This window comes from Schistocerca nitens, chromosome 6 (genome assembly GCF_023898315.1).
Source record: "Schistocerca nitens isolate TAMUIC-IGC-003100 chromosome 6, iqSchNite1.1, whole genome shotgun sequence".
Lineage (NCBI taxonomy): Eukaryota > Metazoa > Arthropoda > Insecta > Orthoptera > Acrididae > Schistocerca > Schistocerca nitens.
Genome location: NC_064619.1, coordinates 582,171,111 through 582,243,199, shown reverse-complemented (window position 1 = coordinate 582,243,199; position 72,089 = coordinate 582,171,111). Strand labels below are relative to the sequence as shown.

At 38.0% G+C, this 72,089-nt stretch overlaps 4 protein-coding genes across 4 annotated transcripts; all 4 read right to left on the bottom strand.

Moving 5' to 3' along the window:
* Positions 1–28,616: 28,616 nt before the first annotated feature.
* On the bottom strand, positions 28,617–29,480 carry LOC126263504 (translation initiation factor IF-2-like). Its single transcript, XM_049960596.1, has one exon. It carries the CDS (start codon positions 29,478–29,480, stop codon positions 28,617–28,619), a length of 864 nt encoding a protein of 287 aa, XP_049816553.1.
* Positions 29,481–41,073: 11,593 nt separating this feature from the next.
* Positions 41,074–41,948, bottom strand: LOC126263501 (uncharacterized). The gene is made up of 2 exons (XM_049960594.1): positions 41,407–41,948; positions 41,074–41,311 (listed from the first exon to the last, which is right to left on the bottom strand). The coding sequence occupies exons 1-2, from the start codon at positions 41,946–41,948 to the stop codon at positions 41,074–41,076; spliced, it is 780 nt and encodes a 259-aa protein (XP_049816551.1).
* A 5,224-nt stretch (positions 41,949–47,172) lies between these two features.
* Positions 47,173–47,888, bottom strand: LOC126263500 (uncharacterized). Its single transcript, XM_049960593.1, has 2 exons — positions 47,591–47,888; positions 47,173–47,519 (listed from the first exon to the last, which is right to left on the bottom strand). Exons 1-2 carry the CDS (start codon positions 47,886–47,888, stop codon positions 47,173–47,175), a joined length of 645 nt encoding a protein of 214 aa, XP_049816550.1.
* A 10,820-nt stretch (positions 47,889–58,708) lies between these two features.
* LOC126263499 (uncharacterized) lies at positions 58,709–59,392 on the bottom strand. The gene has a single exon (XM_049960592.1). It carries the CDS (start codon positions 59,390–59,392, stop codon positions 58,709–58,711), a length of 684 nt encoding a protein of 227 aa, XP_049816549.1.
* Positions 59,393–72,089: the final 12,697 nt, after the last annotated feature.

Below are 72,089 nucleotides of genomic sequence, written 5' to 3'. Positions count from 1 at the left end.
TCCCATATTTGCGTTTTTCCCATATATGCGTTTTTCCCATATATGCGTTTTTCCCATATATTCGTTTTTCCCATATATGCGTTTTTCCCATATATGCGTTTTTCCCATATATGCGTTTTTCCCATATATGCGTTTTTCCCATATTTGCGTTTTTCCCATATATGCGTTTTTCCCATATATGCGTTTTTCCCATATATGCGTTTTTCCCATATATGCGTTTTTCCCATATATGCGTTTTTCCCATATATGCGTTTTTCCCATATTTGCTTTTGAAGCATATTTAGTGAACCCTTGATGCTACAGACTATGTCATACCAACTGATTCTTTCCTCTAGTTAATTTGTGCCACAAATTTCCCTTTCGCTACATTTGCGTTTTTCCCATATTTGCGTTTTTCCCATATTTGCGTTTTTCCCATATTTGCGTTTTTCCCATATTTGCGTTTTTCCCATATTTGCGTTTTTCCCATATTTGCGTTTTTCCCATATTTGCGTTTTTCCCATATTTGCGTTTTTCCCATATTTGCGTTTTTCCCATATTTGCGTTTTTCCCATATTTGCGTTTTTCCCATATTTGCGTTTTTCCCATATTTGCGTTTTTCCCATATTTGCGTTTTTCCCATATTTGCGTTTTTCCCATATTTGCGTTTTTCCCATATTTGCGTTTTTCCCATATTTGCGTTTTTCCCATATTTGCGTTTTTCCCATATTTGCGTTTTTCCCATATTTGCGTTTTTCCCATATTTGCGTTTTTCCCATATTTGCGTTTTTCCCATATTTGCGTTTTTCCCATATTTGCGTTTTTCCCATATATGCGTTTTTCCCATATATGCGTTTTTCCCATATATGCGTTTTTCCCATATATGCGTTTTTCCCATATTTGCTTTTGAAGCATATTTAGTGAACCCTTGATGCTACAGACTATGTCATACCAACTGATTCTTTCCTCTAGTCAATTTGTGCCACAAATTTCCCTTTCGCTACATTTGCGTTTTTCCCATATTTGCCTTTTTCCCATATTTGCGTTTTTCCTATATTTGCGTTTTTCCCATATTTGCGTTTTTCCCATATTTGCGTTTTTCCCATATTTGCGTTTTTCCCATATTTGCGTTTTTCCCATATATGCGTTTTTCCCATATATGCGTTTTTCCCATATATGCGTTTTTCCCATATTTGCGTTTTTCCCATATTTGCGTTTTTCCCATATTTGCGTTTTTCCCATATTTGCGTTTTTCCCATATTTGCGTTTTTCCCATATTTGCGTTTTTCCCATATTTGCGTTTTTCCCATATTTGCATTTTTCCCATATTTGCGTTTGAAGCATATTTAGTGAACCCTTGATGCTACAGACTGTCATACCAACTGATTCTTTCCTCTAGTCAATTTGTGCCACAAATTTCCCTTTCGCTACATTTGCGTTTTTCCCATATATGCGTTTTTCCCATATACGCGTTTTTCCCATATACGCGTTTTTCCCATATACGCGTTTTTCCCATATACGCGTTTTTCCCATATACGCGTTTTTCCCATATACGCGTTTTTCCCATATACGCGTTTTTCCCATATACGAGTTTTTCCCATATATGCGTTTTTCCCATATATGCGTTTTTCCCATATATGCGTTTTTCCCATATATGCGTTTTTCCCATATATGCGTTTTTCCCATATATGCGTTTTTCCCATATATGCGTTTTTCCCATATATGCGTTTTTCCCATATATGCGTTTTTCCCATATATGCGTTTTTCCCATATTTGCTTTTGAAGCATATTTAGTGAACCCTTGATGCTACAGACTGTCATACCAACTGATTCTTTCCTCTAGTCAATATCTGCCACAAATTTCCCTTTCGCTACATTTGCGTTTTTCCCATATTTGCGATTTTCCCATATTTGCGTTTTTCCCATATTTGCGTTTTTCCCATATATGCGTTTTTCCCATATATGCGTTTTTCCCATATATGCGTTTTTCCCATATATGCGTTTTTCCCATATATGCGTTTTTCCCATATATGCGTTTTTCCCATATATGCGTTTTTCCCATATATGCGTTTTTCCCATATATGCGTTTTTCCCCTATATGCGTTTTTCCCCTATATGCGTTTTTCCCGTATATGCGTTTTTCCCGCATATGCGCTTTTCCCGCATATGCGCTTTTCCCGCATATGCGCTTTTCCCGCATATGCGCTTTTCCCGCATATGCGCTTTTCCCGCATATGCGCTTTTCCCACATATGCGCTTTTCCCACATATGCGCTTTTCCCACATATGCGCTTTTCCCACATATGCGCTTTTCCCATATATGCGCTTTTCCCACATATGCGCTTTTCCCACATATGCGCTTTTCCCACATATGCGCTTTTCCCACATATGCGCTTTTCCCACATATGCGCTTTTCCCACATATGCGCTTTTCCCACACATGCGCTTTTCCCACACATGCGCTCTTCCCACACTTGCGCTCTTCCCACACTTGCGCTCTTCCCACACTTGCGCTCTTCCCACACTTGCGCTCTTCCCACACTTGCGCTCTTCCCACACTTGCGCTCTTCCCACACTTGCGCTCTTCCCACATTTGCGCTCTTCCCACATTTGCGCTCTTCCCACATTTGCGCTCTTCCCACATGTGCGCTCTTCCCACATGTGCGCTCTTCCCACATGTGCGCTCTTTTCCCACATGTGCGCGCTTTTCCCACATGTGCGCGCTTTTCCCACATGTGCGCGCTTTTCCCACATGTGCGCGCTTTTCCCACATGTGCGCGCTTTTCCCACATGTGCGCGCTTTTCCCTCATGTGCGCGCTTTTCCCTCATGTGCGCGCTTTTCCCACATGTGCGCGCTTTTCCCACATGTGCGCGCTTTTCCCACATGTGCGCGCTTTTTCCACATGTGCGCGATTTTCCCACATGTGCGCGCTTTTCCCACATGTGCGCGCTTTTCCCACATGTGCGCGCTTTTCCCACATGTGCGCGCTTTTCCCACATGTGCGCGCTTTACCCACATGTGCGCGCTTTTCCCACATGTGCGCGTTTTTCCCATATATGCGTTTTTCCCATATATGCGTTTTTCCCATATATGCGTTTTTCCCACATTTGCGTTTTTCCCACATTTGCCTTTTTCCCATACGTTTTTCCCATATTTGCGTTTTTCCCATATTTGCGTTTTTCCCATATTTGCGTTTTTCCCATATTTGCGTTTTTCCCATATTTGCGTTTTTCCCATATTTGCGTTTTTCCCATATTTGCGTTTTTCCCACATTTGCGTTTTTCCCACATTTGCGTTTTTCCCACATTTGCGTTTTTCACATATATGCGTTTTTCCCATATATGCGTTTTTCCCATATATGCGTTTTTCCCTATATATGCGTTTTCCCCATATATGCGTTTTCCCCATATATGTGTTTTTCCCATATATGCGTTTTTCGCATATTTGCTTTTGAAGCATATTTAGTGAACCCTTGATGCTACAGACTGTCATACCAACTGATTCTTTCCTCTAGTCAATTTGTGCCACAAATTTCCCTTTCGCTACATTTGCGTTTTTCCCATATTTGCGTTTTTCCCATATTTGCGTTTTTCCCATATTTGCGTTTTTCCCATATTTGCGTTTTTCCCATATTTGCGTTTTTCCCCTATTTGCGTTTTTCCCATATTTGCGTTTTTCCCATATTTGCGTTTTTCCCATATTTGCGTTTTTCCCATATTTGCGTTTTTCCCATATTTGCGTTTTTCCCATATTTGCGTTTTTCCCATATTTGCGTTTTTCCCATATTTGCGTTTTTCCCATATTTGCGTTTTTCCCATATTTGCGTTTTTCCCATATTTGCGTTTTTCCCATATTTGCGTTTTTCCCATATTTGCGTTTTTCCCATATTTGCGTTTTTCCCATATTTGCGTTTTTCCCATATTTGCGTTTTTCCCATATTTGCGTTTTTCCCATATTTGCGTTTTTCCCATATTTGCGTTTTTCCCATATTTGCGTTTTTCCCATATTTGCGTTTTTCCCATATTTGCGTTTTTCCCATATTTGCGTTTTTCCCATATTTGCGTTTTTCCCATATTTGCGTTTTTCCCATATTTGCGTTTTTCCCATATTTGCGTTTTTCCCATATTTGCGTTTTTCCCATATTTGCGTTTTTCCCATATTTGCGTTTTTCCCATATTTGCGTTTTTCCCATATTTGCGTTTTTCCCATATTTGCGTTTTTCCCATATTTGCGTTTTTCCCATATTTGCGTTTTTCCCATATTTGCGTTTTTCCCATATTTGCGTTTTTCCCATATTTGCGTTTTTCCCATATTTGCGTTTTTCCCATATTTGCGTTTTTCCCATATTTGCGTTTTTCCCATATTTGCGTTTTTCCCATATTTGCGTTTTTCCCATATTTGCGTTTTTCCCATATTTGCGTTTTTCCCATATTTGCGTTTTTCCCATATTTGCGTTTTTCCCATATTTGCGTTTTTCCCATATTTGCGTTTTTCCCATATTTGCGTTTTTCCCATATTTGCGTTTTTCCCATATTTGCGTTTTTCCCATATTTGCGTTTTTCCCATATTTGCGTTTTTCCCATATTTGCGTTTGAAGCATATTTAGTGAACCCTTGATGCTACAGACTGTCATACCAACTGATTCTTTCCTCTAGTCAATTTGTGCCACAAATTTCCCTTTCGCTACATTTGCGTTTTTCCCATATACGCGTTTTTCCCATAAACGCGTTTTTCCCATATACGCGTTTTTCCCATATACGCGTTTTTCCCATATACGCGTTTTTCCCATATACGCGTTTTTCCCATATACGCGTTTTTCCCATATACGCGTTTTTCCCATATACGCGTTTTTCCCATATACGCGTTTTTCCCATATACGCGTTTTTCCCATATACGCGTTTTTCCCATATATGCGTTTTTCCCATATATGCGTTTTTCCCATATATGCGTTTTTCCCATATTTGCTTTTGAAGCATATTTAGTGAACCCTTGATGCTACAGACTGTCATACCAACTGATTCTTTCCTCTAGTCAATATCTGCCACAAATTTCCCTTTCGCTACATTTGCGTTTTTCCCATTTTTGCGTTTTTCCCATATTTGCGATTTTCCCATATTTGCGATTTTCCCATATTTGCGTTTTTCCCATATTTGCGTTTTTCCCATATTTGCGTTTTTCCCATATTTGCGTTTTTCCCATATATGCGTTTTTCCCATATATGCGTTTTTCCCATATATGCGTTTTTCCCATATATGCGTTTTTCCCATATATGCGTTTTTCCCATATATGCGTTTTTCCCATATATGCGTTTTTCCCATATATGCGTTTTTCCCATATATGCGTTTTTCCCATATATGCGTTTTTCCCATATATGCGTTTTTCCCATATATGCGTTTTTCCCATATATGCGTTTTTCCCATATATGCGTTTTTCCCATATATGCGTTTTTCCCATATATGCGTTTTTCCCATATATGCGTTTTTCCCATATATGCGTTTTTCCCATATTTGCTTTTGAAGCATATTTAGTGAACCCTTGATGCTACAGACTATGTCATACCAACTGATTCTTTCCTCTAGTTAATTTGTACCACAAATTTCCCTTTCGCTACATTTGCGTTTTTCCCATATTTGCGTTTTTCCCATATTTGCGTTTTTCCCATATTTGCGTTTTTCCCATATTTGCGTTTTTCCCATATTTGCGTTTTTCCCATATTTGCGTTATTCCCATATTTGCGTTTTTCCCATATTTGCGTTTTTCCCATATTTGCGTTTTTCCCATATTTGCGTTTTTCTCATATTTGCGTTTTTCCCATATTTGCGTTTTTCCCATATTTGCGTTTTTCCCATATTTGCGTTTTTGCCATATTTGCGTTTTTCCCATATTTGCGTTTTTCCCATATTTGCGTTTTTGCCATATTTGCGTTTTTCCCATATTTGCGTTTTTCCCATATTTGCGTTTTTCCCATATTTGCGTTTTTCCCATATTTGCGTTTTTCCCATATTTGCGTTTTTCCCATATTTGCGTTTTTCCCATATTTGCGTTTTTCCCATATTTGCATTTTTCCCATATTTGCGTTTTTCCCATATATGCGTTTTTCCCATATATGCGTTTTTCCCATATATGCGTTTGAAGCATATTTAGTGAACCCTTGATGCTACAGACTATGTCATACCAACTGATTCTTTCCTCTAGTCAATTTGTGCCACAAATTTCCCTTTCGCTACATTTGCGTTTTTCCCATATTTGCGTTTTTCCCATATTTGCGTTTTTCCCATATTTGCGTTTTTCCCATATTTGCGTTTTTCCCATATTTGCGTTTTTCCCATATTTGCTTTTTTCCCACATTTGCGTATTTCCCACATTTGCGTTTTTCTCACATTTGCGTTTTTCCCACATTTGCGTTTTTCCCACATTTGCGTTTTTCCCACATTTGCGTTTTTCCCACATTTGCGTTTTTCCCACATTTGCTTTTTTCCCACATTTGCGTTTTTCCCACATTTGCGTTTTTCCCACATTTGCGTTTTTCCCACATTTGCGTTTTTCCCACATTTGCGTTTTTCCCACATTTGCGTTTTTCCCACATTTGCGTTTTTCCCACATTTGCGTTTTTCCCACATTTGCGTTTTTCCCACATTTGCGTTTTTCCCACATTTGCGTTTTTCCCACATTTGCGTTTTTCCCACATTTGCGTTTTTCCCACATTTGCGTTTTTCCCACATTTGCGTTTTTCCCTATATATGCGTTTTTCCCATATATGCGTTTTTCCCATATATGCGTTTTTCCCATATATTCGTTTTTCCCATATATTCGTTTTTCCCATATATTCGTTTTTCCCATATATTCGTTTTCCCCATATATGCGTTTTCCCCATATATGCGTTTTTCCCATATATGCGTTTTTCGCATATTTGCTTTTGAAGCATATTTAGTGAACCCTTGATGCTACAGACTGTCATACCAACTGATTCTTTCCTCTAGTCAATTTGTGCCACAAATTTCCCTTTCGCTACATTTGCGTTTTTCCCATATTTGCGTTTTTCCCATATTTGCGTTTTTCCTATATTTGCGTTTTTCCCATATTTGCGTTTTTCCCATATTTGCGTTTTTCCCATATTTGCGTTTTTCCCATATTTGCGTTTTTCCCATATTTGCGTTTTTCCCATATTTGCGTTTTTCCCATATTTGCGTTTTTCCCATATTTGCGTTTTTCCCATATTTGCGTTCTTCCCATATTTGCGTTCTTCCCATATTTGCGTTCTTCCCATATTTGCGTTTTTCCCATATATGCGTTTTTCCCATATTTGCGTTTTTCCCATATTTGCGTTTTTCCCATATTTGCGTTTTTCCCATATTTGCGTTTTTGCCATATTTGCGTTTTTGCCATATTTGCGTTTTTGCCATATTTGCGTTTTTCCCATATTTGCGTTTTTCCCATATTTGCGTTTTTCCCATATTTGCGTTTTTCCCATATTTGCGTTTTTCCCATATTTGCGTTTTTCCCATATTTGCGTTTTTCCCATATTTGCGTTTTTCCCATATTTGCGTTTTTCCCATATTTGCGTTTTTCCCATATTTGCGTTTTTCCCATATTTGCGTTTTTCCCATATTTGCGTTTTTCCCATATTTGCGTTTTTCCCATATTTGCGTTTTTCCCATATTTGCGTTTTTCCCATATTTGCGTTTTTCCCATATTTGCGTTTTTCCCATATTTGCGTTTTTCCCATATTTGCGTTTTTCCCATATTTGCGTTTTTCCCATATTTGCGTTTGAAGCATATTTAGTGAACCCTTGATGCTACAGACTGTCATACCAACTGATTCTTTCCTCTAGTCAATTTGTGCCACAAATTTCCCTTTCGCTACATTTGCGTTTTTCCCATATATGCGTTTTTCCCATATATGCGTTTTTCCCATATACGCGTTTTTCCCATATACGCGTTTTTCCCATATACGCGTTTTTCCCATATACGCGTTTTTCCCATATACGCGTTTTTCCCATATACGCGTTTTTCCCATATACGCGTTTTTCCCATATACGCGTTTTTCCCATATACGCGTTTTTCCCATATACGCGTTTTTCCCATATACGCGTTTTTCCCATATATGCGTTTTTCCCATATATGCGTTTTTCACATATATGCGTTTTTCACATATATGCGTTTTTCCCATATATGCGTTTTTCCCATATATGCGTTTTTCCCATATATGCGTTTTTCCCATATATGCGTTTTTCCCATATATGCGTTTTTCCCATATATGCGTTTTTCCCATATATGCGTTTTTCCCATATATGCGTTTTTCCCATATATGCGTTTTTCCCATATATGCGTTTTTCCCATATATGCGTTTTTCCCATATATGCGTTTTTCCCATATTTGCTTTTGAAGCATATTTAGTGAACCCTTGATGCTACAGACTGTCATACCAACTGATTCTTTCCTCTAGTCAATATCTGCCACAAATTTCCCTTTCGCTACATTTGCGTTTTTCCCATATTTGCGATTTTCCCATATTTGCGTTTTTCCCATATTTGCGTTTTTCCCATATTTGCGTTTTTCCCATATTTGCGTTTTTCCCATATTTGCGTTTTTCCCATATTTGCGTTTTTCCCATATATGCGTTTTTCCCATATATGCGTTTTTCCCATGTATGCGTTTTTCCCACATATGCGTTTTTCCCACATATGCGTTTTTCCCATATATGCGTTTTTCCCATATATGCGTTTTTCCCATATATGCGTTTTTCCCATATATGCGTTTTTCCCATATATGCGTTTTTCCCATATATGCGTTTTTCCCATATATGCGTTTTTCCCATATATGCGTTTTTCCCATATATGCGTTTTTCCCATATATGCGTTTTTCCCATATATGCGTTTTTCCCATATATGCGTTTTTCCCATATATGCGTTTTTCCCATATATGCGTTTTTCCCATATTTGCTTTTGAAGCATATTTAGTGAACCCTTGATGCTACAGACTATGTCATACCAACTGATTCTTTCCTCTAGTTAATTTGTGCCACAAATTTCCCTTTCGCTACATTTGCGTTTTTCCCATATTTGCGTGTTTCCCATATTTGCGTTTTTCCCATATTTGCGTTTTTCCCATATTTGCGTTTTTCCCATATTTGCGTTTTTCCCATATTTGCGTTTTTCCCATATTTGCGTTTTTCCCATATTTGCGTTTTTCCCATATTTGCGTTTTTCCCATATTTGCGTTTTTCCCATATTTGCGTTTTTCCCATATTTGCGTTTTTCCCATATTTGCGTTTTTCCCATATATGCGTTTTTCCCATATATGCGTTTTTCCCATATATGCGTTTTTCCCATATATGCGTTTTTCCCATATATGCGTTTTTCCCATATATGCGTTTTTCCCATATATGCGTTTTTCCCATATATGCGTTTTTCCCATATATGCGTTTTTCCCATATATGCGTTTTTCCCATATATGCGTTTTTCCCATATATGCGTTTTTCCCATATTTGCTTTTGAAGCATATTTAGTGAACCCTTGATGCTACGGACTATGTCATACCAACTGATTCTTTCCTCTAGTCAATTTTTGCCACAAATTTCCCTTTCGCTACATTTGCGTTTTTCCCATATTTGCGTTTTTCCCATATTTGCGTTTTTCCCATATTTGCGTTTTTCCCATATTTGCGTTTTTCCCATATTTGCGTTTTTCCCATATTTGCGTTTTTCCCATATTTGCGTTTTTCCCATATTTGCGTATTTCCCACATTTGCGTATTTCCCACATTTGCGTATTTCCCACATTTGCGTTTTTCCCACATTTGCGTTTTTCCCACATTTGCGTTTTTCCCACATTTGCGTTTTTCCCACATTTGCGTTTTTCCCACATTTGCGTTTTTCCCACATTTGCGTTTTTCCCACATTTGCGTTTTTCCCACATTTGCGTTTTTCCCACATTTGCGTTTTTCCCACATTTGCGTTTTTCCCACATTTGCGTTTTTCCCACATTTGCGTTTTTCCCACATTTGCGTTTTTCCCACATTTGCGTTTTTCCCACATTTGCGTTTTTCCCACATTTGCGTTTTTCCCACATTTGCGTTTTTCCCACATTTGCGTTTTTCCCACATTTGCGTTTTTCCCACATTTGCGTTTTTCCCATATATGCGTTTTTCCCTATATATGCGTTTTTCCCATATATGCGTTTTTCCCATATATGCGTTTTTCCCATATATGCGTTTTCCCCATATATGCGTTTTTCCCATATATGCGTTTTTCGCATATTTGCTTTTGAAGCATATTTAGTGAACCCTTGATGCTACAGACTGTCATATCAACTGATTCTTTCCTCTAGTCAATTTGTGCCACAAATTTCCCTTTCGCTACATTTGCGTTTTTCCCATATTTGCGTTTTTCCCATATTTGCGTTTTTCCTATATTTGCGTTTTTCCCATATTTGCGTTTTTCCCATATTTGCGTTTTTCCCATATTTGCGTTTTTCCCATATTTGCGTTTTTCCCATATTTGCGTTTTTCCCATATTTGCGTTTTTCCCATATTTGCGTTTTTCCCATATTTGCGTTTTTCCCATATTTGCGTTTTTCCCATATTTGCGTTTTTCCCATATTTGCGTTTTTCCCATATTTGCGTTTTTCCCATCTTTGCGTTTTTCCCATCTTTGCGTTTTTCCCATCTTTGCGTTTTTCCCATATTTGCGTTTTTCCCATATTTGCGTTTTTCCCATATTTGCGTTTTTCCCATATTTGCGTTTTTCCCATATTTGCGTTTTTCCCATATTTGCGTTTTTCCCATATTTGCGTTTTTCCCATATTTGCGTTTTTCCCATATTTGCGTTTTTCCCATATTTGCGTTTTTCCCATATTTGCGTTTTTCCCATATTTGCGTTTTTCCCATATTTGCGTTTTTCCCATATTTGCGTTTTTCCCATATTTGCGTTTTTCCCATATTTGCGTTTTTCCCATATTTGCGTTTTTCCCATATTTGCGTTTTTCCCATATTTGCGTTTTTCCCATATTTGCGTTTTTCCCATATTTGCGTTTTTCCCATATTTGCGTTTTTCCCATATTTGCGTTTTTCCCATATTTGCGTTTTTCCCATATTTGCGTTTTTCCCATATTTGCGTTTTTCCCATATTTGCGTTTTTCCCATATTTGCGTTTGAAGCATATTTAGTGAACCCTTGATGCTACAGACTATGTCATACCAACTGATTCTTTCCTCTAGTCAATTTGTGCCACAAATTTCCCTTTCGCTACATTTGCGTTTTTCCCATATATGCGTTTTTCCCATATATGCGTTTTTCCCATATACGCGTTTGTCCCATATACGCGTTTTTCCCATATTTGCGGTTTTTCCCATATACGCGTTTTTCCCATATACGCGTTTTTCCCATATTTGCGTTTTTCCCATATTTGCGTTTTTGCCGTATTGCGTTTTTGCCGTATTTGCGTTTTTGCCGTATTGCGTTTATGCCGTATTTGCGTTTTTGCCGTATTTGCGTTTTTGCCGTATTTGCGTTTTTGCCGTATTTGCGTTTTTGCCGTATTTGCGTTTTTGCCGTATTTGCGTTTTTGCCGTATTTGCGTTTTTGCCGTATTTGCGTTTTTCCCGTATTTGCGTTTTTCCCGTATTTGCGTTTTTCCCGTATTTGCGTTTTTCCCGTATTTGCGTTTTTCCCATATTTGCGTTTTTCCCGTATTTGCGTTTTTCCCGTATTTGCGTTATTCCCGTATTTGCGTTTTTCCGTATTTGCGTTTTTGCCGTATTTGCGTTTTTGCCGTATTTGCGTTTTTGCCGTATTTGCGTTTTTGCCGTATTTGCGTTTTTGCCATATTTGCGTTTTTGCCATATTTGCGTTTTTGCCATATTTGCGTTTTTGCCATATTTGCGTTTTTGCCATATTTGCGTTTTTGCCATATTTGCGTTTTTGCCATATTTGCGTTTTTGCCATATTTGCGTTTTTGCCAAATTTGCGTTTTTGCCATATTTGCGTTTTTGCCATATTTGCGTTTTTGCCATATTTGCGTTTTTGCCATATTTTTGCCATATTTGCGTTTTTGCCATATTTTTGCCATATTTGCGTTTTTGCCATATTTTTGCCATATTTGCGTTTTTGCCATATTTGCGTTTTTGCCATATTTGCGTTTTTGCAATATTTGCGTTTTTGCCATATTTGCGTTTTTCCCACATATGCGTTTTTCCCACATATGCGTTTTTCCCACATATGCGTTTTTCCCACATATGCGTTTTTCCCACATTTGCGTTTTTCCCACATTTGCGTTTTTCCCACATTTGCGTTTTTCCCACATTTGCGTTTTTCCCACATTTGCGTTTTTCCCACATTTGCGTTTTTCCCACATTTGCGTTTTTCCCACATTTGCGTTTTTCCCACATTTGCGTTTCTCCCACATTTGCGTTTTTCCCATATATGCGTTTTTCCCATATATGCGTTTTTCCCATATATGCGTTTTTCCCATATATGCGTTTTTCCCATATATGCGTTTTTCCCATATATGCGTTTTTCCCATATATGCGTTTTTCCCATATATGCGTTTTTCCCATATACGCGTTTTTCCCATATACGCGTTTTTCCCATATACGCGTTTTTCCCATATACGCGTTTTTCCCATATACGCGTTTTTCCCATATACGCGTTTTTCCCATATACGCGTTTTTCCCATATACGCGTTTTTCCCATATACGCGTTTTTCCCATATACGCGTTTTTCCCATATACGCATTTTTCCCATATACGCATTTTTCCCATATACGCATTTTTCCCATATACGCATTTTTCCCATATTTGCTTTTGAAGCATATTTAGTGAACCCTTGATGCTACAGACTGTCATACCAACTGATTCTTTCCTCTAGTCAATTTGTGCCACAAATTTCCCTTTCGCTACATTTGCGTTTTTCCCATATTTGCGTTTTTCCCATATTTGCGTTTTTCCCATATTTGCGTTTTTCCCATATTTGCGTTTTTCCCATATTTGCGTTTTTCCCATCTTTGCGTTTTTCCCATCTTTGCGTTTTTCCCATCTTTGCGTTTTTCCCATCTTTGCGTTTTTCCCATCTTTGCGTTTTTCACATCTTTGCGTTTTTCCCATCTTTGCGTTTTTCACATCTTTGCGTTTTTCCCATCTTTGCGTTTTTCCCATATTTGCGTTTTTCCCATATTTGCGTTTTTCCCATATTTGCGTTTTTCCCATATTTGCGTTTTTGCCATATTTGCGTTTTTGCCATATTTGCGTTTTTGCCATATATGCGTTTTTGCCATATATGCGTTTTTCCCATATTTGCTTTTGAAGCATATTTAGTGAACCCTTGATGCTACAGACTATGTCATACCAACTGATTCTTTCCTCTAGTCAATTTGTGCCACAAATTTCCCTTTCGCTACATTTGCGTTTTTCCCATATTTGCGTTTTTCCCATATTTGCGTTTTTCCCATATTTGCGTTTTTCCCATATTTGCGTTTTTCCCATATTTGCGTTTTTCCCATATTTGCGTTTTTCCCATATTTGCATTTTTCCCATATTTGCGTTTTTCCCATATTTTCGTTTTTCCCATATTTTCGTTTTTCCCATATTTTCGTTTTTCCCATATTTGCGTTTGTCCCATATTTGCGTTTGTCCCATATTTGCGTTTTTCTCATATTTGCGTTTTTCTCATAATTGCGTTTTTCCCATATTTGCGTTTTTCCCATATTTGCGTTTTTCCCATATTTGCGTTTTTCCCATATTTGCGTTTTTCCCATATTTGCGTTTTTCCCATATTTGCGTTTTTCCCATATTTGCGTTTATCCCATATTTGCGTATTTCCCATAATTGCGTATTTCCCATATTTGTGTATTTCCCATATTTGCGTATTTCCCATATTTGCGTTTTTCACATATTTGCGTTTTTCACATATTTGCGTTTTTCACATATTTGCGTTTTTCACATATTTGCGTTTTTCACATATTTGCGTTTTTCACATATTTGCGATTTTCACATATTTGCGATTTTCACATATTTGCGATTTTCACATATTTGCGTTTTTCACATATTTGCGTTTTTCACATATTTGCGTTTTTCACATATAAGCGTTTTTCCCATATATGCGTTTTTCCCATATATGCGTTTTTCCCATATATGCGTTTTTCCCATATATGCGTTTTTCCCATATATGCGTTTTTCCCATATATGCGTTTTTCCCATATATGCGTTTTTCCCATATATGCGTTTTTCCCATATATGCGTTTTTCCCATATATGCGTTTTTCCCATATATGCGTTTTTCCCATATATGCGTTTTTCCCATATATGCGTTTTTCCCATATATGCGTTTTTCCCATATATGCGTTTTTCCCATATATGCGTTTTTCCCATATATGCGTTTTTCCCATATTTGCTTTTGAAGCATATTTAGTGAACCCTTGATGCTACAGACTGTCATACCAACTGATTCTTTCCTCTAGTCAATTTGTGCCACAAATTTCCCTTTCGCTACATTTGCGTTTTTCCCATATTTGCGTTTTTCCCATATTTGCGTTTTTCCCATATTTGCGTTTTTCCCATATTTGCGTTTTTCCCATATTTGCGTTTTTCCCATATTTGCGTTTTTCCCATATTTGCGTTTTTCCCATATTTGCGTTTTTCCCATATTTGCATTTTTCCCATATTTGCGTTTTTCCCATATTTTCGTTTTTCCCATATTTTCGTTTTTCCCATATTTTCGTTTTTCCCATATTTGCGTTTTTCCCATATTTGCGTTTGTCCCATATTTGCGTTTGTCCCATATTTGCGTTTTTCTCATATTTGCGTTTTTCTCATAATTGCGTTTTTCCCATATTTGCGTTTTTCCCATATTTGCGTTTTTCCCATATTTGCGTTTTTCCCATATTTGCGTTTTTCCCATATTTGCGTTTTTCCCATATTTGCGTTTTTCCCATATTTGCGTTTATCCCATATTTGCGTATTTCCCATATTTGCGTATTTCCCATAATTGCGTATTTCCCATATTTGCGTATTTCCCATATTTGCGTATTTCCCATATTTGCGTATTTCCCATATTTGCGTTTTTCACATATTTGCGTTTTTCACATATTTGCGTTTTTCACATATTTGCGTTTTTCACATATTTGCGTTTTTCACATATTTGCGATTTTCACATATTTGCGATTTTCACATATTTGCGTTTTTCACATATTTGCGTTTTTCACATATAAGCGTTTTTCCCATATATGCGTTTTTCCCATATATGCGTTTTTCCCATATATGCGTTTTTCCCATATATGCGTTTTTCCCATATATGCGTTTTTCCCATATATGCGTTTTTCCCATATATGCGTTTTTCCCATATATGCGTTTTTCCCATATATGCGTTTTTCCCATATATGCGTTTTTCCCATATATGCGTTTTTCCCATATATGCGTTTTTCCCATATATGCGTTTTTCCCATATATGCGTTTTTCCCATATATGCGTTTTTCCCATATATGCGTTTTTCCCATATATGCGTTTTTCCCATATATGCGTTTTTCCCATATATGCGTTTTTCCCATATATGCGTTTTTCCCATATATGCGTTTTTCCCATATATGCGTTTTTCCCATATTTGCTTTTGAAGCATATTTAGCGAACCCTTGATGCTACAGACTATGTCATACCAACTGATTCTTTCCTCTAGTCAATTTGTGCCACAAATTTCCCTTTCGCTACATTTGCGTTTTTCCCATATTTGCGTTTTTCCCTTATTTGCGTTTTTCCCATATTTGCGTTTTTCCCATATTTGCGTTTTTCCTATATTTGCGTTTTTCCCATATTTGCGTTTTTCCCATATTTGCGTTTTTCCCATATTTGCGTTTTTCCCATATTTGCGTTTTTCCCACATTTGCGTTTTTCCCACATTTGCGTTTTTCCCACATTTGCGTTTTTCCCACATTTGCGTTTTTCCCACATTTGCGTTTTTCCCACATTTGCGTTTTTCCCACATTTGCGTTTTTCCCATATTTGCGTTTTTCCCATAGTTGCGTTTTTCCCATAGTTGCGTTTTTCCCATAGTTGCGTTTTTCCCATAGTTGCGTTTTTCCCATATTTGCGTTTTTCCCATATTTGCGTTTTTCCCATATTTGCGTTTTTCCCATATTTGCGTTTTTCCCATATTTGCGATTTTCCCATATTTGCGTTTTTCCCATATTTGCGTTTTTCCCATATTTGCGTTTTTCCCATATTTGCGTTTTTCCCATATTTGCGTTTTTCCCATATTTGCGTTTTTCCCATATTTGCGTTTTTCCCATATTTGCGTTTTTCCCATATTTGCGTTTTTCCCATATTTGCGTTTTTCCCATATTTGCGTTTTTCCCATATTTGCGTTTTTCCCATATTTGCGTTTTTCCCATATTTGCGTTTTTCCCATATTTGCGTTTTTCCCATATTTGCGTTTTTCCCATATTTGCGTTTTTCCCATATTTGCGTTTTTCCCATATTTGCGTTTTTCCCATATTTGCGTTTTTCCCATATTTGCGTTTTTCCCATATTTGCGTTTTTCCCATATTTGCGTTTTTCCCATATTTGCGTTTTTCCCATATTTGCGTTTTTCCCATATTTGCGTTTTTCCCATATTTGCGTTTTTCCCATATTTGCGTTTTTCCCATATTTGCGTTTGAAGCATATTTAGTGAACCCTTGATGCTACAGACTATGTCATACCAACTGATTCTTTCCTCTAGTCAATTTGTGCCACAAATTTCCCTTTCGCTACATTTGCGTTTTTCCCATATATGCGTTTTTCCCATATATGCATTTTTCCCATATATGCGTTTTTCCAATATATGCGTTTTTCCCATATATGCGTTTTTCCCATGTACGCGTTTTTCCCATATATGCGTTTTTCCCATGTACGCGTTTTTCCCATGTACGCGTTTTTCCCATGTACGCGTTTTTCCCATGTACGCGTTTTTCCCATGTACGCGTTTTTCCCATGTACGCGTTTTTCCCATATATGCGTTTTTCCCATATATGCGTTTTTCCCATATATGCGTTTTTCCCATATATGCGTTTTTCCCATATTTGCTTTTGAAGCATATTTAGTGAACCCTTGATGCTACAGACTGTCATACCAACTGATTCTTTCCTCTAGTCAATTTGTGCCACAAATTTCCCTTTCGCTACATTTGCGTTTTTCCCATATTTGCGTTTTTCCCATATTTGCGTTTTTCCCATATTTGCGTTTTTCCCATATTTGCGTTTTTCCCATATTTGCGTTTTTGCCATATTTGCGTTTTTCCCATATTTGCGTTTTTCCCATATTTGCGTTTTTCCCATATTTGCGTTTTTCCCATATTTGCGTTTTTCCCATATTTGTGTTTTTCCCATATTTGCGTTTTTCCCATATTTGCGTTTTTCCCATATTTGGGTTTTTCCCATATTAGCGTTTTTCCCATATTAGCGTTTTTCCCATATTAGCGTTTTTCCCATATTAGCGTTTTTCCCATATTTGCGTTTTTCCCATATTTGCGTTTTTCCCATATTTGCGTTTTTCCCATATTTGCGTTTTTCCCATATTTGCGTTTTTCCCATATTTGCGTTTTTCCCATATTTGCGTTTTTCCCATATTTGCGTTTTTCCCATATTTGCGTTTTTCCCATATTTGCGTTTTTCCCATATTTGCGTTTTTCCCATATTTGCGTTTTTCCCATATTTGCGTTTTTCCCATATTTGCGTTTTTCCCATATTTGCGTTTTTCCCATATTTGCGTTTTTCCCATATTTGCGTTTTTCCCATATTTGCGTTTTTCCCATATTTGCGTTTTTGCCATATATGCGTTTTTGCCATATATGCGTTTTTGCCATATATGCGTTTTTGCCATATTTGCGTTTTTGCCATATTTGCGTTTTTGCCATATATGCGTTTTTCCCATATATGCGTTTTTCCCATATATGCGTTTTTCCCATATATGCGTTTTTCCCATATATGCGTTTTTCCCATATATGCGTTATCCCCATATTTGCGTTTTCCCCATATTTGCGTTTTCCCCATATTTGCGTCTTTCCCATATTTGCGTCTTTCCCATATTTTCGTCTTTCCCATATTTTCGTCTTTCCTATATTTGCGTCTTTCCCATATATGCGTTTTTCCCATATACGCGTTTTTCCCATATACGCGTTTTTCCCATATACGCGTTTTTCCCATATACGCGTTTTTCCCATATACGCGTTTTTCCCATATACGCGTTTTACCCATATACGCGTTTTACCCATATACGCGTTTTTCCCATATATGCGTTTTTCCCATATTTGGTTTTGAAGCATATTTAGTGAACCCTTGATGCTACAGACTGTCATACCAACTGATTCTTTCCTCTAGTCAATTTGTGCCACAAATTTCCCTTTCGCTGCATTTGCGTTTTTCCCATATTTGCGTTTTTCCCATATTTGCGTTTTTCCCATATTTTCGTTTTTCCCATATTTTCGTTTTTCCCATATTTTCGTTTTTCCCATATTTGCGTTTTTCCCATATTTGCGTTTTTCCCATTTTTGAGTTTTTCCCATATTTGCGTTTTTCCCGTATTTGCGTTTTTCCCGTATTTGCGTTTTTCCCGTATTTGCGTTTTTCCCGTATTTGCGTTTTTCCCGTATTTGCGTTTTTCCCGTATTTGCGTTTTTCCCGTATTTGCGTTTTTCCCGTATTAGCGTTTTTGCCGTATTAGCGTTTTTGCCGTATTTGCGTTTTTGCCGTATTTGCGTTTTTGCCGTATTTGCGTTTTTGCCGTATTTGCGTTTTTGCCGTATTTGCGTTTTTGCCGTATTTGCGTTTTTCGCGTATTTGCGTTTTTCCAGTATTTGCGTTTTTCCCATATTTGCGGTTTTCCCATATTTGCGGTTTTCCCATATATGCGGTTTTCCCATATATGCGTTTTTCCCATATATGCGTTTTTCCCATATATGCGTTTTTCCCCACATATGCGTTTTTCCCCACATATGCGTTTTTCCCCACATATGCGTTTTTCCCCACATATGCGTTTTTCCCCACATATGCGTTTTTCCCCACATATGCGTTTTTCCCCACATATGCGTTTTTCCCCACATATGCGTTTTTCCCCACATATGCGTTTTTCCCACATATGCGTTTCTCCCACATATGCGTTTCTCCCACATATACGTTTCTCCCACATATGCGTTTCTATCACATATGCGTTTCTCCCACATATGCGTTTCTCCCACATATGCGTTTCTCCCACATATGCGTTTCTCCCACATATGCGTTTCTCCCACATATGCGTTTCTCCCACATATGCGTTTCTCCCACCTATGCGTTTCTCCCATATATGCTTTTGAAGTATATTTAGTGAACCCTTGATGCTACAGACTATGTCATACCAACTGATTCTTTCCTGTAGTCAATTTGTGCCACAAATTTCCCTTTCGTTACATTTGCATTTTTCCCATATTTGCGTTTTTCCCATATTTGCGTTTTTCCCATATTTGCGTTTTTCCCCATATTTGCGTTTTTCCCCATAGTTGCGTCTTTCCCCATATTTGCGTCTTTCCCCATATTTGCGTCTTTCCCCATATTTGCGTTTTTCCCCATATTTGCGTTATTCCACATATTTGCGTTTTTCCACATGTTTACGTTTTTCCCCATATTTGCGTTTTCCCCATATGTGCGTTTTCCCCATATGTGCGGTTTTCCCATATGTGCGTTTTCCCCATATGTGCGTTTTTCCCATATGTGCGTTTTCCCCATATGTGCGTTTTCCCCATATGTGCGCTTTTCCCATATGTGCGCTTTTCCCATATGTGCGCTTTTCCCATATGTGCGCTTTTCCCATATGTGCACTTTTCCCATATGTGCACTTTTCCCATATGTGCACTTTTCCCATATGTGCGCTTTTCCCATATGTGCGCTTTTCCCATATGTGCGCTTTTCCCATATGTGCGCTTTTCCCATATGTGCGCTTTTCCCATATGTGCGCTTTTCCCATATGTGCGCTTTTCCCATATGTGCGCTTTTCCCATATGTGCGCTTTTCCCATATGTGCGCTTTTCCCATATGTGCGCTTTTCCCATATGTGCGCTTTTCCCATATGTGCGTTTTTCCCCATATGTGCGTTTTTCCCCATATGTGCGTTTTTCCCCATATGTGCGTTTTTCCCCATATGTGCGTTTTTCCCCATATGTGCGTTTTTCCCCATATGTGCGTTTTTCCCCATATGTGCGTTTTTCCCCATATGTGCGTTTTTCCCCAGGGTGAATGGCGGACAGTGGTGGGCTCGCGCGTGCCTGGCCGAAAGGCGAAGGTGGGATCTGGCCGCGTGGCGGCTGCCTTACCCCTTTCCAACAGGTACGGGGTGCTTCCTAGTGGTGATGACATCGTTTCCGAGCCACCACAGGATGCCTCGCCTGTTGGGCCAGTGGCCGATTCTCCGGCAAGGTCCCGACAGTCACAGAGGGCGGGCCTATTAGTTATAGGGAGCTCCAACGTTAGGCGGGTTATGGAGCCCCTCAGGAAAATAGCGGGTAGGTCGGGGAAGAATGCCAGTGTGCACTCGGTGTGCTTGCCGGGGGGTCTCGTCCGTAATGTGGAGGAGGCCCTTCCGGCAGCTATTGAACGCACTGGGTGTGACCGGCTGCAGATAGTAGCACATGTCGGAACGAATGACGCCTGCCGCTTGGGTTCTGAGGCCATCCTTGGTTCCTTCCGGCGGCTGGCTGATTTGGTGAAGACAACCAGCATCGCACGCGGAGTGCAAGCTGAGCTTAATATCTGCAGCATAGTGCCCAGAGTCGATCGCGGTCCTCTGGTTTGGAGCCGTGTGGAGGGTCTAAACCAGAGGCTCAGACGACTCTGCGACTATAATGGTTGCAAATTCATCGACCTCCGTTATTGGGTGGAGAACTGTAGGGCCCCCCTAGACAGGCCAGGCGTGCACTACACACCGGAAGCAGCTACTAGGGTAGCAGAGTACGTGTGGCGTGCACACGGGGGTTTTTTAGGTTAGAGGGACCCCCCCTTGGGCGAAACGATAAAATACCTGACGGCTTACCAGAGAGAACATTATCATCGTTGATAAAGAACGTCCGTCCTCAGAGACCAAAAACAGGAAAAGTTAACGTAATATTGGTAAACTGCAGGAGTATCCAGGGCAAGGTTCCTGAATTAGTATCTCTTATTGAAGGAAATAGTGCGCATATAGTATTAGGAACGGAAAGTTGGTTAAAACCGGAAGTGAACAGTAACGAAATCCTAGACACAGAATGGAATATATACCGCAAGGATAGGATAAACGCCAATGGTGGAGGAGTATTTATAGCAGTAAAGAATTCAATAATATCCAGTGAAGTTATTAGCGAATGCGAATGTGAAATAATCTGGGTTAAGTTAAGTATCAAAGGTGGGTCAGATATGATAGTCGGATGCTTCTATAGGCCACCTGCATCAGCAACCGTAGTAGTTGAGCGCCTCAGAGAGAACCTGCAGAACGTCGTGAAGAAGTTTCGTGATCATACTATTGTAATAGGGGGAGACTTCAATCTACCAGGTATAGAATGGGATAGTCACACAATCAGAACTGGAGCCAGGGACAGAGACTCTTGTGACATTATCCTGACTGCCTTGTCCGAGAATTACTTCGAGCAGATAGTTAGAGAACCAACTCGTGAAGCTAACGTTTTAGACCTCATAGCAACAAATAGACCGGAACTTTTCGACTCCGTGAATGTAGAAGAGGGTATCAGTGATCATAAGTCAGTGGTTGCATCAATGACTACAAGTGTAATAAGAAATGCCAAGAAAGGAAGGAAAATCTATTTGCTTAACAAGAGTGATAGGGCACAAATCGCAGAATATCTGAGTGACCACCATCAAACGTTCATTTCTGAGGAAGAGGATGTGGAACAAAAATGGAAAAAATTCAGAAACATCGTCCAGTACGCCTTAGATAAGTTCGTACCGACTAAGGTCCAAAGCGAGGGGAAAGATCCACCGTGGTATAACAATCATGTACGAAAGGTACTACGGAAACAAAGAAAGCTTCACCATAGGTTTAAGAGTAGTCGAATCATAGCTGATAAGGAAAAGCTGAACGAAGCGAAAAAGAGCGTAAAGAGAGCAATGAGAGAAGCATTCAACGAATTCGAACATAAAACATTGGCAAACAATCTAAACAAGAACCCTAAAAAGTTTTGGTCATATGTAAAATCGGTAAGCGGATCTAAATCCCCTATTCAGTCACTCGTTGACCACGATGGCACCGAAACAGAGGACGACCGAAGAAAGGCAGAAATACTGAATTCAGTGTTCCGAAACTGTTTCACTGCGGAAAATCGTAACACGGTCCCTGACTTCAGCCGTCGCACGGACGCCAAAATGGAAAATATTGAAATAAACGATATCGGAATTGAAAAACAACTGCTATCACTTAGTAGCGGAAAAGCATCCGGACCAGACGAGATACCCTTAAGATTCTACAGTGATTATGCTAAAGAACTTGCCCCCTTTCTATCAGCAATTTATCGTAGATCTCTGGAAGAACGTAAAGTACCTAGCGACTGGAAGAAAGCACAGGTCGTTCCCATTTTCAAGAAGGGTCATAAATCAGATGCGAATAATTATAGGCCTATTTCACTTACGTCAATCTGTTGTAGAATAATGGAACATGTTTTGTGTTCTCGTATTATGACGTTCTTAGATAATACAAATCTCCTTCATCATAACCAACATGGATTCCGCAAACAGAGATCATGTGAAACCCAGCTCGCCCTATTTGCCCAAGAAATTCACAGTGCCGTAGACACTGGCGAGCAGATTGATGCCGTATTCCTGGACTTCAGGAAGGCATTTGATACGGTTCCGCACTTACGTTTAGTGAAAAAAATACGTGCTTACGGAATATCGGACCAGGTTTGTGATTGGATTCAGGATTTCCTAGAAGAAAGAACACAACATGTCATTCTTAACGGTTCAAAATCTGCAGATGTAGAGGTAATTTCGGGAGTACCGCAAGGAAGCGTGATAGGACCTTTATTGTTTACAATATACATAAATGACTTAGTTGACAACATCGGTAGCTCCGTGAGGCTATTTGCAGATGACACGGTTGTCTACAAGAAAGTAGCAACATCAGAAGACTCGTACGTACTCCAGGAAGACCTGCAGAGGATTAATGAATGGTGCGACAGCTGGCAGCTTTCCCTAAACGTAGATAAATGTAATATAATGCGCATACATAGGGGCAGAAATCCATTCCAGTACGATTATGCCATAGGTGGTAAATCATTGGAAGCGGTAACGACCGTAAAATACTTAGGAGTTACTATCCGGAGCGATCTGAAGTGGAATGATCACATAAAACAAATAGTGGGAAAAGCAGGCGCCAGGTTGAGATTCATAGGAAGAATTCTAAGAAAATGTGACTCATCGACGAAAGAAGTAGCTTACAAAACGCTTGTTCGTCCGATTCTTGAGTATTGCTCATCAGTATGGGACCCTTACCAGGTTGGATTAATAGAAGAGATAGACATGATCCAGCGAAAAGCAGCGCGATTCGTCATGGGGACATTTAGTCAGCGCGAGAGCGTTACGGAGATGCTGAACAAGCTCCAGTGGCGGACACTTCAAGAAAGGCGTTACGCAATACGGAGAGGTTTATTATCGAAATTACGAGAGAGCACATTCCGGGAAGAGATGGGCAACATATTACTACCGCCCACATATATCTCGCGTAATGATCACAACGAAAAGATCCGAGAAATTAGAGCAAATACGGAGACTTACAAGCAGTCGTTCTTCCCACGCACAATTCGTGAATGGAACAGGGAAGGGGGGATCAGATAGTGGTACAATAAGTACCCTCCGCCACACACCGTAAGGTGGCTCGCGGAGTATAGATGTAGATGTAGATGTATGCGTTTTTCCCCATATATGCGTTTTTCCCCATATATGCGTTTTTCCCCATATATGCGTTTTTCCCCATATATGCGTTTTTCCCCATATATGCGTTTTTCCCCATATATGCGTTTTTCCCCATATATGCGTTTTTCCCCATATATGCGTTTTTCCCCATATATGCGTTTTTCCCCATATATGCGTTTTTCCCCATATATGCGTTTTTCCCCATATATGCGTTTTTCCCCATATATGCGTTTTTCCCCATATATGCGTTTTTCCCCATATATGCGTTTTTCCCCTATATGCGTTTTTCCCCTATATGCGTTTTTCCCCTATATGCGTTTTTCCCACATATGCGTTTTTCCCACATATGCGTTTTTCCCACATATGCGTTTTTCCCACATATGCGTTTTTCCCACATATGCGTTTTTCCCACATATGCGTTTTTCCCACATATGCGTTTTTCCCACATATGCGTTTTTCCCACATATGCGTTTTTCCCACATATGCGTTTTTCCCACATATGCGTTTTTCCCACATATGCGTTTTTCCCACATACGCGTTTTTCCCACATACGCGTTTTTCCCACATATGCGTTTTTCCCACACATGCGCTTTTCCCACACATGCGCTTTTCCCACACATGCGCTTTTCCCACACATGCGCTTTTCCCACACATGCGCTTTTCCCACACATGCGCTTTTCCCACACATGCGCTTTTCCCACATTTGCGCTTTTCCCACATGTGCGCTTTTCCCACATTTGCGCTTTTCCCACATTTGCGCTTTTCCCATATGTGCGTTTTTCCCATATGTGCGTTTTTCCCATATGTGCGTTTTTCCCATATGTGCGTTTTTCCCATATGTGCGTTTTTCCCATATGTGCGTTTTTCCCATATGTGCGTTTTTCCCATATGTGCGTTTTTCCCATATGTGCGTTTTTCCCATATATGCGCTTTTCCCATATATGCGCTTTTCCCATATTTGCTTTTGAAGCATATTTAGTGAACCCTTGATGCTACAGACTATGTCATACCAACTGATTCTTTCCTCTAGTTAATTTGTGCCACAAATTTCCCTTTTGCTACATTTGCGTTTTTCCCATATTTGCGTTTTTCCCATATTTGTGTTTTTCCCATATTTGTGTTTTTCCCATATTTGTGTTTTTCCCATATTTGTGTTTTTCCCATATTTGCGTTTTTCGCATATTTGCGTTTTTCGCATATTTGCGTTTTTCGCATATTTGCGTTTTTCGCATATTTGCGTTTTTCCCATATTTGCGTTTTTCCCATATTTGCGTTTTTCCCATATTTGCGTTTTTCCCATATTTGCGTTTTTCCTATATTTGCGTTTTTCCCATATTTGCGTTTTTCCCATATTTGCGTTTTTCCCATATTTGCGTTTTTCCCATATTTGCGTTTTTCCCATATTTGCGTTTTTCCCATATTTGCGTTTTTCCCATATTTGCGTTTTTCCCATATTTGCGTTTTTCCGATATTTGCGTTTTTCCCATATTTGCGTTTTTCCCATATTTGCGTTTTTCCCATATTTGCGTTTTTCCCATACTTGGGTTTTTCACATATTTGGGTTTTTCACATATTTGCGTTTTTTCCATATTTGCGTTTTTTCCATATTTGCGTTTTTTCCATATTTGCGTGTTTCCATATTTGCGTTTTTTCCATATTTGCGTTTTTCCCATATTTGCGTTCTTCCCATATTTGCGTTTTTCCCATATTTGCGTTTTTCCCATATTTGCGTTTTTCCCATATTTGGGTTTTTCCCATATTTGCGTTTTTCCCATATTTGGGTTTTTCCCATATTTGGGTTTTTCCCATATTTGGGTTTTTCCCATATTTGCGTTTTTCCCATATTTGCGTTTTTCCCATATTAGCCTTTTTCCCATATTTGCGTTTTTCCCATATTTGCGTTTTTCCCGTATTTGCGTTTTTCCCGTATTTGCGTTTTTCCCGTATTTGCGTTTTTCCCGTATTTGCGTTTTTCCCGTATTTGCGTTTTTCCCGTATTTGCGTTTTTCCCGTATTTGCGTTTTTCCCGTATTTGCGTTTTTCCCGTATTTGCGTTTTTCCCGGATTTGCGTTTTTCCCGGATTTGCGTTTTTCCCATATTTGCTTTTGAAGCATATTTAGTGTACCCTTGATGCTACAGACTATGTCATACCAACTGATTCTTTCCTCTAGTCAATTTGTGCCACAAATTTCACTTTCGCTACATTTGCGCTTTTCCCATATGTGCGCTTTTCCCATATGTGCGCTTTTCCCATATGTGCGCGTTTCCCATATGTGCGCTTTTCCCATATGTGCGCTTTTCCCATATGTGCGCTTTTTCCATATGTGCGCTTTTCCCATATGTGCGCTTTTCCCATTTGTGCGCTTTTCCCATATGTGCGTTTTTCCCATATGTGCGTTTTTCCCATATATGCGTTTTTCCCATATATGCGTTTTTCCCATATATGCGTTTTTCCCATATATGCGTTTTTCCCATATATGCGTTTTTCCCATATATGCGTTTTTCCCATATATGCGTTTTTCCCATATATGCGTTTTTCCCATATATGCGTTTTTCCCATATATGCGTTTTTCCCATATATGCGTTTTTCCCATATTTGCCTTTTTCCCATATTTGCCTTTTTCCCATATTTGCGTTTTTCCCATATTTGCGTTTTTCCCATATTTGCGTTTTTCCCATATTTGCGTTTTTCCCGTATTTGCGTTTTTCCCGTATTTGCGTTTTTCCCGTATTTGCGTTTTTCCCGTATTTGCGTTTTTCCCGTATTTGCGTTTTTCCCGTATTTGCGTTTTTCCCGTATTTGCGTTTTTCCCGTATTTGCGTTTTTCCCGTATTTGCGTTTTTTCCATATTTGCGTTTTTCCCATACTTGCTTTTGAAGCATATTTAGTGTACCCTTGATGCTACAGACTATGTCATACCAACTGATTCTTTCCTCTAGTCAATTTGTGCCACAAATTTCCCTTTCGCTACATTTGCGTTTTTCCCATATTTGCGTTTTTCGCATATTTGCGTTTTTCGCATATTTGCGTTTTTCGCATATTTGCGTTTTTCCCATATTTGCGTTTTTCCCATATTAGCGTTTTTCCCATATTAGCGTTTTTCCCATATTTGCGTTTTTCCCATATTTGCGTTTTTCCCATATTTGCGTTTTTCCCATATTTGCGTTTTTCCCATATTTGCGTTTTTCCCATATTCGCGTTTTTCCCATATTCGCGTTTTTCCCATATTTGCGTTTTTCCCATATTTGCGTTTTTCCCATATTTGCGTTTTTCCCATACTTGCGTTTTTCCCATATTTGCGTTTTTCCCATATTTGCGTTTTTCCCATATTTGCGTTTTTCCCGTATTTGCGTTTTTCCCGTAATTGCGTTTTTCCCGTATTTGCGTTTTTCCCGTATTTCCGTTTTTGCCGTATTTCCGTTTTTGCCGTATTTCCGTTTTTGCCGTATTTGCGTCTTTGCCGTATTTGCGTCTTTGCCGTATTTGCGTCTTTGCCGTATTTGCGTCTTTGCCGTATTTGCGTCTTTGCCGTATTTGCGTTTTTGCCGTATTTGCGTCTTTGCCGTATTTGCGTCTTTGCCGTATTTGCGTTTTTGCCGTATTTGCGTTTTTGCCGTATTTGCGTTTTTGCCGTATTTGCGTTTTTGCCGTATTTGCGTTTTTGCCGTATTTGCGTTTTTGCCGTATTTGCGTTTTTCCCGTATTTGCGTTTTTCCCGTATTTGCGTTTTTCCCGTATTTGCGTTTTTCCCATATACGCGTTTTTCCCATATACGCGTTTTTCCCATATACGCGTTTTTCCCATATACGCGTTTTTCCCATATACGCGTTTTTCCCATATACGCGTTTTTCCCATATACGCGTTTTTCCCATATATGCGTTTTTCCCATATATGCGTTTTTCCCATATTTGCTTTTGAAGCATATTTAGTGAACCCTTGATGCTACAGACTATCATACCAACTGATTCTTTCCTCTAGTCAATTTGTGCCACAAATTTCCCTTTCGCTACATTTGCGTTTTTCCCATATTTGCGATTTTCCCATATTTGCGTTTTTCCCATATTTGCGTTTTTCCCATATTTGCGTTTTTCCCCATATTTGCGTTTTTCCCATATTTGCGTTTTTCCCATATTTGCGTTTTTCCCATATTTGCGTTTTTCCCATATTTGCGTTTTTCCCATATTTGCGTTTTTCCCATATTTGCGTTTTTCCCATATTTGCGTTTTTCCCATATTTGCGTTTTTCCCATATTTGCGTTTTTCCCATATTTGCGTTTTTCACATATTTGCGTTTTTCCCATATTTGCGTTTTTGCCATATTTGGGTTTCTGTCAAATTTGCGTTTTTCCCATATTTGCGTTTTTCCCATATTTGCGCTTTTCCCATATGTGCGCTTTTCCCATATGTGCGCTTTTCCCATATGTGCGCTTTTCCCATATGTGCGCTTTTCCCATATGTGCGCTTTTCCCATATGTGCGCTTTTCCCATATGTGCGCTTTTCCCATATGTGCGCTTTTCCCATATGTGCGCTTTTCCCATATGTGCACATTTCCCATATGTGCACATTTCCCATATGTGCGCTTTTCCCATATGTGCGCTTTTCCCATATGTGCACTTTTCCCATATGTGCGCTTTTCCCATATGTGCGCTTTTCCCATATGTGCGCTTTTCCCATATGTGCGCTTTTCCCATATGTGCGCTTTTCCCATATGTGCGCTTATCCCATATGTGCGCTTATCCCATATGTGCGCTTATCCCATATGTGCGCTTTTCCCATATGTGCGCTTTTCCCATATGTGCGCTTTTCCCATATGTGCGCTTTTCCCATATGTGCGCTTTTCCCATATGTGCGCTTTTCCCATATGTGCGCTTTTCCCATATGTGCGCTTTTCCCATATGTGCGCTTTTCCCATATGTGCGCTTTTCCCCATATGTGCGCTTTTCCCATATGTGCGCTTTTCCCCATATGTGCGTTTTTCCCCATATGTGCGTTTTTCCCCATATGTGCGTTTTTCCCCATATATGCGTTTTTCCCCATATATGCGTTTTTCCCCATATATGCGTTTTTCCCCATATATGCGTTTTTCCCCATATATGCGTTTTTCCCCATATATGCGTTTTTCCCCATATATGCGTTTTTCCCCATACATGCGTTTTTCCCCATATATGCGTTTTTCCCCATATATGCGTTTTTCCCCATATATGCGTTTTTCCCCATATATGCGTTTTTCCCCATATATGCGTTTTTCCCCATATATGCGTTTTTCCCCATATATGCGTTTTTCCCCATATATGCGTTTTTCCCCATACATGCGTTTTTTCCCACATATGCGCTTTTCCCACATGTGCGCTTTTCCCATATGTGCGCTTTTCCCATATGTGCGCTTTTCCCATTTGTGCGCTTTTCCCATATGTGCGCTTTTCCCATATGTGCGCTTTTCCCATATGTGCGCTTTTCCCATATGTGCGCTTTTCCCATATGTGCGCTTTTCCCATATGTGCGCTTTTCCCATATGTGCGCTTTTCCCATATGTGCGCTTTTCCCATATGTGCGCTTTTCCCATATGTGCGTTTTTCCCATATATGCGTTTTTCCCATATTTGCTTTTGAAGCATATTTAGTGAACCCTTGATGCTACAGGCTATGTCATACCAACTGATTCTTTCCTCTAGTTAATTTGTGCCACAAATTTCCCTTTTGCTACATTTGCGTTTTTCCCATATTTGCGTTTTTCCCATATTTGTGTTTTTCCCATATTTGTGTTTTTCCCATATTTGTGTTTTTCCCATATTTGTGTTTTTCCCATATTTGCGTTTTTCCCATATTTGCGTTTTTCCCATATTTGCGTTTTTCGCATATTTGCGTTTTTCCCATATTTGCGTTTTTCCCATATTTGCGTTTTTCCCATATTTGCGTTTTTCCCATATTCGCGTTTTTCCCATATTTGCGTTTTTCCCATATTTGCGTTTTTCCCATATTTGCGTTTTTCCCATATTTGCGTTTTTCCCATATTTGCGTTTTTCCCATATTTACGTTTTTCCCATATTTGCGTTTTTCCCATATTTGCGTTTTTCCCATATTTGCGTTTTTCCCATATTTGCGTTTTTCCCATATTTGCGTTTTTCCCATATTTGCGTTTTTCCCATATTTGCTTTTGAAGCATATTTAGTGAACCCTTGATGCTACAGACTATGTCATACCAACTGGTTCTTTCCTCTAGTCAATTTGTGCCACAAATTTCCCTTTCGCTACATTTGCGTTTTTCCCATATTTGCGTTTTTCCCATATTTGCGTTTTTCCCATAATTGCGTTTTTCCCATATTTGCGTTTTTCCCATATTTGCGTTTTTCCCATATTTGCGTTTTTCCCATATTTGCGTTTTTCCCATATTTGCGTTTTTCCCATATTTGCGTTTTTCCCATATTTGCGTTTTTCCCATATTTGCGTTTTTCCCATATTTGGGTTTTTCCCATATTTGCGTTTTTCCCATATTTGGGTTTTTCCCATATTTGCGTTTTTCCCATATTTGCGTTTTTCCCATATTAGCCTTTTCCCCATATTAGCCTTTTTCCCATATTTGCGTTTTTCCCATATTTGCGTTTTTCCCATATTTGCGTTTTTCCCATATTTGCGTTTTTCCCATATTTGCGTTTTTCCCATATTTGCGTTTTTCCCATATTTGCGTTTTTCCCATATTTGCGTTTTTCCCATATTTGCGTTTTTTCCATATTTGCGTTTTTTCCATATTTGCGTTTTTTCCATATTTGCGTTTTTTCCATATTTGCGTTTTTTCCATATTTGCGTTTTTTCCATATTTGCGTTTTTTCCATATTTGCGTTTTTTCCATATTTGCGTTTTTCCCATATTTGCTTTTGAAGCATATTTAGTGTACCCTTGATGCTACAGACTATGTCATACCAACTGATTCTTTCCTCTAGTCAATTTGTGCCACAAATTTCACTTTCGCTACATTTGCATTTTTCCCATATGTGCGCTTTTCCCATATGTGCGCTTTTCCCATATGTGCGCTTTTCCCATATGTGCGCTTTTCCCATATGTGCGCTTTTCCCATATGTGCGCTTTTCCCATATGTGCGCTTTTCCCATATGTGCGCTTTTTCCATATGTGCGCTTTTCCCATATGTGCGCTTTTTCCATATGTGCGCTTTTCCCATATGTGCGCTTTTCCCATATGTGCGCTTTTCCCATATGTGCGCTTTTCCCATATGTGCGCTTTTCCCATATATGCGTTTTTCCCAAATATGCGTTTTTCCCATATATGCGTTTTTCCCATATATGCGTTTTTCCCATATATGCGTTTTTCCCATATATGCGTTTTTCCCATATATGCGTTTTTCCCATATATGCGTTTTTCCCATATATGCGTTTTTCCCATATATGCGTTTTTCCCATATATGCGTTTTTCCCATATATGCGTTTTTCCCATATTTGCTTTTGAAGCATATTTAGTGAACCCTTGATGCTACAGACTATGTCATACCAACTGATTCTTTCCTCTAGTTAATTTGTGCCACAAATTTCCCTTTCGCTACATTTGCGTTTTTCCCATATTTGCGTTTTTCCCATATTTGCGTTTTTCGCATATTTGCGTTTTTCGCATATTTGCGTTTTTCGCATATTTGCGTTTTTCCCATATTTGAGTTTTTCCCATATTTGCGTTTTTCCCATATTTGCGTTTTTCCCATATTAGCGTTTTTCCCATATTAGCGTTTTTCCCATATTTGCGTTTTTCCCATATTTGCGTTTTTCCCATATTTGCGTTTTTCCCATATTTGCGTTTTTCCCATATTTGCGTTTTTCCCATATTTGCGTTTTTCCCATATTTGCGTTTTTCCCATATTTGCGTTTTTCCCATATTTGCGTTTTTCCCATATTTGCGTTTTTCCCATATTTGCGTTTTTCCCATATTTGCGTTTTTCCCATATTTGCGTTTTTCCCATATTTGCGTTTTTCCCATATATGCGTTTTTCCCATATATGCGTTTTTCCCATATATGCGTTTTTCCCATATATGCGTTTTTCCCATATATGCGTTTTTCCCATATATGCGTTTTTCCCATATATGCGTTTTTCCCATATATGCGTTTTTCCCATATATGCGTTTTTCCCATATATGCGTTTTTCCCATATATGCGTTTTTCCCATGTATGCGTTTTTCCCATATTTGCTTTTGAAGCATATTTAGTGAACCCTTGATGCTACAGACTATGTCATACCAAGTGATTCTTTCCTCTAGTCAATTTGTGCCACAAATTTCCCTTTCGCTACATTTGCGTTTTTCCCATATTTGCGTTTTTCCCATATTTGCGTTTTTCCCATATTTGCGTTTTTCGCATATTTGCGTTTTTCCCATATTTGCGTTTTTCTCATATTTGCGTTTTTCCCATATTTACGTTTTTCCCATATTTACGTTTTTCCCATATTTGCGTTTTTCCCATATTTGCGTTTTTCCCATATTTGCGTTTTTCCCATATTTACGTTTTTCCCATATTTGCGTTTTTCCCATATTTGCGTTTTTCCCATATTTGCGTTTTTCCCATATTTGCGTTTTTCCCATATTTGCGTTTTTCCCATATTTGCGTTTTTCCCATATTTGCGTTTTTCCCATATTTGCGTTTTTCCCATATTTGCGTTTTTCCCATATTTGCGTTTTTCCCATATTTGCGTTTTTCCCATATTTGCGTTTTTCCCATATTTGCGTTTTTCCCATACTTGCGTTTTTCCCATACTTGCGTTTTTCCCATACTTGCGTTTTTCCCATACTTGCGTTTTTCCCATACTTGCGTTTTTCCCATACTTGCGTTTTTCCCATACTTGCGTTTTTCCCATACTTGCGTTTTTCCCATATTTGCGTTTTTCCCATATTTGCGTTTTTCCCATATTTGCGTTTTTCCCATATTTGCGTTTTTCCCATATTTGCGTTTTTCCCATATTTGCGTTTTTCCCATATTTGCGTTTTTCCCATAATTGCGTATTTCCCATAATTGCGTTTTTCCCATAATTGCGTTTTTCCCATAATTGCGTTTTTCCCATATTTGCGTTTTTCCCATATTTGCGTTTTTCCCATATTTGCGTTTTTCCCATATTTGCGTTTTTCCCATATTTGCGTTTTTCCCATAATTGCGTTTTTCCCATAATTGCGTATTTCCCATAATTGCGTTTTTCCCATAATTGCGTTTTTCCCATAATTGCGTTTTTCCCATATTTGCGTTTTTCCCATATTTGCGTTTTTCCCATATTTGCGTTTTTCCCATATTTGCGTTTTTCCCATATTTGCGTTTTTCCCATATATGCGTTTTTCCCATATATGCGTTCTTCCCGTATATGCGTTTTTCCCGTATATGCGTTTTTCCCGTATATGCGTTTTTCCCGTATATGCGTTTTTCCCGTATATGCGTTTTTCCCATATATGCGTTTTTCCCATATATGCGTTTTTCCCATATTTGCTTTTGGAGCATATTTAGTGAACCCTTGATGCTACAGACTGTCATACCAACTGATTCTTTCCTCTAGTCAATTTGTGCCACAAATTTCCCTTTCGCTACATTTGCGTTTTTCCCATATTTGCGTTTTTCCCATATTTGCGTTTTTCCCATATTTGCGTTTTTCCCATATTTGCGTTTGAAGCATATTTGCGTTTGAAGCATATTTAGTGAATCCTTGATGCTACAGACTATGTCATACCAACTGATTCTTTCCTCTAGTCAATTTGTGCCACAAATTTCCCTTTCGCTTCATTTGCATTTTTCCCATATTTGCGTTTTTCCCATATTTGCGTTTTTCCCATATTTGCGTTTTTCCCATATTTGCGTTTCTCCCACATTTGCGTTTTTCCCATACTTGCGTTTTTCCCATACTTGCGTTTTTCCCATATTTGCGTTTTTCCCATATTTGCGTTTTTCCCCTATTTGCGTTTTTCCCGCATTTGCGTTTTTCCCGCATTTGCGTTTTTCCCGTATTTGCGTTTTTCCCGTATTTGCGTTTTTCCCGTATTTGCGTTTTTCCCATATTTGCGTTTTTCCCATATTTGCTTTTGAAGCATATTTAGTGAACCCTTGATGCTACAGACTATGCCATACCAGCTGGTTCTTTCCTCTAGTCAATTTGTGCCACAAATTTCCCTTTCGCTACATTTGCGTTTTTCCCATATTTGCGTTTTTCCCATATTTGCGTTTTTCCCGTATTTGCGTTTTTCCCGTATTTGCGTTTTTCCCGTATTTGCGTTTTTCCCGTATTTGCATTTTTCCCGTATTTGCGTTTTTCCCGTATTTGCCTTTTTCCCATATTTGCGTTTTTCCCATATTTGCGTTTTTCCCAATATTTGCGTTTTTCCCATATTTGCGGTTTTCCCATATTTGCGTTTTTCCCATATTTGCGTTTTTCCCATATTTGCGTTTTTCCCATATTTGCGTTTTTCCCATATTTGCGTTTTTCCCATATATGCGTTTTTCCCATATATGCGTTTTTCCCATATATGCGTTTTTCCCATATATGCGTTTTTCCCATATATGCGTTTTTCCCATATATGCGTTTTTCCCATATATGCGTTTTTCCCATATATGCGTTTTTCCCATATATGCGTTTTTCCCATATTTGCTTTTGAAGCATATTTAGTGAACCCTTGATGCTACAGACTATGTCATACCAAGTGATTCTTTCCTCTAGTCAATTTGTGCCACAAATTTCCCTTTCGCTACATTTGCGTTTTTCCCATATTTGCGTTTTTCCCATATTTGCGTTTTTCCCATATTTGCGTTTTTCGCATATTTGCGTTTTTCCCATATTTGCGTTTTTCTCATATTTGCGTTTTTCCCATATTTACGTTTTTCCCATATTTACGTTTTTCCCATATTTGCGTTTTTCCCATATTTGCGTTTTTCCCATATTTGCGTTTTTCCCATATTTACGTTTTTCCCATATTTGCGTTTTTCCCATATTTGCGTTTTTCCCATATTTGCGTTTTTCCCATATTTGCGTTTTTCCCATATTTGCGTTTTTCCCATATTTGCGTTTTTCCCATATTTGCGTTTTTCCCATATTTGCGTTTTTCCCATATTTGCGTTTTTCCCATATTTGCGTTTTTCCCATATTTGCGTTTTTCCCATATTTGCGTTTTTCCCATATTTGCGTTTTTCCCATATTTGCGTTTTTCCCATACTTGCGTTTTTCCCATACTTGCGTTTTTCCCATACTTGCGTTTTTCCCATACTTGCGTTTTTCCCATACTTGCGTTTTTCCCATACTTGCGTTTTTCCCATACTTGCGTTTTTCCCATACTTGCGTTTTTCCCATATTTGCGTTTTTCCCATATTTGCGTTTTTCCCATATTTGCGTTTTTCCCATATTTGCGTTTTTCCCATATTTGCGTTTTTCCCATATTTGCGTTTTTCCCATATTTGCGTTTTTCCCATAATTGCGTATTTCCCATAATTGCGTTTTTCCCATAATTGCGTTTTTCCCATAATTGCGTTTTTCCCATATTTGCGTTTTTCCCATATTTGCGTTTTTCCCATATTTGCGTTTTTCCCATATTTGCGTTTTTCCCATATTTGCGTTTTTCCCATAATTGCGTTTTTCCCATAATTGCGTATTTCCCATAATTGCGTTTTTCCCATAATTGCGTTTTTCCCATAATTGCGTTTTTCCCATATTTGCGTTTTTCCCATATTTGCGTTTTTCCCATATTTGCGTTTTTCCCATATTTGCGTTTTTCCCATATTTGCGTTTTTCCCATATATGCGTTTTTCCCATATATGCGTTCTTCCCGTATATGCGTTTTTCCCGTATATGCGTTTTTCCCGTATATGCGTTTTTCCCGTATATGCGTTTTTCCCGTATATGCGTTTTTCCCATATATGCGTTTTTCCCATATATGCGTTTTTCCCATATTTGCTTTTGGAGCATATTTAGTGAACCCTTGATGCTACAGACTGTCATACCAACTGATTCTTTCCTCTAGTCAATTTGTGCCACAAATTTCCCTTTCGCTACATTTGCGTTTTTCCCATATTTGCGTTTTTCCCATATTTGCGTTTTTCCCATATTTGCGTTTTTCCCATATTTGCGTTTGAAGCATATTTGCGTTTGAAGCATATTTAGTGAATCCTTGATGCTACAGACTATGTCATACCAACTGATTCTTTCCTCTAGTCAATTTGTGCCACAAATTTCCCTTTCGCTTCATTTGCATTTTTCCCATATTTGCGTTTTTCCCATATTTGCGTTTTTCCCATATTTGCGTTTTTCCCATATTTGCGTTTCTCCCACATTTGCGTTTTTCCCATACTTGCGTTTTTCCCATACTTGCGTTTTTCCCATACTTGCGTTTTTCCCATATTTGCGTTTTTCCCATATTTGCGTTTTTCCCCTATTTGCGTTTTTCCCGCATTTGCGTTTTTCCCGCATTTGCGTTTTTCCCGTATTTGCGTTTTTCCCGTATTTGCGTTTTTCCCGTATTTGCGTTTTTCCCATATTTGCGTTTTTCCCATATTTGCTTTTGAAGCATATTTAGTGAACCCTTGATGCTACAGACTATGCCATACCAGCTGGTTCTTTCCTCTAGTCAATTTGTGCCACAAATTTCCCTTTCGCTACATTTGCGTTTTTCCCATATTTGCGTTTTTCCCATATTTGCGTTTTTCCCGTATTTGCGTTTTTCCCGTATTTGCGTTTTTCCCGTATTTGCGTTTTTCCCGTATTTGCATTTTTCCCGTATTTGCGTTTTTCCCGTATTTGCCTTTTTCCCATATTTGCGTTTTTCCCATATTTGCGTTTTTCCCAATATTTGCGTTTTTCCCATATTTGCGGTTTTCCCATATTTGCGTTTTTCCCATATTTGCGTTTTTCCCATATTTGCGTTTTTCCCATATTTGCGTTTTTCCCATATTTGCGTTTTTCCCATATTTGCGTTTTTCCCATATTTGCGTTTTTCCCATATTTGCGTTTTTCCCATATTTGCGTTTTTCCCATATTTGCGTTTTTCCCATACTTGCGTTTTTCCCATACTTGCGTTTTTCCCATATATGCGTTTTTCCCATATATGCGTTTTTCCCATATATGCGTTTTTCCCATATATGCGTTTTTCCCATATATGCGTTTTTCCCATATATGCGTTTTTCCCATATATGCGTTTTTCCCATATATGCGTTTTTCCCATATATGCGTTTTTCCCATGTTTGCTTTTGAAGCATATTTAGTGAACCCTTGATGCTACAGACTGTCATACCAACTGATTCTTTCCTCTAGTCAATTTGTGCCACAAATTTCCCTTTCGCTACATTTGCGTTTTTCCCATATTTGCGTTTTTCCCATATTTGCGTTTTTCCCGTATTTTCGTTTTTCCCATATTTGCGTTTTTCCCATATTTGCGTTTTTGCCATATTTGCGTTTTTCCCATATTTGCGTTTTTCCCATATTTGCGTTTTTCCCATATTTGCGTTTTTCCCATATTTGCGTTTTTCCCATATTTGCGTTATTCCCATATTTTCCTTTTTCATATATTTGCGATTTTCCCCTATTTGCGTTTTTCCCATATTTGCGTTTTTCCCATATTTGCGTTTTTCCCATATTTGCGTTTTTCCCATATTTGCCTTTTTCCCATATTTGCCTTTTTCCCATATTTGCCTTTTTCCCATATTTGCCTTTTTCCCATATTTGCCTTTTTCCCATATTTGCCTTTTTCCCATATTTGCGTTTTTCCCATATTTGCGTTTTTCCCATATTTGCTTTTGAAGCATATTTAGTGTACCCTTGATGCTACATACAATGTCATACCAACTGATTCTTTCCTCTAGTCAATTTGTGCCACAAATTTCCCTTTCGCTACATTTGCGCTTTTCCCATATGTGCGCTTTTCCCATATGTGCGCTTTTCCCATATGTGCGCTTTTCCCATATGTGCGCTTTTCCCATATGTGCGCTTTTCCCATATGTGCGCTTTTTCCATATGTGCGCTTTTCCCATATGTGCGCTTTTTCCATATGTGCGCTTTTCCCATATGTGCGCTTTCTCCATATGTGCGCTTTTCCCATATGTGCGCTTTTCCCATATGTGCGTTTTTCCCATATGTGCGTTTTTCCCATATATGCGTTTTTCCCATATATGCGTTTTTCCCATATATGCGTTTTCCCCCTATATGCGTTTTTCCCCCTATATGCGTTTTTCCCCCTATATGCGTTTTTCCCATATTTGCGTTTTTCCCATATTTGCGTTTTTCCCATATTTGCGTTTTTCCCATATTTGCGTTTTTCCCATATTTGCGTTTTTCCCATATTTGCGTTTTTCCCATATTTGCGTTTTTCCCATAATTGCGTTTTTCCCATAATTGCGTTTTTCCCATATTTGCATTTTCCCATATTTGCGTTTTTCCCATATTTGCGTTTTTCCCATATTTGCGTTTTTCCCATATTTGCGTTTTTCCCATATTTGCGTTTTTCCCGTATATGCGTTTTTCCCGTATATGCGTTTTTCCCGTATATGCGTTTTTCCCGTATATGCGTTTTTCCCGTATATGCGTTTTTCCCGTATATGCGTTTTTCCCGTATATGCGTTTTTCCCGTATATGCGTTTTTCCCGTATATGCGTTTTTCCCGTATATGCGTTTTTCCCATATATGCGTTTTTCCCATATATGCGTTTTTCCCATATATGCGTTTTTCCCATATTTGCTTTTGGAGCATATTTAGTGAACCCTTGATGCTACAGACTGTCATACCAACTGATTCTTTCCTCTAGTCAATTTGTGCCACAAATTTCCCTTTCGATACATTCCCGTTTTTCCCATATTTGCGTTTTTCCCATATTTGCGTTTTTCCCATACTTGCGTTTTTCCCATATTTGCGTTTTTCCCCTATTTGCGTTTTTCCCGTATTTGCGTTTTTCCCGTATTTGCGTTTTTCCCGTATTTGCGTTTTTCCCGTATTTGCGTTTTTCCCGTATTTGCGTTTTTCCCGTATTTGCGTTTTTCCCATATTTGCTTTTGAAGCATATTTAGTGAACCCTTGATGCTACAGACTATGTCATACCAGCTGGTTCTTTCCTCTAGTCAATTTGTGCCACAAATTTCCCTTTCGCTACATTTGCGTTTTTCCCATATTTGCGTTTTTCCCATATTTGCGTTTTTCCCATATTTGCGTTTTTCCCGTATTTGCGTTTTTCCCGTATTTGCGTTTTTCCCGTATTTGCGTTTTTCCCGTATTTGCGTTTTTCCCGTATTTGCGTTTTTCCCATATTTGCGTTTTTACCGTATTTGCGTTTTTCCCGTATTTGCGTTTTTCCCGTATTTGCGTTTTTCCCGTATTTGCGTTTTTCCCGTATTTGCGTTTTCCCCGTATTTGCGTTTTTCCCATATTTGCGTTTTTCCCATATTTGCGTTTTTCCCAATATTTGCGTTTTTCGCAATATTTGCGTTTTTCCCATATTTGCGTTTTTCCCATATTTGCGTTTTTCCCATATTTGCGTTTTTCCCATATTTGCGTTTTTCCCATATTTGCGTTTTTCCCATATTTGCGTTTTTCCCATATTTGCGGTTTTCCCATATTTGCGTTTTTCCCATATTTGCGTTTTTCCCATATTTGCGTTTTTCCCATATTTGCGTTTTTCCCATATTTGCGTTTTTCCCATATTTGCGTTTTTCCCATATTTGCGTTTTTCCGATATTTGCGTTTTTCCCATATTTGCGTTTTTCCCATATTTGCGTTTTTCCCATATTTGCGTTTTTCCCATATTTGCGTTTTTCCCATATTTGCGTTTTTCCCATATTTGCGTTTTTCCCATATTTGCGTTTTTCCCATATTTGCGTTTTTCCCATATTTGCGTTTTTCCCATATTTGCGTTTTTCCCATATTTGCGTTTTTCCCATATATGCGTTTTTCCCATATATGCGTTTTTCCCATATATGCGTTTTTCCCATATATGCGTTTTTCCCATATATGCATTTTTCCCATATATGCGTTTTTCCCATATATGCGTTTTTCCCATATATGCGTTTTTCCCATATATGCGTTTTTCCCATATATGCGTTTTTCCCATATATGCGTTTTTCCCATATATGCGTTTTTCCCATATATGCGTTTTTCCCATGTTTGCTTTTGAAGCATATTTAGTGAACCCTTGATGCTACAGACTGTCATACCAACTGATTCTTTCCTCTAGTCAATTTGTGCCACAAATTTCCCTTTCGCTACATTTGCGTTTTTCCCATATTTGCGTTTTTCCCATATTTGCGTTTTTCCCATAAATGCGTTTTTCCCATATTTGCGTTTTTCCCATATTTGCGTTTTTCCCATATTTGCGTTTTTCCCATATTTGCGTTTTTCCCATATTTGCGTTTTTCCCTTATTTGCGTTTTTCCCTTATTTGCGTTTTTCCCATATTTGCGTTTTTCCCATATTTGCGTTTTTCCCATATTTGCGTTTTTCCCATATTTGCTTTTGAAGCATATTTGCTTTTGAAGCATATTTGCTTTTGAAGCATATTTGCTTTTGAAGCATATTTGCTTTTGAAGCATATTTAGTGAACCCTTGATTCTACAGACTATGTCATACCAACTGATTCTTTCCTCTAGTCAATTTGTGCCACAAATTTCCCTTTCTCTACATTTGCGTTTTTCCCATATTTGCGTTTTTCCCATATTTGCATTTTTCCCATATTTGCGTTTTTCCCATATTTGCGTTTTTCCCATATTTGCGTTTTTCCCATATTTGCGTTTTTCCCATATTTGCGTTTTTCCCATATTTGCGTTTTTCCCATATTTGCGTTTTTCCCATATTTGCGTTTTTCCCATATTTGCGTTTTTCCCATATTTGCGTTTTTCCCATATTTGCGTTTTTCCCATATTTGCGTTTTTCCCATATTTGCGTTTTTCCCATATTTGCGTTTTTCCCATATTTGCGTTTTTCCCATATTTGCGTTTTTCCCATATTTGCGTTTTTCCCATATTTGCGTTTTTCCCATATTTGCGTTTTTCCCATATTTGCGTTTTTCCCATATTTGCGTTTTTCCCATATTTGCGTTTTTCCCATATTTGCGTTTTTCCCATATTTGCGTTTTTCCCATATTTGCGTTTGAAGCATATTTGCGTTTGAAGCATATTTGCATTTGAAGCATATTTAGTGAATCCTTGATGCTACAGACTATGTCATACCAACTGATTCTTTCCTCTAGTCAATTTGTGCCACAAATTTCCCTTGCGCTACATTTGCGTTTTTCCCATATTTGCGTTTTTCCGATATTTGCGTTTTTCCCATATTTGCGTTTTTCCCCTATTTGCGTTTTTCCCATATTTGCGTTTTTCCCATATTTGCGTTTTTCCCGTATTTGCGTTTTTCCCGTATTTGCGTTTTTCCCGTATTTGCGTTTTTCCCGTTTTTGCGTTTTTCCCGTTTTTGCGTTTTTCCCGTATTTGCGTTTTTCCCGTATTTGCGTTTTTCCTGTATTTGCGTTTTTCCCATATTTGCTTTTGAAGCATATTTAGTGAACCCTTGATGCTACAGACTATGTCATACCAGCTGGTTCTTTCCTCTACTCAATTTGTGCCACAAATTTCCCTTTCGCTACATTTGCGTTTTTCCCATATTTGCGTTTTTCCCATATTAGCGTTTTTCCCATATTTGCGTTTTTCCCATATTTGCGTTTTTCCCATATTTGCGTTTTTCCCATATTTGCGTTTTTCCCGTAATTGCGTTTTTCCCGTATTTGCGTTTTTCCCGTATTTGCGTTTTTCCCATATTTGCGTTTTTCCCGTATTTGCGTTTTTCCCGTATTTGCGTTCTTCCCGTATTTGCGTTCTTCCCGTATCTGCGTTTTTCCCGTATCTGCGTTTTTCCCGTATTTGCGTTTTTCCCATATTTGCGTTTTTCCCTTATTTGCGTTTTTCCTGTATTTGCGTTTTTCCCGTATTTGCGTTTTTCCCATATTTGCGTTTTTCCCATATTTGCTTTTTTCCCATATTTGCGTTTTTCCCGTATTTGCGTTTTTCCCGTATTTGCGTTTTTCCCGTATTTGCGTTTTTCCCGTATTTGCGTTTTTCCCGTATTTGCGTTTTTCCCGTATTTGCGTTTTTCCCATATTTGCGTTTTTCCCATATTTGCTTTTGAAGCATATTTAGTGAACCCTTGATGCTACAGACTATGTCATACCAGCTGGTTGTTTCCTCTAGTCAATTTGTGCCACAAATTTCCCTTTCGCTACATTTGCGTTTTTCCCATATTTGCGTTTTTCCCATATTTGCGTTTTTCCCGTATTTGCGTTTTTCCCATATTTGCGTTTTTCCCGTATTTGCGTTTTTCCCGTATTTGCGTTTTTCCCGTATTTGCGTTTTTCCCGTATTTGCGTTTTTCCCGTATTTGCGTTTTTCCCGTATTTGCGTTTTTCCCGTATTTGCGTTTTTCCCGTATTTGCGTTTTTCCCGTATTTGCGTTTTTCCCATATTTGCGTTTTTCCCATATTTGCGTTTTTCCCATATTTGCTTTTGAAGCATATTTAGTGAACCCTTGATGCTACAGACTATGTCATACCAGCTGGTTCTTTCCTCTAGTCAATTTGTGCCACAAATTTCCCTTTCGCTACATTTGCGTTTTTCCCATATTTGCGTTTTTCCCATATTTGCGTTTTTCCCATATTTGCGTTTTTCCCGTATTTGCGTTTTTCCCGTATTTGCGTTTTTCCCGTATTTGCGTATTTGCGTTTTTCCCGTATTTGCGTTTTTCCCGTATTTGCGTTTTTCCCGTATTTGCGTTTTTCCCATATTTGCGTTTTTCCCAATATTTGCGTTTTTCCCAATATTTGCGTTTTTCCCATATTTGCGTTTTTCCCATATTTGCGTTTTTCCCATATTTGCGTTTTTCCCATATTTTCGTTTTTCCCATATTTGCGTTTTTCCCATATTTGCGTTTTTCCCATATTTGCGTTTTCCCATATTTGCGTTTTTCCCATATTTGCGTTTTTCCCATATTTGCGTTTTTCCCATATTTGCGTTTTTCCCATATTTGCGTTTTTCCCATATATGCGTTTTTCCCATATATGCGTTTTTCCCATATATGCGTTTTTCCCATATATGCGTTTTTCCCATATATGCGTTTTTCCCATATATGCGTTTTTCCCATATATGCGTTTTTCCCATGTTTGCTTTTGAAGCATATTTAGTGAACCCTTGATGCTACAGACTGTCATACCAACTGATTCTTTCCTCTAGTCAATTTGTGCCACAAATTTCCCTTTCGCTACATTTTCGTTTTTCCCATATTTGCGTTTTCCTATATTTGCGTTTTTCCCATATTTGCGTTTTTCCCATATTTGCGTTTTTCCCATATTTGCGTTTTTCCCATATTTGCGTTTTTCCCATATTTGCGTTTTTGCCATATTTGCGTTTTTCCCATATTTGCGTTATTCCCATATTTGCCTTTTTCATATATTTGCGTTTTTCCCATATTTGCGTTTTTCCCATATTTGCCTTTTTCCCATATTTGCGTTTTTGCCATATTTGCTTTTGAAGCATATTTAGTGTACCCTTGATGCTACATACCATGTCATACCAACTGATTCTTTCCTCTAGTCAATTTGTGCCACAAATTTCCCTTTCGCTACATTTGCGCTTTTCCCATATGTGCGCTTTTCCCATATGTGCGCTTTTCCCATATGTGCGCTTTTCCCATATGTGCGCTTTTTCCATATGTGCGCTTTTTCCATATGTGCGCTTTTTCCATATGTGCGCTTTTTCCATATGTGCGCTTTTCCCATATGTGCGCTTTTCCCATATGTGCGCTTTTCCCATATGTGCGCTTTTTCCATATGTGCGCTTTTCCCATATGTTCGCTTTTCCCATATGTGCGCTTTTCCCATATATGCGTTTTTCCCATATATGCGTTTTTCCCATATATGCGTTTTTCCCATATATGCGTTTTTCCCATATATGCGTTTTTCCCATATATGCGTTTTTCCCATATATGCGTTTTTCCCATATATGCGTTTTTCCCATATATGCGTTTTTCCCATGTTTGCTTTTGAAGCATATTTAGTGAACCCTTGATGCTACAGAGTGTCATACCAACTGATTCTTTCCTCTAGTCAATTTGTGCCACAAAATTCCCTTTCGCTACATTTGCGTTTTTCCCATATTTGCGTTTTTCCCATATTTGCGTATTTCCCATATTTGCGTTTTTCCCATATTTGCGTTTTTCCCATATTCGCGTTTTTCCCATATTTGCGTTTTTCCCATATTTTCGTTTTTCCCATATTTGCGTTTTTCCCATATTTGCGTTTTTGCCATATTTGCGTTTTTGCCATATTTGCGTTTTTCCCATATTTGCGTTATTCCCATATTTGCCTTTTTCATATATTTGCGTTTTTCCCATATTTGCGTTTTTCCCATATTTGCGATTTTCCCATATTTGCGTTTTTCGCATATTTGCGTTTTTCCCATATTTGCGTTTTTCGCATATTTGCGTTTTTCCCATATATGCGCTTTTTCCCATATATGCGTTTTTCCCATATATGCGTTTTTCCCATATATGCGTTTTTCCCATATTTGCTTTTGAAGCATATTTAGTGAACCCTTGATGCTACAGACTGTCATACCAACTGATTCTTTCCTCTAGTCAATTTGTGCCACAAATTTCCCTTTCGCTAATTTGCGTTTTTCCCATATTTGCGTTTTTCCCATATTTGCGTTTTTCCCATATTTGCGTTTTTCCCATATTTGCGTTTTTCCCATATTTGCGTTTATCCCATATTTGCGTTTTTCCCATATTTGCATTTTTCCCATATTTGCATTTTTCCCATATTTGCATTTTTCCCATATTTGCGTTTTCCCATATTTGCGTCTTTCCCGTATTTGCGTCTTTCCCGTATTTGCGTCTTTCCCGTATTTGCGTCTTTCCCGTATTTGCGTCTTTCCCGTATTTGCGTCTTTCCCGTATTTGCGTCTTTCCCGTATTTGCGTCTTTGCCGTATTTGCGTCTTTGCCGTATTTGCGTCTTTGCCGTATTTGCGTCTTTGCCGTATTTGCGTCTTTGCCGTATTTGCGTCTTTGCCGTATTTGCGTCTTTGCCGTATTTGCGTCTTTGCCGTATTTGCGTTTTTGCCATATATGCGTTTTTGCCATATATGCGTTTTTGCCGTATATGCGTTTTTGCCATTTATGCGTTTTTGCCATATATGCGTTTTTGCCATATATGCGTTTTTGCCATATATGCGTTTTTGCCATATATGCGTTTTTGCCATATATGCGTTTTTGCCATATATGCGTTTTTGCCATATATGCGTTTTTGCCATATATGCGTTTTTGCCATATATGCGTTTTTGCCATATATGCGGTTTTGCCATATATGCGTTTTTCCCATATATGCGTTTTTCCCCTATATGCGTTTTTCCCATATATGCGTTTTTCCCATATTTGCTTTTGAAGCATATTTAGTGAACCCTTGATGCTACAGACTGTCATACCAACTGATTCTTTCCTCTAGTCAATTTGTGCCACAAATTTCCCTTTCGCTACATTTGCGTTTTTCCCATATTTGCGTTTTTCCCATATTTGCGTTTTTCCCATATTTGCGTTTTTCCCATATTTGCGTTTTTCCCATATTTGCGTTCTTCCCTTATTTGCGTTTTTCCCATATTTGCGTTTTTCCCATATTTGCGTTTTTCCCATATTTGCGTTTTTCCCATATTTGCGTTTTTCCCATATTTGCGTTTTTCCCATATTTGCTTTTGAAGCATATTTGCTTTTGAAGCATATTTGCTTTTGAAGCATATTTGCTTTTGAAGCATATTTGCTTTTGAAGCATATTTGCTTTTGAAGCATATTTGCTTTTGAAGCATATTTGCTTTTGAAGCATATTTAGTGAACCCTTGATGCTACAGACTATGTCATACCAACTGATTCTTTCCTCTAGTCAATTTGTGCCACAAATTTCCCTTTCTCTACATTTGCGTTTTTCCCATATTTGCGTTTTTCCCATATTTGCGTTTTTCCCATATTTGCGTTTTTCCCATATTTGCATTTTTCCCATATTTGCGTTTTTCCCATATTTGCGTTTTTCCCATATTTGCGTTTTTCCCATATTTGCGTTTTTCCCATATTTGCGTTTTTCCCATATTTGCGTTTTTCCCATATTTGCGTTTTTCCCATATTTGCGTTTTTCCCATATTTGCGTTTTTCCCATATTTGCGTTTTTCCCATATTTGCGTTTTTCCCATATTTGCGTTTTTCCCATTTTTGCGTTTTTCCCATATTTGCGTTTTTCCCATATTTGCGTTTTTCCCATATTTGCGTTCTTCCCATATTTGCGTTCTTCCCATATTTGCGTTCTTCCCATATTTGCGTTTTTCCCATATTTGCGTTTTTCCCATATTTGCGTTTTTCCCATATTTGCGTTTTTCCCATATTTGCGTTTTTCCCCTATTTGCGTTTTTCCCATATTTGCGTTTTTCCAATATTTGCGTTTTTCCCGTATTTGCGTTTTTCCCGTATTTGCGTTTTTCCCGTATTTGCGTTTTTCCCGTATTTGCGTTTTTCCCGTATTTGCGTTTTTCCCGTATTTGCGTTTTTCCCATATTTGCGTTTTTCCCATATTTGCGTTTTTCCCATATTTGCGTTTTTCCCATATTTGCGTTTTTCCCATATTTGCGTTTTTCCCATATTTGCGTTTTTCCCATATTTGCTTTTGAAGCATATTTAGTGAACCCTTGATGCTACAGACTATGTCATACCAGCTGGTTCTTTCCTCTAGTCAATTTGTGCCACAAATTTCCCTTTCGCTACATTTGCGTTTTTCCCATATTTGCGTTTTTCCCATATTTGCGTTTTTCCCATATTTGCGTTTTTCCCATATTTGCGTTTTTCCCGTATTTGCGTTTTTCCCGTATTTGCGTTTTTCCCGTATTTGCGTTTTTCCCGTATTTGCGTTTTTCCCGTATTTGCGTTCTTCCCGTATTTGCGTTCTTCCCGTATTTGCGTTCTTCCCGTATTTGCGTTCTTCCCGTATTTGCGTTTTTCCCGTATTTGCGTTTTTCCCGTATTTGCGTTTTTCCCGTATTTGCGTTTTTCCCGTATTTGCGTTTTTCCCATATTTGCGTTTTTCCCATATTTGCGTTTTTCCCATATTTGCGTTTTTCCCATATTTGCGTTTTTCCCATATATGCGTTTTTCCCATATATGCGTTTTTCCCATATATGCGTTTTTCCCATATATGCGTTTTTCCCATATATGCGTTTTTCCCATGTTTGCTTTTGAAGCATATTTAGTGAACCCTTGATGCTACAGACTGTCATACCAACTGATTCTTTCCTCAAGTCAATTTGTGCCACAAATTTCCCTTTCGCTACATTTGCGTTTTTCCCATATTTGCGTTTTTCCCATATTTGCGTTTTTCCCATATTTGCGTTTTTGCCATATTTGCGTTTTTGCCATATTTGCGTTTTTCCCATATTTGCGTTTTTCCCATATTTGCGTTTTTCCCATATTTGCGTTTTTCCCATATTTGCGTTTTTCCCATATTTGCGTTTTTCCAATATTTGCGTTTTTCCCATATTTGCGTTTTTCCCATATTTGCGTTTTTCCCATATTTGCGTTTTTCCCATATTTGCGTTTTTCCCATATTTGCTTTTGAAGCGTATTTAGTGTACTCTTGATGCTACAGACTATGTCATACCAATTGATTCTTTCCTCTAGTCAATTTGTGCCACAAATTTCCCTTTCGCTACATTTGCACTTTTCCCATATGTGCGCTTTTCCCATATGTGCGCTTTTCCCATATGTGCGCTTTTCCCATATGTGCGCTTTTTCCATATGTGCGCTTTTCCCATATGTGCGCTTTTCCCATATGTGCGCTTTTCCCATATATGCGTTTTTCCCATATGTGCGTTTTTCCCATATGTGCGTTTTTCCCATATGTGCGTTTTTCCCATATGTGCGTTTTTCCCATATGTGCGTTTTTCCCATATGTGCGTTTTTCCCATATATGCGTTTTTCCCATATATGCGTTTTTCCCAAATATGCGTTTTTCCCATATTTGCTTTTGAAGCATATTTAGTGAACCCTTTATGCTACAGACTATGTCATACCAACTGATTCTTTCCTCTAGTTAATTTGTGCCACAAATTTTCCTTTCGCTACATTTGCGTTTTTCCCATATTTGCGTTTTTCCCATATTTGCGTTTTTCCCATATTTGCGTTTTTCCCATATTTGCGTTTTTCGCATATTTAGGTTTTTCGCATATTTGCGTTTTTCCCATATTTGCGTTTTTCCCATATTTGCGTTTTTCCCATATTTGCGTTTTTCCCATATTTGCGTTTTTCCCATATTTGCGTTTTTCCCATATTTGCGTTTTTCCCATATTTGCGTTTTTCCCACATTTGCGTTTTTCCCATATTTGCGTTTTTCCCATATTTGCGTTTTTCCCATATTTGCGTTTTTCCCATATTTGCGTTTTTCCCATATTTGCGTTTTTCCCATATTTGCGTTTTTCCCATATTTGCGTTTTTCCCATATTTGCGTTTTTCCCATATTTGCGTTTTTCCCATATTTGCGTTTTTCCCATATTTGCGTTTTTCCCATATTTGCGTTTTTCCCATATTTGCGTTTTTCCCATAAATGCGTTTTTCCCATAAATGCGTTTTTCCCATAAATGCGTTTTTCCCATAAATGCGTTTTTCCCATAAATGCGTTTTTCCCATAAATGCGTTTTTCCCATAAATGCGTTTTTCCCATATATGCGTTTTTCCCATATATGCGTTTTTCCCATATATGCGTTTTTCCCATATATGCGTTTTTCCCATATATGCGTTTTTCCCATATATGCGTTTTTCCCATATATGCGTTTTTCCCATATATGCGTTTTTCCCATATATGCGTTTTTCCCATATATGCGTTTTTCCCATATATGCGTTTTTCCCATATATGCGTTTTTCCCATATATGCGTTTTTCCCATATTTGCTTTTGAAGCATATTTAGTGAACCCTTGATGCTACAGACTATGTCATACCAACTGATTCTTTCCTCTAGTCAATTTGTGCCACAAATTTCCCTTTCGCTACATTTGCGTTTTTCCCATATTTGCGTTTTTCCCATATTTGCGTTTTTCCCATATTTGCGTTTTTCCCATATTTGCGTTTTTCCCATATTTGCGTTTTTCCCATATTTGCGTTTTTCCCATATTTGCGTTTTTCCCATATTTGCGTTTTTCCCATATTTGCGTTTTTCCCATATTTGCGTTTTTCCCATACTTGCGTTTTTCCCATACTTGCGTTTTTCCCATATTTGCGTTTTTCCCATATTTGCGTTTTTCCCATATTTGCGTTTTTCCCATATTTGCGTTTTTCCCATATTTGCGTTTTTCCCATATTTGCGTTTTTCCCATATTTGCGTTTTTCCCATATTTGCGTTTTTCCCATATTTGCGTTTTTCCCATATTTGCGTTTTTCCCATATTTGCGTTTTTCCCATATTTGCGTTTTTCCCATATTTGCGTTTTTCCCATATTTGCGTTTTTCCCATATATGCGTTTTTCCCATATATGCGTTTTTCCCATATATGCGTTTTTCCCATATATGCGTTTTTCCCATATATGCGTTTTTCCCATATATGCGTTTTTCCCATATATGCGTTTTTCCCATATATGAGTTTTTCCCATATATGAGTTTTTCCCATATTTGCTTTTGAAACATATTTAGTGAACCCTTGATGCTACAGACTGTCATACCAACTGATTCTTTCCTCTAGTCAATTTGTGCCACAAATTTCCCTTTCGCTACATTTGCGTTTTTCCCATATTTGCGTTTTTCCCATATTTGCGTTTTTCCCATATTTGCGTTTTTCCCATATTTGCGTTTTTCCCATATTTGCGTTTTTCCCATATTTGCGTTTTTCCCATATTTGCGTTTTTCCCATATTTGCGTTTTTCCCATATTTGCGTTTTTCCCATATTTGCGTTTTTCCCATATTTGCGTTTTTCCCATATTTGCGTTTTTCCCATATTTGCGTTTTTCCCATATTTGCGTTTTTCCCATATTTGCGTTTTTGCCATATTTGCGTTTTTCCCATATTTGCGTTTTTCCCATATTTGCGTTTTTCCCATATTTGCGTTTGAAGCATATTTGCGTTTGAAGCATATTTGCGTTTGAAGCTTATTTAGTGAATCCTTGATGCTACAGACTATGTCATACCAACTGATTCTTTCCTCTAGTCAATTTGTGCCACAAATTTCCCTTTCGCTACATTTGCGTTTTTCCCATATTTGCGTTTTTCCCATATTTGCGTTTTTCCCATATTTGCGTTTTTCCCATATTTGCGTTTTTCCCATATTTGCGTTTTTCCCATATTTGCGTTTTTCCCATATTTGCGTTTTTCCCATATTTGCATTTTTCCCATATTTCCGTTTTCCCCATATTTGAGTCTTTCCCGTATTTGCGTCTTTTCCGTATTTGCGTCTTTCCCGTATTTGCGTCTTTCCCGTATTTGCGTCTTTCCCGTATTTGCGTCTTTCCCGTATTTGCGTCTTTCCCGTATTTGCGTCTTTCCCGTATTTGCGTCTTTCCCGTATTTGCGTCTTTGCCGTATTTGCGTCTTTGCCATATTTGCGTCTTTGCCGTATTTGCGTCTTTGCCATATTTGCGTCTTTGCCATATTTGCGTTTTTGCCATATTTGCGTTTTTGCCGTATATGAGTTTTTGCCGTATATGCGTTTTTGCCGTATATGCGTTTTTGCCGTATATGCGTTTTTTCCATATATGCGTTTTTGCCAGATATGCGTTTTTGCCAGATATGCGTTTTTGCCATATATGCGTTTTTGCCATATATGCGTTTTTGCCATATATGCGTTTTTCCCATATATGCGTTTTTCCCATATATGCGTTTTTCCCATATATGCGTTTTTCCCATATATGCGTTTTTCCCATATATGCGTTTTTCCCATATATGCGTTTTTCCCATATATGCGTTTTTCCCATATATGCGTTTTTCCCATATATGCGTTTTTCCCATATATGCGTTTTTCCCATATTTGCTTTTGAAGCATATTTAGTGAACCCTTGATGCTACAGACTGTCATACCAACTGGTTCTTTCCTCTAGTCAATTTGTGCCACAAATTTCCCTTTCGCTACATTTGCGTTTTTCCCATATTTGCGTTTTTCCCATATTTGCGTTTTTCCCATATTTGCGTTTTTCCCATATTTGCGTTTTTCCCATATTTGCGTTTTTCCCATATTTGCGTTTTTCCCATATTTGCGTTTTTCCCATATTTGCGTTTTTCCCATATTTGCGTTTTTCCCATATTTGCGTTTTTCCCATATTTGCGTTTTTCCGATATTTGCGTTTTTCCCATATTTGCGTTTTTCCCATATTTGCGTTTTTCCCATATTTGCGTTTTTCCCATATTTGCGTTTTTCCCATATTTGCGTTTTTCCCATATTTGCGTTTTTCCGATATTTGCGTTTTTCCCATATTTGCGTTTTTCCCATATTTGCGTTTTTCCCATATTTGCGTTTTTCCCATATTTGCGTTTTTGCCATATTCGCGTTTTTGCCACACTTGCGTTTTTGCCACACTTGCGTTTTTCCCATACTTGCGTTTTAGCCATACTTGCGTTTTTCCCATATTTCCGTTTTTCCCATATTTGCGTTTTTCCCATATTTGCGTTTTTCCCATATTTGCGTTTTTCCCATATTTGCGTTTTTCCCATATTTGCGTTTTTCCCATATTTGCGTTTTTCCCATATTTGCTTTTGAAGCATATTTAGTGAACCCTTGATGCTACAGACTATGTCATACCAACTGATTCTTTCCTCTAGTCAATTTGTGCCACAAATTTCCCTTTCGCTACATTTGCGTTTTTCCCATATTTGCGTTTTTCCCATATTTGCGTTTTTCCCATATTTGCGTTTTTCCCATATTTGCGTTTTTCCCATATTTGCGTTTTTCCCATATTTGCGTTTTTCCCATATTTGCGTTTTTCCCATATTTGCGTTTTTCCCATATTTGCGTTTTTCCCATATTTGCGTTTTTCCCATATTTGCGTTTTTCCCATATTTGCGTTTTTCCCATATTTGCGTTTTTCCCATATTTGCGTTTTTCCCATATTTGCGTTTTTCCCATATTTGCGTTTTTCCCATATTTGCGTTTTTCCCATATTTGCGTTTTTCCCATATTTGCGTTTGAAGCATATTTGCGTTTGAAGCATATTTAGTGAATCCTTGATGCTACAGACTATGTCATACCAACTGATTCTTTCCTCTAGTTAATTTGTGCCACAAATTTCCCTTTCGCTACATTTGCGTTTTTCCCATATTTGCGTTTTTCCCATATTTTCGTTTTTCCCGTATTTGCGTTTTTCCCGTATTTGCGTCTTTCCCGTATTTGCGTCTTTCCCGTATTTGCGTCTTTCCCGTATTTGCGTCTTTCCCGTATTTGCGTCTTTCCCGTATTTGCGTCTTTCCCGTATTTGCGTCTTTCCCGTATTTGCGTCTTTCCCGTATTTGCGTCTTTCCCGTATTTGCGTCTTTCCCGTATTTGCGTCTTTGCCGTATTTGCGTCTTTTCCGTATTTGCGTCTCTGCCGTATTTGCGTCTCTGCCGTATTTGCGTCTCTGCCGTATTTGCGTCTCTGCCGTATTTGCGTCTCTGCCGTATTTGCGTCTCTGCCGTATTTGCGTCTCTGCCGTATTTGCGTCTCTGCCGTATTTGCGTCTTTGCCGTATTTGCGTCTTTGCCGTATTTGCGTCTTTGCCGTATTTGCGTCTTTGCCGTATTTGCGTTTTTGCCGTATTTGCGTTTTTGCCGTATTTGCGTTTTTGCCGTATTTGCGTTTTTGCCGTATTTGCGTTTTTGCCGTATTTGCGTTTTTGCCGTATTTGCGTTTTTGCCGTATTTGCGTTTTTGCCATATATGCGTTTTTGCCATATATGCGTTTTTGCCATATATGCGTTTTTGCCATATATGCGTTTTTGCCATATATGCGTTTTTGCCATATATGCGTTTTTGCCATATATGCGTTTTTGCCATATATGCGTTTTTGCCATATATGCGTTTTTCTCATATTTGCTTTTGAAGCATATTTAGTGAACCCTTGATGCTACAGACTATGTCATACCAACTGATTCTTACCTCTAGTCAATTTGTGCCACAAATTTCCCTTTCGCTACATTTGCGTTTTTGCCATATTTGCGTTTTTGCCATATTTGCGTTTTTCCCATATTTGCGTTTTTCCCATATTTGCGTTTTTCCCATATTTGCGTTTTACCGATATTTGCGTTTTTCCCATATTTGCGTTTTTCCCATATTTGCGTTTTTCCCATATTTGCGTTTTTCCCATATTTGCGTTTTTCTCATATTTGCGTTTTTCCAAAATTTTTGCATTTTTCCCATATTTGCTTTTGAAGCATATTTGCTTTTGAAGCATATTTGCTTTTGAAGCATATTTGCTTTTGAAGCATATTTGCTTTTGAAGCATATTTAGTGAACCCTTGATGCTACAGACTATGTCATACCAACTGATTCTTTCCTCTAGTCAATTTGTGCCACAAATTTCCCTTTCGCTACATTCGCGTTTTTCCCATATTTGCGTTTTTCCCATATTTGCGTTTTTCCCATATTTGCGTTTTTCCCATATTTGCGTTTTTCCCATATTTGCGTTTTTCCCATATTTGCGTTTTTCCCATATTTGCGTTTTTCCCATATTTGCGTTTTTCCCATATTTGCGTTTTTCCCGTATTTGCGTTTTTCCCGTATTTGCGTTTTTGCTGTATTTGCGTTTTTGCCGTATTTGCGTTTTTGCCATATTTGCGTTTTTGCCATATTTGCGTTTTTGCCATATTTGCGTTTTTGCCATATTTGCGTTTTTGCCATATTTGCGTTTTTGCCATATTTGAGTTTTTGCCATATTTGCGTTTTTGCCATAATCGCGTATTTCCCATTTTTGCGTATTTCCCATATTTGCGTTTTTCCCATATTTGCGTTTTTCCCATATTTGCGTTTTTCCCATATTTGCGTTTTTCCCATATTTGCGTTTTTCCCATATTTGCGTTTTTCCCATATTTGCGTTTTTCCCATATTTGCGTTTTTCGCATATTTGCGTTTTTCGCATATTTGCGTTTTTCGCATATTTGCTTTGGAAGCATATTTAGTGAACCCTTGATGCCACAGACTATGTCATACCAACTGATTCTTTCCTCTAGTCTATTTGTGCCACAAATTTCCCTTTCGCTACATTTGCGTTTTTCCCATATTTTCGTTTTTCCCATATTTGCGTTTTTCCCATATTTGCATTTTTCCCATATTTGCGTTTTTCCCATATTTGCGTTATTCCCATATTTGCGTTTTTCCCATATTTGCGTTTTTCCCATATTTGCGTTTTTCCCATATTTGCGTTTTTCCCATATTTGCGTTTTTCCCATATTTGCGTTTTTCCCATATTTGCGTTTTTCCCATATTTGCGTTTTTCCCATATTTGCGTTTTTCCCATATTTGCGTTATTCCCATATTTGCGTTTTTCCCATATTTGCGTTTTTCCCATATTTGCGTTTTTGCCATATTTGCGTTTTTGCCATATTTGCGTTTTTGCCATATTTGCGTTTTTGCCATATTTGCGTTTTTCCCATATTTGCGTTTTTCCCATATTTGCGTTTTTCCCAAATTTGCGTTTTTCCCATATTTGCTTTTGAAGCATATTTAGTGAACCCTTGATGCTACAGACTATGTCATACCAACTGATTCTTTCCTCTAGTCAATTTGTGCCACAAATTTCTCTTTCGCTACATTTGCGTTTTTCCCATATTTGCGTTTTTCCCATATTTGCGTTTTTCCCATATTTGCGTTTTTCCCATATTTGCGTTTTTCCAATATTTGCGTTTTTCCCATATTTGCTTTTGAAGCATATTTAGTGTACCCTTGATGCTACATACTATGTCATACCAACTGATTCTTTCCTCTAGTCAATTTGTGCCACAAATTTCCCTTTCGCTACATTTGCGCTTTTCCCATATGTGCGCTTTTCCCATATGTGCGCTTTTCCCATATGTGCGCTTTTCCCATATGTGCGCTTTTCCCATATGTGCGCTTTTCCCATATGTGCGCTTTTCCCATATGTGCGCTTTTCCCATATGTGCGCTTTTCCCATATGTGCGCTTTTCCCATATGTGCGCTTTTCCCATATGTGCGCTTTTCCCATATATGCGCTTTTCCCATATATGCGTTTTTCCCATATATGCGTTTTTCCCATATATGCGTTTTTCCCATATATGCGTTTTTCCCATATATGCGTTTTTCCCATACATGCGTTTTTCCCATACATGCGTTTTTCCCATATATGCGTTTTTCCCATATATGCGTTTTTCCCATATATGCGTTTTTCCCATATATGCGTTTTTCCCATATATGCGTTTTTCCCATATATGCGTTTTTCCCATATATGCGTTTTTCCCATATATGCGTTTTTCCCATATATGCGTTTTTCCCATATTTGCGTTTTTCCCATATTTGCGTTTTTCCCATATTTGCGTTTTTCCCATATTTTCGTTTTTCCCATATTTTCGTTTTTCCCATATTTTCGTTTTTCCCATATTTGCGTTTTTCCCATATTTGCGTTTTTCCCATATTTGCGTTTTTCCCATATTTGCGTTTTTGCCATATTTGCGTTTTTGCCATATTTGCGTTTTTCCCATATTTGCGTTATTCCCATATTTGCCTTTTTCATATATTTGCGTTTTTCCCATATTTGCGTTTTTCCCATATTTGCGTTTTTCCCATATTTGCGTTTTTCCCATATTTGCGTTTTTCCCATATTTGCGTTTTTCCCATATTTGCGTTTTTCCCATATTTGCGTTTTTCCCATATTTGCGTTTTTCGCATATTTGCGTTTTTCGCATATTTGCGTTTTTCCCATATTTGCGTTTTTCGCATATTTGCGTTTTTCGCATATTTGCGTTTTTCCCATATATGCGTTTTTCCCATATATGCGTTTTTCCCATATATGCGTTTTTCCCATATTTGCTTTTGAAGCATATATAGTGAACCCTTGATGCTACAGACTGTCATACCAACTGATTCTTTCCTCTAGTCAATTTGTGCCACAAATTTCCTTTTCGCTACATTTGCGTTTTTCCCATATTTGCGTTTTTCCCATATTTGCGTTTTTCCCATATTTGCGTTTTTCCCATATTTGCGTTTTTCCCATATTTGCGTTTTTCCCATATTTGCGTTTTTCCCATATTTGCGTTTTTCCCATATTTGCGTTTTTCCCATATTTGCGTTTTTCCCATATTTGCGTTTTTCCCATATTTGCGTTTTTCCCATATTTGCGTTTTTCCCATATTTGCGTTTTTCCCATATTTGCGTTTTTCCCATATTTGCGTTTTTCCCATATTTGCGTTCTTCCCATATTTGCGTTTTTCCCATATTTGCGTTTGAAGCATATTTGCGTTTTTCCCATATTTGCGTTTGAAGCATATTTGCGTTTGAAGCATATTTAGTGAATCCTTGATGCTACAGACTATGTCATACCAACTGATTCTTTCCTCTAGTCAATTTGTGCCACAAATTTCCCTTTCGCTACATTTGCGTTTTTCCCATATTTGCGTTTTTCCCATATTTGCGTTTTTCCCATATTTGCGTTTTTCCCATATTTGCGTTTTTCCCATATTTGCGTTTTTCCCATATTTGCATTTTTCCCATATTTGCATTTTTCCCATATTTGCGTTTTCCCCATATTTGCGTCTTTCCCGTATTTGCGTCTTTCCCGTATTTGCGTCTTTCCCGTATTTGCGTCTTTCCCGTATTTGCGTCTTTCCCGTATTTGCGTCTTTGCCGTATTTGCGTCTTTGCCGTATTTGCGTCTTTGCCGTATTTGCGTCTTTGCCGTATTTGCGTCTTTGCCGTATTTGCGTCTGCCGTATTTGCGTCTTTGCCGTTTTTGCGTCTTTGCCGTACTTGCGTTTTTGCCATATATGCGTTTTTGCCATATATGCGTTTTTGCCATATATGCGTTTTTGCCATATATGCGTTTTTACCATATATGCGTTTTTGCCATTTATGCGTTTTTGCCATATATGCGTTTTTGCCATATATGCGTTTTTGCCATATATGCGTTTTTGCCATATATGCGTTTTTGCCATATATGCGTTTTTGCCATATATGCGTTTTTGCCATATATGCGTTTTTGCCATATATGCGTTTTTGCCATATATGCGTTTTTCCATATATGCGTTTTTGCCATATATGCGTTTTTGCCATATATGCGTTTTTGCCATATATGCGTTTTTCCCATATATGCGTTTTTCCCATATATGCGTTTTTCCCATATTTGCTTTTGAAGCATATTTAGTGAACCCTTGATGCTACAGACTGTCATACCAACTGATTCTTTCCTCTAGTCAATTTGTGCCACAAATTTCCCTTTCGCTACATTTGCGTTTTTCCCATATTTGCGTTTTTCCCATATTTGCGTTTTTCCCATATTTGCGTTTTTCCCACATTTGCGTTTTTCCCATATTTGCGTTTTTCCCATATTTGCGTTTTTCCCATATTTGCGTTTTTCCCATATTTGCGTTTTTCCCTTATTTGCGTTTTTCCCTTATTTGCGTTTTTCCCATATTTGCGTTTTTCCCATATTTGCGTTTTTCCCATATTTGCTTTTGAAGCATATTTGCTTTTGAAGCATATTTGCTTTTGAAGCATATTTGCTTTTGAAGCATATTTGCTTTTGAAGCATATTTGCTTTTGAAGCATATTTAGTGAACCCTTGATGCTACAGACTATGTCATACCAACTGATTCTTTCCTCTAGTCAATTTGTGCCACAAATTTCCCTTTCTCTACATTTGCGTTTTTCCCATATTTGCGTTTTTCCCATATTTGCGTTTTTCCCATATTTGCGTTTTTCCCATATTTGCATTTTTCCCATATTTGCGTTTTTCCCATATTTGCGTTTTTCCCATATTTGCGTTTTTCCCATATTTGCGTTTTTCCCATATTTGCGTTTTTCCCATATTTGCGTTTTTCCCATATTTGCGTTTTTCCCATATTTGCGGTTTTCCCATATTTCCGTTTTTCCCATATTTGCGTTCTTCCCATATTTGCGTTCTTCCCATATTTGCGTTTTTCCCATATTTGCGTTTTTCCCATATTTGCGTTTTTCCCATATTTGCGTTTTTCCCATATTTGCGTTTTTCCCATATTTGCGTTTTTCCCATATTTGCGTTTTTCCCATATTTGCGTTTTTCCCATATTTGCGTTTTTCCCATATTTGCGTTTTTCCCATATTTGCGTTTTTCCCATATTTGCGTTTTTCCCATATTTGCGTTTTTCCCATATTTGCGTTTTTCCCATATTTGCGTTTTTCCCATATTTGCGTTTTTCCCATATTTGCGTTTGAAGCATATTTGCGTTTGAAGCATATTTGCGTTTGAAGCATATTTAGTGAATCCTTGATGCTACAGACTATGTCATACCAACTGATTCTTTCCTGTAGTCAATTTGTGCCACAAATTTCCCTTGCGCTACATTTGCGTTTTTCCCATATTTGCGTTTTTCCCATATTTGCGTTTTTCCCATATTTGCGTTTTTCCCATATTTGCGTTTTTCCCATATTTGCGTTTTTCCCATATTTGCGTTTTTCCCCTATTTGCGTTTTTCCCATATTTGCGTTTTTCCCGTATTTGCGTTTTTCCCGTATTTTCGTTTTTCCCGTATTTGCGTTTTTCCTGTATTTGCGTTTTTCCCATATTTGCGTTTTTCCCATATTTGCTTTTGAAGCATATTTAGTGAACCCTTGATGCTACAGACTATGTCATACCAGCTGGTTCTTTCCTCTAGTCAATTTGTGCCACAAATTTCCCTTTCGCTACATTTGCGTTTTTCCCATATTTGCGTTTTTCCCGTATTTGCGTTTTTCCCATATTTGCGTTTTTCCCGTATTTGCGTTTTTCCCGTATTTGCGTTTTTCCCGTATTTGCGTTTTTCCCGTATTTGCGTTCTTCCCGTATTTGCGTTCTTCCCGTATTTGCGTTCTTCCCGTATTTGCGTTCTTCCCGTATTTGCGTTCTTCCCGTATTTGCGTTTTTCCCGTATTTGCGTTTTTCCCGTATTTGCGTTTTTCCCGTATTTGTGTTTTTCCCGTATTTGCGTTTTTTCCGTATTTGCGTTTTTTCCGTATTTGCGTTTTTTCCGTATTTGCGTTTTTCCCATATATGCGTTTTTCCCATATTTGCGTTTTTCCCATATTTGCGGTTTTCCCATATTTGCGTTTTTCCCATATTTGCGTTTTTCCCATATTTGCGTTTTTCCCATATTTGCGTTTTTCCCATATTTGCGTTTTTCCCATATATGCGTTTATCCCATATATGCGTTTTTCCCATATATGCGTTTTTCCCATATATGCGTTTTTCCCATATATGCGTTTTTCCCATATATGCGTTTTTCCCATATATTCGTTTTTCCCACATATGCGTTTTTCCCACATATGCGTTTTTCCCATATATGCGTTTTTCCCATATATGCGTTTTTCCCATATATGCGTTTTTCCCATGTTTGCTTTTGAAGCATATTTAGTGAACCCTTGATGCTACAGACTGTCATACCAACTGATTCTTTCCTCTAGTCAATTTGTGCCACAAATTTCCCTTTCGCTACATTTGCGTTTTTCCCATATTTGCGTTTTTCCCATATTTGCGTTTTTCCCATATTTGCGTTTTTCCCATATTTGCGTTTTTCCCATATTTGCGTTTTTCCCATATTTGTGTTTTTCCCATATTTGCGTTTTTGCCATATTTGCGTTTTTGCCATATTTGCGTTTTTGCCATATTTGCGTTTTTCCCATATTTGCGTTTTTCCCATATTTGCGTTTTTCCCATATTTGCGTTTTTCCCATTTTTGCGTTTTTCCCATATTTGCGTTTTTCCCATATTTGCTTTTGAAGCATATTTAGTGTACCCTTGATGCTACAGACTATGTCATACCAATTGATTCTTTCCTCTAGTCAATTTGTGCCACAAATTTCCCTTTCGCTACATTTGCACTTTTCCCATATGTGCGCTTTTCCCATATGTGCGCTTTTTCCATATGTGCGCTTTCCCCATATGTGCGCTTTTCCCATATGTGCGCTTTTCCCATATATGCGTTTTTCCCATATGTGCGTTTTTCCCATATGTGCGTTTTTCCCATATGTGCGTTTTTCCCATATATGCGTTTTTCCCATATATGCGTTTTTCCCATATATGCGTTTTTCCCATATATGCGTTTTTCCCATATATGCGTTTTTCCCATATATGCGTTTTTCCCATATATGCGTTTTTCCCATATATGCGTTTTTCCCATATATGCGTTTTTCCCATATATGCGTTTTTCCCATATATGCGTTTTTCCCATATATGCGTTTTTCCCATATATGCGTTTTTCCCATATATGCGTTTTTCCCATATATGCGTTTTTCCCATATATGCGTTTTTCCCATGTTTGCTTTTGAAGCATATTTAGTGAACCCTTGATCCTACAGACTGTCATACCAACTGATTCTTTCCTCTAGTCAATTTGTGCCACAAATTTCCCTTTCGCTACATTTGCGTTTTTCCCATATTTGCGTTTTTCCCATATTTGCGTTTTTCCCATATTTGCGTTTTTCCCATATTTGCGTTTTTCCCATATTTGCGTTTTTGCCATATTAGCGTTTTTGCCATATTAGCGTTTTTGCCATATTTGCGTTTTTCCCATATTTGCGTTTTTCCCATATTTGCGTTTTTCCCATATTTGCGTTTTTCCCATATTTGCGTTTTTCCCATATTTGCGTTTTTCCCATATTTGCGTTTTTCCCATATTTGCTTTTGAAGCATATTTAGTGTACCCTTGATGCTACAGACTATGTCATACCAATTGATTCTTTCCTCTAGTCAATTTGTGCCACAAATTTCCCTTTCGCTACATTTGCACTTTTCCCATATGTGCGCTTTTCCCATATGTGCGCTTTTCCCATATGTGCGCTTTTCCCATATGTGCGCTTTTTCCATATGTGCGCTTTTCCCATATGTGCGCTTTTCCCATATGTGCGCTTTTCCCATATGTGCGCTTTTCCCATATGTGCGCTTTTCCCATATGTGCGTTTTTCCATATGTGCGTTTTTCCCATATATGCGTTTTTCCCATATATGCGTTTTTCCCATATATGCGTTTTTCCCAAATATGCGTTTTTCCCATATTTGCTTTTGAAGCATATTTAGTGAACCCTTTATGCTACAGACTATGTCATACCAACTGATTCTTTCCTCTAGTTAATTTGTGCCACAAATTTTCCTTTCGCTACATTTGCGTTTTTCCCATATTTGCGTTTTTCCCATATTTGCGTTTTTCCCATATTTGCGTTTTTCCCATATTTGCGTTTTTCCCATATTTGCGTTTTTCGCATATTTGCGTTTTTCGCATATTTGCGTTTTTTCCCATATTTGCGTTTTTCCCATATTTGCGTTTTTCCCATATTTGCGTTTTTCCCATATTTGCGTTTTTCCCATATTTGCGTTTTTCCCATATTTGCGTTTTTCCCATATTTGCGTTTTTCCCATATTTGCGTTTTTCCCATATTTGCGTTTTTCCCATATTTGCGTTTTTCCCATATTTGCGTTTTTCCCATATTAGCGTTTTTCCCATATTAGCGTTTTTCCCATATTTGCGTTTTTCCCATATTTGCGTTTTTCCCATATTTGCGTTTTTCCCATAAATGCGTTTTTCCCATAAATGCGTTTTTCCCATATATGCGTTTTTCCCATATATGCGTTTTTCCCATATATGCGTTTTTCCCATATTTGCTTTTGAAGCATATTTAGTGAACCCTTGATGCTACAGACTATGTCATACCAACTGATTCTTTCCTCTAGTCAATTTGTGCCACAAATTTCCCTTTCGCTACATTTGCGTTTTTCCCATATTTGCGTTTTTCCCATATTTGCGTTTTTCCCATATTTGCGTTTTTCCCATATTTGCGTTTTTCCCATATTTGCGTTTTTCCCATATTTGCGTTTTTCCCATAATTGCGTTTTTCCCATATTTGCGTTTTTCCCATATTTGCGTTTTTCCCATATTTGCGTTTTTCCCATATTTGCGTTTTTCCCTTATTTGCGCTTTTCCCATATTTGCGTTTTTCCCATATTTGCGTTTTTCCCATATTTGCGTTTTTCCCATATTTGCGTTTTTCCCATATTTGCGTTTTTCCCATACTTGCGTTTTTCCCATACTTGCGTTTTTCCCATACTTGCGTTTTTCCCATATTTGCGTTTTTCCCATATTTGCGTTTTTCCCATACTTGTGTTTTTCCCATACTTGCGTTTTTCCCATACTTGCGTTTTTCCCATATTTGCGTTTTTCCCATATTTGCGTTTTTCCCATATTTGCGTTTTTCCCATATTTGCGTTTTTCCCATATTTGCGTTTTTCCCATATTTGCGTTTTTCCCATATTTGCGTTTTTCCCATATTTGCGTTTTTCCCATATTTGCGTTTTTCCCATATTTGCGTTTTTCCCATATTTGCGTTTTTCCCATATTTGCGTTTTTCCCATATTTGCGTTTTTCCCATATTTGCGTTTTTCCCATATTTGCGTTTTTCCCATATTTGCGTTTTTCCCATATATGCGTTTTTCCCATATATGCGTTTTTCCCATATATGCGTTTTTGCCATATATGCGTTTTTGCCATATATGCGTTTTTGCCATATATGCGTTTTTCCCATATATGCGTTTTTCCCATATATGCGTTTTTCCCATATATGCGTTTTTCCCATATATGCGTTTTTCCCATATATGCGTTTTTCCCATATATGCGTTTTCCCATATATGCGTTTTTCCCATATATGCGTTTTTCCCATATATGCGTTTTTCCCATATATGCGTTTTTCCCATATATGCGTTTTTCCCATATTTGCTTTTGAAACATATTTAGTGAACCCTTGATGCTACAGACTGTCATACCAACTGATTCTTTCCTCTAGTCAATTTGTGCCACATTTGCGTTTTTCCCATATTTGCGTTTTTCCCATACTTGCGTTTTTCCCATACTTGCGTTTTTCCCATATTTGCGTTTTTCCCATATTTGCGTTTTTCCCATATTTGCGTTTTTCCCATATTTGCGTTTTTCCCATATTTGCGTTTTTCCCATATTTGCGTTTTTCCCATATTTGCGTTTTTCCCATATTTGCGTTTTTCCCATATTTGCGTTTTTCCCATATTTGCGTTTTTCCCATATTTGCGTTTTTGCCATATTTGCGTTTTTGCCATATTTGCGTTTTTCCCATATTTGCGTTTTTCCCATATTTGCGTTTTTCCCATATTTGCGTTTTTCCCATATTTGCGTTTTTCCCATATTTGCGTTTTTCCCATATTTGCGTTTGAAGCATATTTGCGTTTGAAGCATATTTAGTGAATCCTTGATGCTACAGACTATGTCATACCAACTGATTCTTTCCTCTAGTCAATTTGTGCCACAAATTTCCCTTTCGCTACATTTGCGTTTTTCCCATATTTGCGTTTTTCCCATATTTGCGTTTTTCCCATATTTGCGTTTTTCCCATATTTGCGTTTTTCCCATATTTGCGTTTTTCCCATATTTGCGTTTTTCCCATATTTGCGTTTTTCCCATATTTGCGTTTTTCCCATATTTGCGTTTTTCCCATATTTGCGTTTTTCCCATATTTGCGTTTTTCCCATATTTGCGTTTTTCCCATATTTGCGTTTTTCCCATATTTGCGTTTTTCCCATATTTGCGTTTTTCCCGTATTTGCGTTTTTCCCGTATTTGCGTTTTTGCCGTATTTGCGTTTTTGCCGTATTTGCGTTTTTCCCGTACTTGCGTTTTTGCCATATTTGCGTTTTTGCCATATTTGCGTTTTTGCCATAATCGCGTATTTCCGATATTTGCGTTTTTCCCATATTTGCGTTTTTCCCATATTTGCGTTTTTCCCATATTTGCGTTTTTCCCATATTTGCGTTTTTCCGATATTTGCGTTTTTCCCATATTTGCGTTTTTCCCATATTTGCGTTTTACCGATATTTGCGTTTTTCCCATATTTGCGTTTTTCCCATATTTGCGTTTTTCCCATATTTGCGTTTTTCCCATATTTGCGTTTTTCCCATATTTGCGTTTTTCCCATATTTGCGTTTTTCCCATATTTGCGTTTTTCCCATATTTGCTTTTGAAGCATATTTAGTGAACCCTTGATGCTACAGACTATGTCATACCAACTGATTCTTTCCTCTAGTCAATTTGTGCCACAAATTTCCTTTTCGCTACATTTGCGTTTTTCCCATATTTGCGTTTTTCCCATATTTGCGTTTTTCCCATATTTGCGTTTTTCCCATATTTTCGTTTTTCCCATATCTGCGTTTTTCCCGTATTTGCGTTTTTCCCGTATTTGCGTCTTTCCCGTATTTGCGTCTTTCCCGTATTTGCGTCTTTCCCGTATTTGCGTCTTTCCCGTATTTGCGTCTTTCCCGTATTTGCGTCTTTGCCGTATTTGCGTCTTTCCCGTATTTGCGTCTCTTAGGTATTTGCGTCTCTGCCGTATTTGCGTCTCTGCCGTATTTGCGTCTCTGCCGTATTTGCGTCTCTGCCGTATTTGCGTCTTTGCCGTATTTGCGTCTTTGCCGTATTTGCGTCTTTGCCGTATTTGCGTTTTTGCCGTATTTGCGTTTTTGCCGTATTTGCGTTTTTGCCGTATTTGCGTTTTTGCCGTATTTGCGTTTTTGCCATAATTGCGTTTTTGCCATATTTGCGTTTTTGCCATATTTGCGTTTTTGCCATATATGCGTTTTTGCCATATATGCGTTTTTGCCATATATGCGTTTTTGCCATATATGCGTTTTTGCCATATATGCGTCTTTCCCATATATGTGTTTTTCTCATATTTGCTTTTGAAGCATATTTAGTGAACCCTTGATGCTACAGACTATGTCATACCAACTGATTCTTTCCTCTAGTCAATTTGTGCCACAAATTTCCCTTTCGCTACATTTGCGTTTTTGCCATATTTGCGTTTTTCTTATATTTGCGTTTTTCCCATATTTGCGTTTTTCCCATATTTGCGTTTTTCCCATATTTGCGTTTTTCCCATATTTGCGTTTTTCCCATATTTGCGTTTTTCCCATATTTGAGTTTTTCCCATATTTGCGTTTTTCCCATATTTGCGTTTTTCCCATATTTGCGTTTTTCCCATATTTGCGTTTTTCCCATATTTGCGTTTTTGCCATATTTGCGTTTTTGCCATATTTGCGTTTTTCCCATATTTGCGTTTTTCCCATATTTGCGTTTTTCCCATATTTGCGTTTTTCCCATATTTGCGTTTGAAGCATATTTGCGTTTGAAGCATATTTAGTGAATCCTTGATGCTACAGACTATGTCATACCAACTGATTCTTTCCTCTAGTCAATTTGTGCCACAAATTTCCCTTTCGCTACATTTGCGTTTTTCCCATATTTGCGTTTTTCCCATATTTGCGTTTTTCCCATATTTGCGTTTTTCCCATATTTGCGTTTTTCCCATATTTGCGTTTTTCCCATATTTGCGTTTTTCCCATATTTGCGTTTTTCCCATATTTGCGTTTTTCCCATATTTGCGTTTTTCCCATATTTGCGTTTTTCCCATATTTGCGTTTTTCCCATATTTGCGTTTTTCCCATATTTGCGTTTTTCCCATATTTGCGTTTTTCCCATATTTGCGTTTTTGCCGTATTTGCGTTTTTCCCGTACTTGCGTTTTTGCCATATTTGCGTTTTTGCCATATTTGCGTTTTTGCCATAATCGCGTATTTCCGATATTTGCGTTTTTCCCATATTTGCGTTTTTCCCATATTTGCGTTTTTCCCATATTTGCGTTTTTCCCATATTTGCGTTTTTCCGATATTTGCGTTTTTCCCATATTTGCGTTTTTCCCATATTTGCGTTTTTCCCATATTTGCGTTTTTCCCATATTTGCGTTTTTCCCATATTTGCGTTTTTCCCATATTTGCGTTTTTCCCATATTTGCGTTTTTCCCATATTTGCGTTTTTCCCATATTTGCGTTTTTCCCATATTTGCGTTTTTCCCATATTTGCGTTTTTCCCATATTTGCGTTTTTCCCATATTTGCTTTTGAAGCATATTTAGTGAACCCTTGATGCTACAGACTATGTCATACCAACTGATTCTTTCCTCTAGTCAATTTGTGCCACAAATTTCCTTTTCGCTACATTTGCGTTTTTCCCATATTTGCGTTTTTCCCATATTTGCGTTTTTCCCATATTTGCGTTTTTCCCATATTTTCGTTTTTCCCATATTTGCGTTTTTCCCGTATTTGCGTTTTTCCCGTATTTGCGTCTTTCCCGTATTTGCGTCTTTCCCGTATTTGCGTCTTTCCCGTATTTGCGTCTTTCCCGTATTTGCGTCTTTCCCGTATTTGCGTCTTTCCCGTATTTGCGTCTTTCCCGTATTTGCGTCTTTCCCGTATTTGCGTCTTTGCCGTATTTGCGTCTTTGCCGTATTTGCGTCTTTCCCGTATTTGCGTCTCTAAGGTATTTGCGTCTCTGCCGTATTTGGGTCTCTGCCGTATTTGGGTCTCTGCCGTATTTGCGTCTCTGCCGTATTTGCGTCTCTGCCGTATTTGCGTCTTTGCCGTATTTGCGTCTTTGCCGTATTTGCGTCTTTGCCGTATTTGCGTTTTTGCCGTATTTGCGTTTTTGCCGTATTTGCGTTTTTGCCGTATTTGCGTTTTTGCCGTATTTGCGTTTTTGCCATAATTGCGTTTTTGCCATATTTGCGTTTTTGCCATATTTGCGTTTTTGCCATATATGCGTTTTTGCCATATATGCGTTTTTGCCATATATGCGTTTTTGCCATATATGTGTTTTTGCCATATATGCGTTTTTGCCATATATGCGTCTTTCCCATATATGTGTTTTTCTCATATTTGCTTTTGAAGCATATTTAGTGAACCCTTGATGCTACAGACTATGTCATACCAACTGATTCTTTCCTCTAGTCAATTTGTGCCACAAATTTCCCTTTCGCTACATTTGCGTTTTTGCCATATTTGCGTTTTTCTTATATTTGCGTTTTTCCCATATTTGCGTTTTTCCCATATTTGCGTTTTTCCCATATTTGCGTTTTTCCCATATTTGCGTTTTTCCCATATTTGCGTTTTTCCCATATTTGCGTTTTTCCCATATTTGCGTTTTTCCAAAATTTTTGCATTTTTCCCATATTTGCTTTTGAAGCATATTTGCTTTTGAAGCATATTTGCTTTTGAAGCATATTTGCTTTTGAAGCATATTTGCTTTTGAAGCATATTTAGTGAACCCTTGATGCTACAGACTATGTCATACCAACTGATTCTTTCCTCTAGTCAATTTGTGCCACAAATTTCCCTTTCGCTACATTTGCGTTTTTCCCATATTTGCGTTTTTCCATATTTGCGTTTTTCCCATATTTGCGTTTTTCCCATATTTGCGTTTTTCCCATATTTGCGTTTTTCCCATATATGCGTTTTTCCCATATATGCGTTTTTCCCATATATGCGTTTTTCCCATATATGCGTTTTTCCCATATATGCGTTTTTCCCATATATGCGTTTTTCCCATATATGCGTTTTTCCCATATATGCGTTTTTCCCATATATGCGTTTTTCCCATATATGCGTTTTTCCCATATATGCGTTTTTCCCATATTTGCTTTTGAAGCATATTTAGTGAACCCTTGATGCTACAGACTGTCATACCAACTGATTCTTTCCTCTAGTCAATTTGTGCCACAAATTTCCCTTTCGCTACATTTGCGTTTTTCCCATATTTGCGTTTTTCCCATATTTGCGTTTTTCCCATATTTGCGTTTTTCCCATATTTGCGTTTTTCCCATATTTGCGTTTTTCCCATATTTGCGTTTTTCCCATATTTGCGTTTTTCGCATATTTGCGTTTTTCCCATATTTGCGTTTTTCCCATATTTGCGTTTTTCCCATATTTGCGTTTTTCCCATATTTGCGTTTTTCCCATATTTGCGTTTTTCCCATATTTGCGTTTTTCCCATATTTGCGTTTGAAGCATATTTGCGTTTGAAGCATATTTATTGAATCCTTGATGCTACAGACTATGTCATACCAACTGATTCTTTCCTCTAGTTAATTTGTGCCACAAATTTCCCTTTCGCTACATTTGCGTTTTTCCCATATTTGCGTTTTTCCCATATTTGCGTTTTTCCCATATTTTCGTTTTTCCCATATTTTCGTTTTTCCCATATTTGCGTTTTTCCCATATTTGCGTTTTTCCCATATTTGCGTTTTTCCCGTATTTGCGTTTTTCCCGTATTTGCGTCTTTGCCGTATTTGCGTCTTTGCCGTATTTGCGTCTTTCCCGTATTTGTGTCTTTCCCGTACTTGCGTCTTTCCCGTACTTGCGTCTTTCCCGTATTTGCGTCTTTCCCGTATTTGCGTCTTTCCCGTATTTGCGTCTTTCCCGTATTTGCGTCTTTCCCGTATTTGCGTCTCTCCAGTATTTGCGTCTTAGCCGTATTTGCGTCTTTGCCGTATTTGCGTCTTTGCCGTATTTGCGTCTTTGCCGTATTTGCGTCTTTGCCGTATTTGTGTCTTTGCCGTATTTGCGTATTTGCCGTATTTGCGTATTTGCCGTATTTGCGTTTTTGCTGTATTTGCGTTTTTGCCGTATTTGCGTTTTTGCCATATATGCGTTTTTGCCATATATGCATTTTTGCCATATATGCATTTTTGCCATATATGCGTTTTTGCCATATATGCGTTTTTGCGATATATGCGTTTTTGCCATATATGCGTTTTTGCCATATATGCGTTTTTGCCATATATGCGTTTTTCTCATATTTGCTTTTGAAGCATATTTAGTGAACCCTTGATGCTACAGACTATGTCATACCAACTGATTCTTTTCTCTAGTCAATTTGTGCCACAAATTTCCCTTTCGCTACATTTGCGTTTTTCCCATATTTGCGTTTTTCCCATATTTGCGTTTTTCCCATATTTGCGTTTTTCCCATATTTGCGTTTTTCCCATATTTGCGTTTTTCCCATATTTGCGTTTTTCCCATATTTGCGATTTTCCCATATTTGCGTTTTTCCCATATTTGCGTTTTTCCAAAATTTTTGCATTTTTCCCATATTTGCTTTTGAAGCATATTTGTTTTTGAAGCATATTTGCTTTTGAAGCATATTTGCTTTGGAAGCATATTTAGTGAACCCTTGATGCTACAGACTATGTCATACCAACTGATTCTTTCCTCTAGTCAATTTGTGCCACAAATTTCCCTTTCACTACATTTGCGTTTTTCCCATATTTGCGTTTTTCCCATATTTGCGTTTTTCCCATATTTGCGTTTGCGTTTTTCCCATATTTGCGTTTTTCCCATATTTGCGTTTTTCTCATATTTGCGTTTTTCCCATATTTGGGTTTTCCCATATTTGCGTTTTTCCCATATTTGCGTTTTTCCCATATTTGCGTTTTTCCCATATGTGCGTTTTTCCCATATGTGCGTTTTTCCCATATGTGCGTTTTTCCCATATTTGCGTTTTTCCCATATTTGCGTTTTTCCCATATTTGCGTTTTTCCCAAATTTGCGTTTTTCCCAAATTTGCGTTTTTCCCATATTTGCGTTTTTCCCATATTTGCGTTTTTCCCATATTTGCGTTTTTCCCATATTTGCGTTTTTCCCATATTTGCGTTTTTCCCATATTTGCGTTTTTCCCATATTTGCGTTTTTCCCATATTTGCGTTTTTCCCATATTTGCGTTTTTGCCATATTTGCGTTTTTGCCATATTTGCGTTTTTCCCATATTTGCGTTTTTTCCCATATTTGCGTTTTTTCCCATATTTGCGTTTTTGCCATATTTGCGTTTTTGCCATATTTGCGTTTTTCCCACATTTGCGTTTTTCCCACATTTGCGTTTTTCCCACATTTGCGTTTTTCCCACATTTGCGTTTTTCCCACATTTGCGTTTTTCCCACATTTGCTTTTTCCCACATTTGCGTTTTTCCCACATTTGCGTTTTTCCCACATTTGCGTTTTTCCCACATTTGCGTTTTTCCCACATTTGCGTTTTTCCCACATTTGCGTTTTTCCCATATTTGCGTTTTTCCCATATTTGCGTTTTTCCCATATTTGCGTTTTTCCCATATTTGCGTTTTTCCCATATTTGCGTTTTTCCCATATTTGCGTTTTTGCCATATTTGCGTTTTTCCCATATTTGTGTTTTTGCCATATTTGCGTTTTTCCCATATTTGCGTTTTTCCCATATTTGCGTTTTTCCCATATTTGCGTTTTTCCCATATATGCGTTTTTCCCATATATGCGTTTTTCCCATATATGCGTTTTTCCCATATATGCGTTTTTCCCATATATGCGTTTTTCCCATATATGCGTTTTTCCCATATACGCGTTTTTCCCATATACGCGTTTTTCCCATATACGCGTTTTTTCCATATACGCGTTTTTCCCATATATGCGTTTTTCTGATATTTGCTTTTGAAGCATATTTAGTGAACCCTTGATGCAACAGACTGTCATACCAACTGATTCTTTCCTCTAGTCAATTTGTGCCACAAATTTCCCTTTCGCTACATTTGCGTTTTTCCCATATTTGCGTTTTTCCCATATTTGCGTTTTTCCCATATTTGCGTTTTTCCCATATTTGCGTTTTTCCCATATTTGCGTTTTTCATATATTTGCGTTTTTCCCATATTTGCGTTTTTCCCATATTTGCGTTTTTGCCATATTTGCGTTTTTGCCATATTTGCGTTTTTGCCATATTTGCGTTTTTGCCATATTTGCGTTTTTGCCATATTTGCGTCTTTGCCATATTTGCGTTTTTGCCATATATGCGTTTTTGCCATGTATGCGTTTTTGCCATGTATGCGTTTTTGCCATGTATGCGTTTTTGCCGTGGATGCGTTTTTGCCGTGTATGCGTTTTTGCCGTGTATGCGTTTTTGCCGTATATGCGTTTTTGCCATATACGCGTTTTTGCCATATACGCGTTTTTGCTATATACGCGTTTTTGCCATATACGCGTTTTTGCCATATATGCGTTTTTGCCATATATGCGTTTTTCCCATATTTGCTTTTGAAGCATATTTAGTGAACCCTTGATGCTACAGACTATGTCATACCAACTGATTCTTTCCTCTAGTCAATTTGTGCCACAAATTTCCCTTTCGCTACATGTGCGTTTTTCCCATATTTGCGTTTTTCCCATATTTACGTTTTTCCCATATTTGCGTTTTTCCCATATTTGCGTTTTTCCCATATTTGCGTTTTTCCCATATTTGCGTTTTTCCCATATTTGCGTTTTTCCCATATTTGCGTTTTTCCCATATTTGCGTTTTTCCCATATTTGCGTTTTTCCCATATTTGCGTTTTTCCCATATTTGCGTTTTTCCCATATTTGCGTTTTTCCCATATTTGCGTTTTTCCAAAATTTTTGCATTTTTCCCATATTTGCTTTTGAAGCATATTTGCTTTTGAAGCATATTTGCTTTTGAAGCATATTTGCTTTTGAAGCATATTTGCTTTTGAAGCATATTTGCTTTTGAAGCATATTTGCTTTTGAAGCATATTTAGTGAACCCTTGATGCTACAGACTATGTCATACCAACTGATTCTTTCCTCTAGTCAATTTGTGCCACAAATTTCCCTTTCGCTACATTTGCGTCTTTCCCATATTTGCGTTTTTCCATATTTGCGTTTTTCCCATATTTGCGTTTTTCCCATATTTGCGTTTTTCCCATATTTGCGTTTTTCCCATATTTGCGTTTTTTCCATATATGCGTTTTTCCCATATATGCGTTTTTCCCATATATATGCGTTTTTCCCATATATGCGTTTTTCCCATATATGCGTTTTTCCCATATATGCGTTTTTCCCATATATGCGTTTTTCCCATATATGCGTTTTTCCCATATTTGCTTTTGAAGCATATTTAGCGAACCCTTGATGCTACAGACTCATACCAACTGATTCTTTCCTCTAGTCAATTTGTGCCACAAATTTCCCTTTCGCTACATTTGCGTTTTTCCCATATTTGCGTTTTTCCCATATTTGCGTTTTTCCCATATTTGCGTTTTTCCCATATTTGCGTTTTTCCCATATTTGCGTTTTCCCATATTTGCGTTTTTCCCATATTTGCGTTTTTCCCATATTTGCGTTTTTCCCATATTTGCGTTTTTCCCATATTTGCGTTTTTCCCATATATGCGTTTTTCCCAT

What these genes read in the sequence shown, in the direction of transcription:
- LOC126263501 (XM_049960594.1), bottom strand. Translation starts at nt 41,948, where the DNA reads ATGGGAAAAACGCAAATACGGGAAAAACGCAAATACGGGAAAAACGCA. An exon ending in AAATTTGTGGCACAAATTGA is followed by an intron (nt 41,312 to 41,406) that starts GTAGAGGAAAGA and finishes ACGCAAATACAG; the next exon opens with GAAAAACGCAAATACGGGAA.
- LOC126263499 (XM_049960592.1), bottom strand. Translation starts at nt 59,392, where the DNA reads ATGGGAAAAACGCATATATGGGAAAAACGCATATATGGGAAAAACGCA.
- LOC126263500 (XM_049960593.1), bottom strand. Translation starts at nt 47,888, where the DNA reads ATGGGAAAAACGCATATTTGGGAAAAACGCATATATGGGAAAAACGCA. An exon ending in AAAGCGCACATATGGGAAAA is followed by an intron (nt 47,520 to 47,590) that starts GTGCAAATGTAG and finishes GGTATGACATAG; the next exon opens with TCTGTAGCATCAAGAGTACA.
- LOC126263504 (XM_049960596.1), bottom strand. Translation starts at nt 29,480, where the DNA reads ATGCTTCAAAAGCAAATATGGGAAAAACGCATATATGGGAAAAACGCA.